Source organism: Stegodyphus dumicola, chromosome 11 (genome assembly GCF_044657685.1).
Source record: "Stegodyphus dumicola isolate Sdum_Otavi_A_Nest chromosome 11, ASM4465768v1".
Classification (NCBI taxonomy): Eukaryota; Metazoa; Arthropoda; class Arachnida; order Araneae; family Eresidae; genus Stegodyphus; species Stegodyphus dumicola.
The window spans coordinates 101635877-101707965 of NC_140778.1; positions in this window are offsets into that span (position 1 = coordinate 101635877).

Genomic DNA, 72089 nt, shown 5'->3' on the forward strand with positions numbered 1-72089 from the left:
GTTTTATGTGACATTTAATTGAAAATGCAGGTTTTGTATGGTATAGAAGACTTTTTATCTTGTCACTTTTCTTGATTGTTATTGCAAAGTTTATCCTAAGGTTCTAACAGTTAATTTTAGTTAAAGATACTTTCCTGTCCTTCTTAATTTCAGCTTACTATTTCCTTATTTTAATTATTGGCGAAATTGCTTTCCAATTTCTTCTTGCACAAATTATGGTCTTCTAACGTAATAACGTTTTCAGAAGAGTTCTCAGTAAAGTCCTTTATCTAATAATTCTAAACAGAATTTATTCTGTTTTAAGCATTTGCAAATTTTTAGAAGTGAAGACTGTATTGCTACAACAAGTTGCAATAAAATCACCAATGCTCTATTCTTGTGTAGCATTTATTATAGCAAAGTTAAAGGTTTATTTTTTGAGACAAATTTATTTACTTGTTTTTATAACATTTCATCTATTTTTCATTTCATATACATGTAACGTTTATGCAGTTTTGATATATGCAAATACATCAACTAGTTTTTAGTAAAATTTTAAATTTGAAAAGATTTTTATTTTGCAGCATTCTGACAAAATGTCTTTTTAGTATTAGAAGATCGACTTACTGAATAAAAGAAAGCAACAAGTCATGCGTAAATGCAAATTCCTAACCTGGTCAAGTTACTGACTTTAGGAAAAGTCTGCATGATGGAACTTGACTTCTACAAACTCTTCTTATTTGGCGCAATCTTGTCGCATATTTATAAGAATGTTCTAACTAAGTAAGGTACTATTCCTTTTTGAGGTCCGTAAAAAATTTGCACCGAAAATGTATGCGCAAGAGATCCAAATTTAGCAAACGTGCCCATTTAACAGCGCGCCAAATCTAGCGTACGCGTTGATTTCAGATTGCGTAAGTTTATATAGTTTTATGTTTCTTAAGACGCCATTGAAATACTATACTCATGTCCATAAATTAAGGATAATTCGGATTCACGCGGAAATCGAACTCTAAAATAAATATATCACATGTAAAATCACTACACACATCTTCAAGAATCATATGCAAAGTTCAGGAAGTAACCAGATGACACCGATGGTACGTCACAATGAGTAGAGTGTAAGAAAGTAATATATAAGGAATACAGGCAAAAAAGTAAAATTGTTCGCAGGCGCTTTATAAGCATTTCAGTGCAATAACCGAAAAGTTATGACACAAAGGACGCATTTGGATGATTTTTCACGTGGTAGAATTATCGGCCGTCTGGAATGTGGACGTACCCAACTGAAAGTATCAGACCAATTTGGAATTGCCCAGAGTGTCATCTCCAGGCTTTGGCAACGATTCCAAGATGATGGTAATGTGAGTAGACGTTACAGCACAGGCCGCCCCAGAGTTACAACGCCGAATGAGGACCGGTATTTGGCAGTTACTGCCAAAAGAAACACGCAGAGCACAGCCTCAGACCTGTCTCGTCAGCTCTCTTCAGCCACTGGTACGACAATTTCAAGGCAGACCGTGTACAGACGCTTAGGGCAGATTGGTCTATATGCTCGTAGGCCTGTCAGATGCGTTCCACTTACTGCAACTCACTGTCGCCTGCGGTTAGCCTGGAGTATAGAGTATGCATTGTGGACACCGCAAAAGTGGGCTTAAGTGATGTTTTCCCACGAGTCCAGTTGCAGTCTGATTCTCGCCGGACTTTCATATGGAGAGCTCCAGGTACCCGTTACCACCAAGAAAACATCATTGAACGACACCGTTACGATGGTGCAGGAGTGCTCGTTTGGGGTGGCATTATTCTAGGTTTCAGAACCGACCTGCATGTTCAAATTGGAACCATGACAAGCCAAATCTATCGGGACGTCATTCTGGAACAACATGTACGTTTCTTTCGGGGCGCCATGGGCGCACAATTTTTGTTTATGGATGACAACGCCCGTCCTCACCGTGCAAACATCATAAGCGAATGCCTTCAATCGGAGGATATTACCCGTATGGACTGGCCAACATTCTCACCGGAGAATCCAGTAGAGCACGTGTGGGATGTGCTTGGCCGACGAGTTGCAGCCCGTCAACCTTCTCCTATATGTCTACCGGAACTTCGGAGAGCATTGCTTTTTGAGAGGTGTAATATCCCCCAAGATCAGATCGATATTTTGATACTCAGCAAGCCTAGGCATTGTACGGACTGTATTGCATCGTCTGGGAGACATACAATGTATTAACAATCATACCAACCATGTAAAAATTTTTTTTGTAAGTAGATATTTTTGTAATTTGTTCCAGGGAGAAAAAATCGCTATTTTTTTTATAATATCAAACATATGGCATCTTTTTTTACTCTTTACCTTTTGCTTAATAAATAAGCTTTACAAATAAGTCAAACTTGTTTTGCTTCTAACTCTTCCTTTGCCTGATTTTGCATTATCCTTAATTTATGGACATGAGTGTAGTTTAATTTTTAAATCTTTTTTTGATATCCTATGGATTTAACAATTTGGGAATTGCCCATGACGAAAAGTCTGCAATAGAATTTTGTGTAAAGTGCAGAATCACCCACTGCTTGACGCGTTTTTAAGAATTGCACGTACTCGGTATCCATGTACACATCGACCTATTTTCACTTTTAAAAAAAATCCCACAATCGCACAAAAATGGCACTGCGGACACCCTTGACTTTATCTATGGACACGTCGACTTATTTTCTCTTAAAAAGTAAAAGAAAATTGACAAAAATCCAATTGTTACCCTTGTAAAAAGTGTCATAAAAATGAGTGGGCAATTCTGCACTTTACCGAGAATTTTTTTCAAAGAAAAGGCATCATTCATTATAGAAAATTATGTTTGAACAATCAACGAGATGAAATTAGGCTTTAGCGATAACTCGGGAGCGAAATAGCGATGCAGGCATCCATTCAGTTATATTTAGCAATTTTTATATAAATTATAATAATGATCTGAAATAGTTATTTACTCTTATGCTTCTATTCAGTCATGTTTAGTCTTTTTTATATAACTTATAATAATAAAAATGTATTATATGAAATTAACTTTTCATCTAAATTAAAACATCAATCTTAGATAATTATTTACTATAATACTTCCTTTCTTGCGTTAGGGTTGCCGCAATTATTTTTGGCAGCACTGGCATCAACAATAGTTTGGCGATTTTTTACGGTCCTCAAAACCGAATAGTACTCTAAGTAATTGTAAAGCATGTTTCAATGCCAGTAATTCTACCTTGAATCTTATTGGCCGAACGCAGTCCAAAACGTTCATGGATAATCTCAAGTATTGTTAATGATTATAATGTAATTATATCATCCTCCCATCATGATTCTTATGTAACTACAAGGATAATCTATAAATTTCTTTCGCCTACTGACATCAAAAGAAATTTAAAATATTTTCTGTTCGTCCGCTTTCTGGCATGGAGGTAATAAAGCCGGTTGACATAGCCTTGAATTCAAGTTCGAGACCTGAAGAAGGCATAGATGTTCGATTAAGTGTATAGTCTCTTTGCGCTATGCAGGTGCTTGAACTTCTGTTATTTGGTTTGGTTTGGTTTAGTTTATTACGGCAAAGCACATTAAGTCTATATGCCCAAGGGTGAGGATGGCCTTCGTGGCAGGCTTTCTAAGGTAAACTGCCTCATATTAACGTTACACATTGTGAAAGCACCGAAAACGTCCATGCACCCAGCCTGTTTGCCTGGAATCGAAGTCAGGTGGAAATAACCAGCATTCAGCGATTTTACCCACGACCGCTGGTGATCGCGAAATACTATAGAGCCAAAAGCCTTCTAAAGAGGGCGATGATAGAAAAAGGGATGTGAGACCTTTGGATCCGTCCCATGAGATGTTAATGAGCGAAACTGGAATGGAATTCCCTCTTTATCGCGAGTGAAATCCTCCCCTTCCTTTGCTTCTTCGACTTGCTGAGATAAGCATCCTTCGAAATTTTGCTGGACATGAAACTTAAAATCCAAAGAATGCATATGCTCTGTTTGATATGGCATCTAAAGCAAATATATGTATCTCAGCACCGAAATGTTTTGTAGTTAGAGTGTACTTTCTTAAGACGATTATTAGAATAGGTACTATATTCGAGCAGGAATTAAACAATTATTTTAGTCACTGTTTCATTCATTTCATTCCATTTCATGTCAGATGCAAAACGTTTCTAAAAGAGAGATTAAAAAAACGAAGTTAGATGGAAATGCTAGGGTTATAAACAAACTTCTAAGAATCTACAGTTAAATCAGATAATAGAGTGAGCAAAGAATAATTCGGTATACGTTTTCCAGGTTGATTATCGATCTCAGTTTGAACGAGGCAGTGGCATTTTACCAAGCGCGTTGCTTTAATTAAATTTCTAGCTTCGTCTCATTCTACAAAAGTCTTTAAAATATATTAAACTATAGCTTAATGTAATTGATAATACAGGAATTTTATCGAGGAAACAATCTCAAAAGTTTTCTCTGAAGCAATTTTACCGAGAAAGTGCTCCGGAATTTCCCGAAAATTTCAGGCTAATTCTGAGATTTCACAAATGTAATTTTTTTGCGTTTAACAAATAAATTCACGATTCCTGATATATTTCTCGTTACTTTTTAATTTCCATTATACATGCTCTCTTACATTTTATATTTAAAATTTATTTTAATCAAATTTATGAAGATAAAACATATCAAATTTTCTATAATTCACAGTCTGAACCTTAACTTCAATCATCTTTTCCCGAAATTTTGAATCAAAGAAGTTAAACTTAACTATTGAGGAACTCTCTAATCTTATACACATTAAACATTTACATCAGTCGATATTATGTAAGCCTTTATTTTCTCGAATGAAATTCTGTCAATGTCTGACTACGTTTTCTTGGATCTTCACACGTTTAAGTAGTACCAGTCGTGAGACTTTTACTAATATATTTCACTTCGAATACATCATGGGTAACTTCAAGAGCTTTAATAAAAGCTTTTTTGGCAATAATATTTGGCAAAAATACTGAAATTTTCATCATTCACTTACTTCACATGTTCTAAATTTCAGAAATTTTTGTAAAAAAGTTAAATCAGATGCAATCTCGTGGAGCAAAAAGTTCCGAGGTCTATACCCCTCAGCTGCATTTCATCTGGTCGTTTTAGCTCAAAATAGATCTTATACAAACAATTCGAGTGTCTGCAGAGCAAAATCAAGTTCCTCATTTTTGTTGGTGACTTTTGTAAATTTGTGATAAAGGTCTTTTAGTTTGAAGATTAAGGATTTAAATTCATCAAGGTTTTTAACATCTGAAATTTTGGTCTTTCCTTTCTCATTTTCTTTATTCGCTGTAACATTTGCGTAGGTTTTTTTACTGGTATCTTCTGTTATTTGTTGCTCGGGGTTTTGTTTAATGAAATTTGGGAAATCTTTTTGCGGAATTTTCTGTTTCTGGCGATATTTTCTGCTTGGGTGTTCAGGGCAATCAACGCTTGTAGCTCCATGAAAACCACCACAAAGCACACATCTTGCAGGAATTTCTTTCTTTTCCTTGATAGGACATTGAAACGATTGATGTTTATCTAAACATCTGATGCATCGCGGCTGATTGTGACAAGCTCTCTGAGTGTGTCCGTAGCGTTGACAACGGTAACATTGTACCGGGCCGGGTCTTGTGTTGTAACCGACTATTCGCACTCGCATGTCACTAATGTGTGTTATATTAAAAACTTCTTTCTCTTGCGGCGTTCTTGGGGTTTCAATGTAGAATACCGGGAGCAATGTGGGAATTCCATCTCGCATTCTTTGAATTTGGTGAAGTTTTAAGACAGTGATTCCGTGTAATTTGAGCTCTTCTTTTATTTCTTCAATTGGGGTCTGTGCAGTTAAACCTTTAATGACTGTTTTTAAGTTCTTTCTCTAGTGAGAAGGAATGTGTGGAATGGGATAGCAGCTTTTTATAGGTAATCTTGTACCTTGCGAAAGTCATCTTCGTTAAAAAATTGCACTCTGATATTTTCTCCTTCAATTTTGGTTTCGAGCTTAGAAATTTTTAAATTTTCCTTAATGTGTTTTCGTATTTCAAGCCAGTTATTGTTTTTAATATCTGTAATTACTATCGGTGGTATCTTAGTATCTTTCGGGTATGGGCTGGTAGGTTTTTTCGTCTTTTCAACTTGTGGAGTCATATCTATATCATCGTTGTTGGTATCGAGCATTTCTTCGTTATTTAGTGAATCGAAGCGTGAGGATGTGCTAATAGTTTGTGAACTGTAGGACGAACTGTATCACGACGCGATCTTTTAGCCGGCTTTACGGTTGACCAGTCTTGTGTGCTATTGCTAGCGGAAGGTGGGAACTGCGCGATAATTTTATCGACATCTCGTTTAGGAATAAAAGAGTAAAGATTCTTTTCCTGGGTTTTTAATTCAGCCTGCATAGAACGACGAATTTGAACGCTTTCTTGTGTGATCGGAAGTTGTTGCACTTTTTCTATGGCATCTTTTAATTCCTGAATGTGCTGAACAATTTGCTGAACATCGTTGTCTAAATCAGAAGAAGGCTTCGGCTTATTAAGGCATTTGCCTTTGTTATCGATCGACATTCTGCTGGCTATCTGGTTTGTCGCATATGATAAATCATACTTACAAGAGAATCAAGCAGAGAGAGCAAAAATCAGGAACTCACTCTATGAGTTCAAAAGTCCGAATGACGTTTTCAAGCAGCACAAAGTAGGGTCAGGACTTGGGTGGGTGACCACCTGAGAACTCTCCTTGCTCCGCCCACCTCGCTCTACTATTCGTCCTCGCTGGAGTACTGTAGGTCGGGCTGCGGAAATTGCTGATCGTCTCCCGACAGACTCGTTCATCATCGGATTTTTAATTCTCATGCTCATGTCTTTCTCCCTTTTAGGAACTTTTCTCACCTTTATGAACTGCGGACTGACTTTTTCGGATATTTCACGTATGTTATGTGCATATTTGTTCGAAAATCGCCTACAGTTTATAACCCAGGCATAGCGCACCTAGCGCGGGAGACCATTAACTACGAACTGCGTTCCCCTGAGTCGTCTACATTTCCGACTTCGTATCCATCAAAAACTCTCAGCGTTTGTCGTCGCATATATCTGCAAACCTCGAAAGCTGGAGGCAGTGTCTAAACATAGCTCCGAAATTTTTTAAATAACTGTTTCAGTAAATATTTTCAACTCTCTAAAAAAGTTTAATTCACCTTTCCTATGCAATGTCTCATTCATCAAATTGAAAAAGGAAACTTCGCTTCTTCGAAACTTCAGATGTTTTGTTAGCTGTTTACTATCAACACGAGAAATCCAAAAGAGGCCCTGACACGGAATATTCAGATAAGTAACATTCTGTTCTTTATACAATATATGTTTCTCTATCACTAGAGTGCAATTAAATTTCTTTATTTATTATTTTTCATAAGATTCTAGCATTATACAATAGTTAGTAATAGTAGCAAGTCATGTGGTTCTTTTTTTCGTAACTATTCCGTAGAGACGCCACATTCCTTATCAGTAGTCCGTTCTTATCAGCAATTCACATCCTTCGGAGGCCCCCCTCTTCGTGCTTAGGAATTTCTTGAGAGGGAAAAAATGGGGATCTCTTGACCATCGATGAGTATAGATTGTGATTTTTGTAACTAAGATCCCCGACCTTTTTTTTTTTTTTTTTTTTTTTTTTTTTTTTTCAGGTATCAAACTTGGAATTATGATCAAATATAAATACAGGGTGACGGAATTTATTAAACTTGTACTATAATAAATTACAACTGTTAAATTAATAAATTAATTTTATATTTAACTAATATTTAAGAAAAATAAACTGTATAATTTATTTTTGTTGATATGCTCTCACACTGTGTATGGATTTATGATTTTGTCAATTACTGTTTTTCTGAAATATACATGAATTTTTTGGGAACGGCAATAGTTAATGTTACTTTAGTTAAAATATTATGTACATCTCTGTGATGATATATGTCTTTTCTAGTTAGGTCTCAAGATAAGGGCATACACATTACCATGTAGGAATTCATTCATTCATTTTTTTTTATTAAACTTAGCTAAAGTTTGCTTCTTAAAGACACTAATTTTTGCAGATGAACTCCTTAACTACACTCATGGACACAATCGTATTTTAGGATATTTTCTACTTCTTTTCCTTTTCTTTCTTTAGGCCCTTTCTTTTTTTTTCCCCTCTATTATTTTTGGGCCATTTATTTTAAATTTTATTTTGTCCCATCTTTTCTTTCTGGCCTTTTGAACTCGTACAAAATGTACGAAGTTCCTTTATACTCTCCTCAAATACGAAATTGCCCCCCTTTCTATATACCTTTCCTTCGCACCTATGCTTGATTTTTCGCCCATCGGTGCAGAAAGACTTAGCGGGTGCAAAACAAGACATCTGTCTATTTTGTCTGTTTGTCTGTCTGTCTTCGTATCCATCTAAAACAAGGAGGTTAGAATACATGGAGATGGCGTCTCTGCTGTCGCAATACTAGGAGAGTGAAGCCGGGGGAAGCAAATAAGCCACGCCTCGTGAGGGCAAGAAAACGCTTCCCTTTCTATGTGAAGTGAGGTTAAACGTCAGCTTGTTTGAAGTTTTGAGTGTGTTTTCTGATTTCTTATGTGAAGACGTGAGAGGGTTATAAGGTACTGAATGGTTACATTGAAATAATGTCTACATTTCGGATTTCATTTCCATATAAAAGAATGTTTTTTTAACATGCATAAATAAGTGGAATAATTGAAATGTGCGTTTGAAAAGCCGTCAGAAAAGAGTTTGAGTATTTTCTCGGTGTGACGTGCGCGAAGAAACATCTATAATTCTCAGATTTTTCTTCAATTAATGGTTTGAGTATTATACTCGTAATTAACTGAGTTGTAAAAGCAAAACGGTAAGTAAACAAGGGAAGGGGGAGTGGTCAGCTCATCCTGGAAAAGAAAACGCGTTATTTTAAAGGTGTGATCATATTATATTACAAGTCATATTTTATGTATTTAATTTTATTTTCTGTTCAAGTAAATATTTAATAACAGGATTTAATTTGGGGTGAAATTTGTGGGAGTTTTAAAAATAATGCAGAATTTAAATATTATTTTTTATCATTGTTCATGCAATTTAATATTTTTCAAAACGTAAGTAGTATTTCTAACATGGAAAATTGAGAATTATACCTGTATATATTTAGAATAACTAAAATATAATCAATTAATGGTTTGAGTATTTATTTATTTATTTTCACAATACCTTTATTGCTAGCATTCATTAATGACAGCATGTAATTACATAATGCATTTCTCATTTAACTCATTTTAATGGAATCAGTCCCTTTGTACATATATTTTCCCTCTTCATATCCTGATAATCATTAGAATTGATACAATTATCAGCACTTGCAGCCGTTTCCTTGGATATGTTTTAAACATGCACAGCAAACTTTTATCTAACTTTGAGCAAAGTATAATTAAATAAATGATAGTATATATGTTAAAAGAATATTTACCTGTGAAATGTAATACCGGATCCTGCTATTCTTCTATTTGTACAGCCGAAAGCGACGCAGGAATTTACCATTTTGGCAGGAATAAAAATTGCTTCTCGGAACAATATTGCAGCCGTCTACAAGATGATAGAAAATGTAGAAATAAAATGAAATGGCGGGAAAAAGTGAAGGAAAAAGCGCGCGAAGAATCCACGGTCTTTAATTTACGAAACTGGATGTGGCTAGGTTCTGCCTCATTGGCTGAAGAGCTCGTCAATCTTTCTAAAGCCACGACTACTAAGGGCATGCTTTCCCCCACTTTTTGGCTTCACTTGGACTGCGCGCAGGGCATCTCCATGTATTCTAACCTCCTTGGTTAGAATAGATGGAGATGGTCACATTCACATCACATCATTCAGCCGCTGAGCCCCTAGGGACAAGGTTGGATTTTTTTCGAGCTCCTCGTTTACGATTTGACATATAATTGCCTTAATTTCTTTTTTAGTTATTAAATTTTAAGTATTTTATTTTAAACTTAAATGCTTCCTTTACGTCACTTCTGACTAATTGCTTATTCCATTGGCCATCTAGAACTTCTAGATCTTCTTTTGACTATTGTAAGTATGTTTTTGGTCATGTTAGGGACTCTCCTTGGCATCACGTAAATAGCGTACTACTTTACTACTATTCTACTAAATTTAGCTGAAAAATGCTCACTAGAAGCGGTGCGCAAAGCACTAAACCAACACGTACACCTGGCTCCCCCTTTTGGCGGCTAGACAGATTAAAAGAACTTGAAAGTAAAAGAGAAACTTATCTAGAAACCAAAAATAACGGTTCCCTTACTCAAGAGGAAAGGAAAAGCTTACTAGAAATTGAAGATGAGATCGAAGTTCATAACACCATCTTAGATACACCTGTATCTGATGAACTTTCTCCCATAAAAAATCGCGAAAATCCGCAAACACCCACTGAAGTACAAATCATACAAAATAATCCAGAAGGTAAAAGAGATACTAATTATGAAACCACTCCAACAAAATACACAAAATTGGAAAGCAATCGATGGAAGACCATACCCAAACAAAAATCTCCGCAGAAAATAACTAGTCAAAATTCAACTGCATTAACTACTGCCAATAAATTTGATGCTCTAAATTCTGATGTTCTACTAAATGTACAAACTGCTAATCAAAAAGATATGATGAATAATACTGAAATTACAACAACTGAAACTGAAACCAATAACAACCAATTCCAACATCCACAAAAATATGCTAACAAAATACCTCCTTTTGTTATCACTGATTCCAATATTAGCTGGAAAGAATTAAGTAAAACACTTGCTGATAAATTCAACATTACAAAAATTGATGGAAAATTAAAAGGAGGAAATCTAATAATTAAGGTCTTTGACTTACAAGAATACCGTAAAATTCAAGAGCATTTCAAAGAAAAGAAAATCACCTATCATTAATATGTTTTACATTCTGAAAAAACTGTCCGTTCCATCATAAAAGATCTTCCTAATGATCTGACTGAACAGGAAATAGAGGAAGATATAAAGGTTCAAGGCATTCCAATCATAAAAGTCAAACATCTAACAAAAATTACCGAAGGAAAATCTAATTATATACCGGTCTACTACATTGAAGCTCCTCGTACTGAGGAAGGCAAAAAACTCATGCACATTGAAAAAATTATCGGTCTCTGGGTAAGAGTTATGAAATATAACTCCAAACCAGGGCCAACTCAATGCTATAATTGCCAGCGCTGTAACCACACGCAGCGAGCGTATCACAATGAACCTCGCTGTGTACGCTGTGCACAAAATCATAGATCTCATCTCTGTCCTTTTAAGGGCACTCAAAATTATGATGCTGTATGTGCCCTTTGTCATGGACCGCATCCAGCATCTTCCATAACTTGCCCCAGAAGACCAGGAAATAATCAACAAAATAGCACTAATACTGCAAATCCTATCACTATCAACTATTCTGCTATGAAAAATATTGAGGAAAATCCTATTCGTTCAAATAACCAGGTCAATGCACCTCAAACAGAAAATAAACCACGTGATTCAAGGGACCAATCAGTAAATATCAATACATATTCATCTGCTCTAAAGAAAACCACTAAACAGCAGCAAAATAAGCAGAATGATAATCCTACTCCTAAAAATAATGAATGCAATAGACCAACAGGCACCCGTGAACGTACCGAAGAAAATATTAATCAATTTATAATGTTTATGTCGTCAATTTACGAACTATATGATGATTTTTGCAAAGCATCTAATACTACTGAAAAAATGATGGTTGCTTTCGAAGCATTAAAGATTTATGACTCTATCAATCAAGATTAATAACAGCAATAGACTCAATTACTCTAAAATAGCATTTTACAACTGCAATGGTATTATTAGGCAACATCTACAAGTAAATCAATTCATCAATAATAAAAACCTGGACTTCATGTTATTAAATGAAACTCACTTAAAGCCAAATAAAAAATTTAAAATAGCAAACTACACTATTTATAGAAAAGACAGACTTCATAATATTGGTGGAGGAACTGCTATAATTGCCAAAAATTCCATAAAACATACTGAATTCCTCCTGCCTGATTTCAATAGCATTGAAGCATGTGCATGCCTTGCCTACAGCAATAATCATACACCCTATCTAATAGTTTCTGTTTACAAACCCCCTATGAAAATACTCAACACTTCTGAAATTGAATATATTTGTAACCTTGGATATCCTACAATCATTGCAGGTGATCTTAATTGTAAGCATCCTGCTTGGAACTCTAAATTCACAAATAGCAATGGTATCAGACTTTTAATTCTCATGCAAAATTCCACTATCAATATCCTGGCTACTACAGATCCTACCCATATTAGTTCTCATCATAACCACACCCCAGATGTTCTGGACATCCTCATTACCTGCAATATTCCGCAAATTCCTGAACTTATCAACTTAAAAGAGCTTGACTCTGATCATAATCCAATCATGTTCACACTCTATAATTTTATTCACTATATGCCGCCAAACCCCACCAAAGTCAGTTGGGTGGACTTTAAATATATCCTCAATAATAATATTAATGCTACTACTAGAATGACCACCAACAAATTAATAGAAGAAGCTACTGAAAAACTTAATAATAAAATTATAGAAGCCATCAACCGGCATACGGACCTTCTCTTCGCCATACAACGCCTACAACGCTCCGACAACCCCGCCAAAGACTTGATGATCAAGCAGATGAGGGTGAGAAAATTTTATTTTCACTACACACTCTTTGCACGAACCTAGGAGTTAACCTCTTTACCCTCCCTGCCACAGAAGACGAATTCTTTAAGGAATGCTAAACCAAATCCTCCAAACCTAATGTTTCGGAAACTATCAGTCAAAATTCTAAAAATAACACCACTACTGAACAACCTAAAATTACCCCTGAACCTTCCAAATCTGACAAAAAACGCACTCGCCCTACTGATGCTGAAGGGTTTGTTATTCCACCAAAACATCTAATTGCCAAAAAATCACAGACTAAAAATATCTCTTCCGAAAACAATCCAAACATTAATACCACAAATTCTTTTAATGCTATACAGACAAACACTGATAGTCATGAACAAAATACTCAGCAGCCGACAGACACCCAAAAACCAAAAGTACAGGCACCACCACCAATTTTTATCAAGCCTCGTGCTGATTGGTTCTTCCTCTTAAATCAACTAAAACGACACGCACCGACAGTCCAATCAAAACAGGATCAATCAAGGATCAAGGAAGTGCAATTTACGGAGTTCATAGGCAATTACGCCTTTACCTCCACATCTTCAAAGGAAATTTAATCGTCCGAAAGAGGGTATTGTCAAATAAGGTCAAAATTTTGATAAGCCGAATGACTTGGAGTAAGTGCCTTCACACTGAGTCAAAAAAAAGGCAAAAAACTCAGAAGGTCTTAATTTTGCGCCGAAAAAAGTGCCAGAATAATTTTGATAGGGGCAGCCAGAAAATTTTGACTAGAAAAATAAAAGGTGAAGTTTCCTTGAACCTTGATAATCATTTTCTTTGCATACGTCAGATGAAGGACGCGCAGGGGAATTCCAATGCGCGCTCTTCGAGGTGGGGGGGAGGGGGGAACCTGTTTACAGGTCGAAAAAGTGGTTCTGTCAGTGATCAGCTGGGAGGGAGAAGTTTCATTTTTGAACGCTATTCATTGCGGTTTTTAAAAGCCAAAAAGGACGCTGTTAAGCGCCTAAGAAAGTTCCTTCTTAGAGGAAGAGAGAAGTTAGAGTTTAAAGAATATTTTTCAGTTTTAAAGAGAATTTTTCAGTTTTATTGTAGTTGAAAGATTAGAGTGTGTTACATCAGTCCTAATTGACTGTGATGTTTCTTGTTAAAGAAACGTTAAAGAGGTTCCTCGAGTTAATGCCGTGTGCATTAAAGAACTTTAGAGGCGGGGGGGTTAAGGAACGAGAGGTAGTTATTCACGTGGTTATCAGTGTGCTCATATCTAGCCCGTTTAAATGGCAGAGCCGAGTATTCCCTATTAAGTACCGCTCTGGGTCTTTTACGGGAAGAAGCAACTGCAGGATCGTATACGGGTAACATATGAAGCACAGGATTAGCGACACGTTGAATATTTTTGAAAAATTTTTCCGAAAGTCGCTGTATATAGCGATTAATGGGCATAATTTTGAGGTCGTTATGAATCTCTTCGTTCCGTACATACCACGGAGCTTTTAGAATTTGCCGAAGCATTTTAGATTGAAAAATTTGGACATGTTTTCTGTTAGTCAGTGCGCATGGGCCCCATACGGGACACGCATACGTAAGAACCGGCCTAGTCATTGATTTGTAGAGCAAGATTTTGTTATCAGTTGACAGGTCGCTATGACTAGCTAAGAGGGGGCGTAGGGCGTTTTTGACAGCTGTCGCACCCGCTATGATTTTGCGGATGTGAGGCTGCCAAGTTAATTTTGAGTCTAGTAAAACACCTAGATATTTGTAAGAAGAGACCCAGGGAATGGGTTCACCGAAGAGCATTAAGTTGGGTAAATTTGGGATATTTCTTCGGATGAACATGGTGGCAGCACATTTTGCGACATTAATTTTGATTTTATACAGACCGAGCCAGAGTTCTAAGGTCAAAAGGTAACTCTGCAATTGTGAGATTACCTGGAGGGTATTGGAGTGTTGAGAAATGATGGCTGTATCGTCTGCATATAATGCAAGATCGATATTTGGGGCCTTAGGAATATCATTTAAATAAAGGTTAAAGATTGCGGGGGCGAGGAGACTTCCTTGAGCCACCCCAGCATAGATTGGGCGGGGAGAGGAGAATTCGTGGTTAACTCGCACGCGGAAACTGCGTCCGGTCAAGTACGAGTTAATAATTTTAATGAGATGAGCCGAAAAACCAAGCCGCATGAGCTTGTATATAATCCCGTCATGCCAAGTCCTGTCAAAGGCTTTGGCAACGTCTAGATAGACAATTCCAGTTCTCTCTCGCTTACGAAAGCCTTCATGAATGAATTCCACTACACGGAGTAACTGGTGTACCGTGGAGTGTTTAGGTCGGAAGCCGAATTGTTCCAGGATTAATAGATTTTGATCCCGACAGAATTCATTCAGGCGATTAAGTAAGACAAATTCATAGATCTTAGAGAGAGAAGATAACAGACTGATGGGTCTGTAATTGACGTGCAGGTTTAAATTTTGTCCCGGTTTTATAATGGGAACGACTGCTGCAATTTTCCAGCAGTCGGGGAAATAGCTTCTCCTGAGCATTAAATTTATGAGTACCGTGATCCATACGATAAACATAGGGGGGAAGTTTTTGATCATGCGATTCGAAATAGAATCTATGCCAGGTGCCTTGTCAGGTTTCAGTTTGTCAATGAAAACCATGACTTCAGAAGGGTCCGTCGGCCTGAGTTCAGATGTGGTAGGTTGTGTTAGAAAATCTTTAACCCGTGCTTGTATGCGCCCCTGTGTAACCGGACGGTTACAGTAGGAGTCGTGGTTTGTTGTGAATTGAGTTGCAAGGCTGTCAGCTATGACATTTGCCTTTTCTGAGTCAGTGTAGGCCATCTGCGCGCCATCGGCCGTTTGAAGGGGCGGAATGTGTGTTTTATGTTTGCGTAATCGGGCGGCTGCGCGCCAAATCGATTTGTCTTCAGTCGTTAGGGACTCAATGAATGTTTTCCACTCCGCTTGTTTTAATAAGCGGGTTTCGGTCCTTATCTCGTTCTGTATCTTGCGAAATTGGGCACGGATATTGGGATCTCGTGACCTTTGCCAAATTCTTCGCAAGTAATTTCGCTGCTTAATTTTGAATTTAGTCTCAGGTGGGAGCCTAGCACCTGGATGTTTACGTGGATGTTACGTGAAGCCGCAGCTCTCGCTTCTTTCAGTAAAGACTCCAAACTTTTGATATGCCTGTCAAAGTCCGAATTGCTGGAAATTTTGATGGGAGGGAGTGAAGTTTTTTCCAAAATAAATCTAAAGTCGTCCCAATTTGTTGAGACTTGCTCCTCTAATTTTGAGTATCGATTTTGAATATCTAGGGATATCAAAACGGGGTAGTGATCAGAGTCCAATTCCTGAATCACTTTTATCTCATGCCGAAAGAATATGTTATAAAAGGCAGCCAGATCAAGAACTGCAGGGGACCCTCTATGAGGGTAAAAAGTCGGGAGGGTAGGAGCTATGATCTGTACATGGTTACTCTGGCACCATGAATTTAGACTAATACCATGCCTGTTCCTGTTAGAACAAAACCATGCGGTATGGCGTGAATTTAGATCACCAGCAATTATTAGGTGATTTGAAATATTCAAAATTTTATCAAAATCACTGACAGGAAAAGCTGGCCTTCCACGTGCTGTAGACAGTGGAGGTAAATAAGCTGAGACTATTGTCAGCGGGGAGGAATTTTGAAGGAAAATTTTGATGATTGTCGCTTCCAAAAAATTTAAATCAGGGGGCGGTATCATGTGGTGCTTTAACGAACGCTTCACATAGATACAAGTGCCGCCACAGGGATTTCTGCCCTGTGACACCCTGTCAGTACAATGTCATAATTCCCAATTTTGGGAGTATTCCCTGGGGTAAGGTGAGTCTCTTGGACTAAAAACACGTCAATATCGTGCTCTACTACAAAATCACGAACTTCGTGAATTTTTGGAGTTAAACCATTGGCGTTCCATGTGCAAATTGTCAGTTCTCTGATGGTGTTTGAACTGTTATTTATACAATTGAATTTTATGCCGTTGTTAAAGGTTCATCACTGAAAAACAGAAGACATGGGTCTAAAAAAGCCGAATTAGGTTGAAAGCTCAACATAGCTTTCATAAATATAAAATGCCCTCATTAAAGCATCTGCTTGCCTGAGTTTAGGCATTGCTTTTTTGAAGGCAAGGAGCAGAATATGCTTGTCTACCGCTGGGTCGCGGGAGATTTCAATTAAGCATTTTAGTGTAGATGAGAAGACATCGTCTGAATCATTGCTACACTCTGCTGTGGCTGACACTGCAGGGGCTTCTGCAACCGGCAGTCTTGGATTCGTGGATTTGGATCCGTGCTCAGTGGTGTTCTTCACCATCTGTGCATAAGATGGTGAACTGACGTTGCTCGGGGGAGCAGGCATGGGACGCCTTGTCTCAGCATTTGCTGGGGGCTTAGAAGAACCCTGAGGGGGGCTGTTTGAGCAGCTGCCCTAGTCCTAGGCGCGGAATTTTTACCGCGAGCCCGTTTGTTGCCTGGGTATAGGGGACAAGATTTGTACGAAGCTGGGTGATCTCCACCGCAGTTGCAGCAAGTGGCTGGTACATCTAATCCTTTGGTACACTCACGTGCCCAATGGGGTCCAGAGCATCTGACACAACGGATTGGAAGGGTGCAGAGTTCCGAAGAATGGAAAAAGCCCTGGCACCGAAAGCACTGAGTAGGGCCCTTGCGGCCGCGGTAACGCTGATCTCTGTGCCCCACATGTCAGTGACGGCAAACAGATGATCGAGGAAGGGGTGAGGGATAACTTGTAAATATACAAGTGGCATTGGATGTCTGGAGCCAGGCTGAGTAAGCCGAACGATGCGATGCACTTTAAATCCCATCGCCTCAACTTCCTCTTTGATATCCCCGATTTCAGTTTCAACAGGGAGGCCTCTGATAACAATTTTGACTGTTCGGTCCTGCTTTAAGTCGAAAGTTTTGAACTGGATGCCGGCTTGCTTCATCCAGCGGGTAACCTCCCTGAACTCCAGCTCTGTCTGAACAAAAATTTTGAGATAAGGTCCAGTCAGGATGCTCCGTAAGTTTGGGGCAATTTCTCTCATGAAAGACACCTGCGTCTTCCAGTTTTTGCTGCTTTTGAGATGTATTGCCGGAATCTCAGACTGCGGTGGGGGGGGACGTTCCGTGCCTGCTCGGAATTAACTCCCTCACTATTACTTGCAGTAACAATTTCTGCTTCGTTAGAATGCTCATTGATTAATGAAGTTTTGATTTTTTCATATTTGTTGGTATTCCTCTCCTTTTTTGGAGTAGCATTTTTTCCGGTGGCTGTTAATTTAGAATTTTGAATAGAACTATTTGTATCTTTAGCGTTCAAAGCCAAATCATCTATTGTAAGATCCACAATAGGCGCCTTCCCTTGCTTTCGAGCCGCGGGGATGATAAACCCGTCTGAGTCTATTGTCTGAGTCTTTCGCTTCCGCGATGACGTCGACTGGACTGGTTTCCCCCGCACCTCGTGCGTGGGAATAGATGCCTCGTGCTTACAAGGATCTTCTGCGGATTGAGCGGCGGCCATCTTGGCTAAGCGCTCGCTCTCCAATATATTTAAAAATTCCTCTCTGGTTGAGGGAAGATGAAAAATTGGTACATCTAGAGCGTTAGCAATATCATTAATCTTGTGAAAAAGTGACTTACCCGCCCGGTCGAGCTGGTCGTATCCATTTTGATCCAGTGGCGTTGGCGTCTTCTTCATGAAATTCTTCTGACGCTGTATGGCCTCAAATTGTTGTTTCAGGTCATAAAACTTGATCACCAGGTCCATGCGTTCGTCATCTGGCGACACTGATTGCACAGGGGGAGCTGGATCCCTGATTTCACTCATATCTTGGTCAACAATAACATTATTTTCGCAAAAATTCGGAGAATTGCCCTGCGTTGGCGGGAGCCCAATCAAAACAGGACATTGACTTTCTAAAATTAAACACATTAAATGAAACAGACTACAGGACTGTCGTTAGATTCTTAACGGACAACAATATTGAATTTAAATCACACACTCTTAAATCTGACAGACCACTAAAAATAGTTATTAGGGGATTACCCTCAAACACACCACTCAGTGTTGTGCAGACTGCGGTGGAAGTTCTCGGTTTTAAAATTCACAAAATATCCCAACTAAAACGATGGAAAACTAAGATGCCGATGCCCCTGTTCTATCTTCAAATCTACAATAGTTTAAAGGCAACAGAAATCTATAATATCACCGAGCTACTGGGGACCGAAGTTGCTATGGAGCACTTCAAAGGCCAGAAAGGCCCTTCACAGTGCTGGCGCTGTCAAGGGTTCTTTCATTCATCCGAGGTTTGCACACTCCCAAGACGCTGTGTTAAATGTGCTGGACCACATCAAGCCAAGGATTGCCCAAAACCGTTTGAAGAACCAAACAAGTGCGCCAACTGCTCCGGGAACCACGCCGCTAACTGGCGCTCATGCCCAAGATTTCCAGGATCCAAGAACAGACAAAACCCAAAACCGAGCACCAAACCCAGCCTGACCACTGAAAAAACCAACACAAACAATATTAATCTAAAAAACAACACACAATTTCCAACACTGTCGGCTGCACCCACACCCAGTGCAAATAATATTCGACCTGGAGTTTCATTCTCCGCAGCACTTACGGCTATGCAACAAGCTGCACCCCAAATTCTTCCAAATTTATCGGTCCCCTTAGGAGCTAATTCGATGCTAAATTGCACCGAAATCCTATTGGCAATTATTCAAATTTCAAACCAGCCTGGTATTGACCAGAGCAGACTTCTTTTGGCATTCAAAAACGCCTTACCGCAGCTCAGAGTGGCTCCATCTGGTGCTGACGCGGCATACTACATCTTTGAGAGTTATATTACTCTCCAATTCTCTGATATCCCCAGACAGTAAAATTCAATACTTTGAAAGGATTGAAAAACTTAAAACTATGCACCTGGAATGCCAATGGCATTCTATCCAAATTCCATGAGTTTAGAGACTATGTGGAAGAGAAAGATTTTGACATTATTTTCGTCCAAGAGACCAAACTCCAGCCAGGGAGAGCTCCCAAGCTTGCAAATTATGCATTATATAAAAATGACAGACAAGCTTCCAATACTCGTGATGTTTATCATGGTGGCACTTGTGTCTATATTAAAAATTCAATACCACACAAAAGAATTGACACTCCGAGTATGAGTAAACTCGAGGCAACAATCATTGAAATTTTCATTCAAAATTCGCCCTCCCTTGTAATGATCTCTGCCTATCTTCCACCAGGTGGAAATTTACCTGTGGTTGATTTTAACAAATTGCTCACCTTATCCAACAATCTAATCATAGCTGGTGATTTAAATTGTCACCATCAGCATTGGCGTTGTCATAGATCAAACCCTGCTGGTCGTGGCCTTCTAAAATGGGCTCAGTGCGCCCAAATTAAAATTATTGCGCCGGATTCCCCTACTAGATATGGTTCACGAGGTGCCCCTTCATTCATTGATTTGGCACTCTTTCGAAACATCCCTTTTGGATATCACGTGACTGTTGAAAACTGTTTATCTTCAGATCACAACCCCGTAATCATAGACCTTAACTGTACTATTTTTAATCAAAATTCTCCGGCACTCGTCTCTACAAACTGGGACAATTTTCGTTTCAAACTTAAAAGTAAAAATTTGCCCTCCCTTGAAATTAAATCCAGCCATGATATAGACTCGGCAGTTGATCACTTAACGACCATTTTAACAGATACTTATAAGGAAGTATCAAAACCCACCCTCAGACCCAATTTTCGTAAATTACCTCAAGAAATTAAACTCAAAATTAAAGAAAAGAATAAAGTACGGAGACTTTGGCAAAGAAATAGAAATCCTGGATTAGAAATTCAACTCCGTGCTCTCCAAAATGAGATCAAGGCATCATGTGACCATTTCTTCCAATCACAATACACGAATTACATTCAGTCCCTAACGACCAATGATAACAGTCTTTGGCGCGCATCAGCCCGCCTACGCAAACACAAATCTAACATTCCGTCCTTAGCTACGGACGCAGCGGTGGCTCACACAGACGCTGAGAAATCCGAATTAATTGCGGATTCTCTTCAAACTCAATTTACACCACATAATGAAGGAATTTTTGCGAACAGCGCAAGTTCTTTCCCACAAGATGTTGAACGTTTCCTCTCCTCGCCTTTCGCGAGAGAAATACACTATACATCCATGAGCGAGGTAAGTGAATACATTACCAAGCTCAAACCCAAAAAAGCCCCTGGTATGGACTCTATTTCTAATCGTATGATTAAAAATTTACCCACCAATTATCTATTTTTCTTAGTAATGCTTATAAATTTTATGATACAGCATTGCTATTTTCCTCAAAGCTGGAAACAAGCACTTATTGTGCCTATTCCAAAACCAGGCCAAAGCCTTTCTAACCCTCAAAATTATAGACCTATCAGCCTCCTATCCTCGTTATCTAAGATATACGAGTTTGTGTTACTTAAACGCCTGAATGATTTTCTCCGAAATCACAACGTTCTGATTGATGAACAATTTGGATTTCGAGCAAAACACTGCACCACGCACCAGCTGCTGAGGACAGTGGAGTTCATTCACGAAGGGTTTCGTAACAAAATGCTTACTGGTGCTTTATTTCTTGACATAGCCAAAGCATTTGATAGGACTTGGCATATAGGAATTATTATCAAGCTCATACGACTTGACGTTTCGGCTCATTTAATTCATATAATTAATTCGTACCTCACTAATAGATCTTTTTCTGTATCATCCATGAACCGGCAGGTTCCTTTTGAAGGGCGCCTGGACTGAAGTGTCCTATCCCTATCGACGTCTTTCTTTGCTTTTCGATCCTTAGTGCTGTTAGTTTTTGTATGGCATATCTTTTCAGCAGGATACGTTTGTAGGTGTGTCGATGGTATGGCATAATCGAAAAGTAGGATGATAAAAAGCGACTGCAATTAGAAGCCGGAGGGTAAGTCCGCGGAGGCAGCTTTTCACGGTCGGCGTGCAGTAAGGCAGAGCTTCCTTCCTTGGTGAAGTCTTGACTGTGACTGAAGTAGTCGTGCTCAGGCGGGGCCCAAGAGCGATGCGCAGTGCAGGGAGAAAGTTATGCCACATACGCATGACGTCATGTGGGTGACAGCGTTAGTTCTTGGCGTTTGTTTACTTTCGTTGCATCAACAGTTTGATTTGATTTGTGTTGTTAATTTGCTATTATACCTAAGCGGAAGTGGCAAATTGTGCTATAGCGTTGTGTCAGAATTATACACGTTAATACGTTTTTTGGCGGAAAACACTCTTTACAACCAGATAAAATAACTATTTTTTTAATGAATTTATGTAGTTTTCATACATAACTGTGATGTAATTTTACATTTATTTTTCATTTTACTGCTATTTTACATTTAAATTGAAAAATTTCTCATTTTAAATCATTTTTTATCATAATCTTCATTTTGTGTATGAGACTTACATCGTAGTGAGATATTTAAACTCAGTGTCATGTTTACCAATACTGAGTACCTGAATGATTAGTTAATGAATTCGCGTATCCAACTTCATTCACATGTTTTGGTTACTTTCTTTACATCCCAAACGTAATTCTATGTATTGAAGCAGCGTCTGGGTTAAGCTTTGCGAACTAAGTAAACTGATACATGCCTCACCGTGAGGAAAGAACAATTTCTCGACCACACTATGATGCAAACATCGAATGAGTGAGTGACATATTTCCTTCAGTGTTATTTAACTGATGCATACAGGTATGTGTGATGTAATTTAATTGACATAACTTACACATGCTTGAACCTGAAGGAAAACAAATCTGTGTATAATGCTAGAATACAAATAGCGAAAGAGTAAGTAAGATATTCTGTTCAGTGTTATTTACCTGCTGCATATGTTTTAATTTTGATTCCATATAACTTGGTTTTAATTATAAGAGAAAGAAAAATAATTCAATATTGAACACATATTTCGAGTATAACAAAAGTATTTTAAGAAACAAGCTAATAAAAATACATTAGTGATTAAAAATATTTAATTTGTGTACAGACTGAATTGAAATTAAGATGTGGTGGTGTATTTAATTATGGCAAAGCACACTAGGGCTATCTCCGTAATAGGTGTGATGCGTTCGTGGAGGACTTTCTCAGGGAAACTGGCTCGTATACACGTTACGCATGAGGAAAACCACCAAAACACCCATGCAGCCAGCCCGTTCGCGGGATTCGAACCGAACTCCCCAGTGTTCAGCGACTTTACCGCTCGGCCGCTGGTGGGCCGAAACTAAGATGTAAGGCAAGTTTATTATTATTATTATTGTGCGTATATGTGTAAGAAAATGTATTTTAATTGTTCCAATTTTAATGTATGGAAGGAAGAATAGGATGCCAATATCGAAGATTATTTACTATAGCAAATAATCACGTCAGGATAAATGTTATATAGAAATCTTGGGAGTGTAAGGGATTATAAGAGTACTTTTAGATTATACTGAAAATATACGCACTTCTGCTAAAATCTGAAGTGAATCAGTATGAAGTGACTTTTCACTTTAAAAAGAATGTGATAAGTATACTATTTAAAAGTATAATGACGGATATTAAGAAATTTGTAGAATTTTATGGTATTTAAATATGAATTTGTTAAGTCAAATCTTTTTATATATATTTTTGCTTGAGATATGTAATTTAAACTGAAAATCACGATCATATATTTCTCATGGAATGTCAAAGTTCATTTGTATTAAAAAAAGTGCATGAGCAATGAAAATAAATAGAATAATACTTTTTGATTATGTTTTTACCGTGGTCTTAGCAGTTATGCCATGATGTGTTCTGTTCAACAAGATTTATTTAGTGCAAACAATACTACGAAAAAATATTGAAAAATACCTTGTTTTACAATATTTATTTCCCTTAATTAACTTAAATATCGTTTTTCATTTTCTAATGCTTTGCTTTACGAAAAGAATTTAATGTTTACAATTATTTTCAGCATTCGTACGAATTCTGTGCATAAAATAAACATTTTCTTTAACTAAATACTTAATCGGAAAGTATATATCCGGTATTTCCGGTGTATCTACCACATGTAAAATGATCATTTTGCTTTAGTTTACATTTTTTCCATTACCAAAATCATGTAGCAGACGCGTCGGCCGATGCGTCTTGTCTCCCGGGTGACGTCACTGCCAGCAACCAATGGCACGCTTTTTCCGTTCCTGGCCTAACCTTAGTATATTAAAGAACCTTGAGTCGTGCTGGCGTTTTGGAGGAGCTGGTGTCGTCACGTGCTTGCGGGCAGTAGGTCGGCATTGCAATAGACTCTGGTTGCTTTCTCCGCTGCTTCATTTTCTGCCATCCGCTCCACCATGGATCGAATGATTGATTTTATTGCCTCTGAGATTACCAACTTAGAATGCATCAAAGAAGCTGATGGATCTCTCTCATCTAAGGACGCACGAGACCTTAAATTCCTTCGACGCCTCAAACTTTTCATTGACAGAGAACTGAACGCTGATCGTTCTTCTACTTCTCTTCCCAAACCAAACATCCCTGCTCCTAAGGTTAATGACAGTGATTCTTCAATAACTGGAATCAACAAAACTAATGTTAGACGAGCCAGCAGCCCTGCGCGCTCAGATGAAGAGCAGTCGAAAAAACATAAAGCACTGAATGAAGACAGCTCCGACACGGACTCAGGTCCTAAAGGAGATTTTACTAGAAGACTAAGAAAACCCTCTCGAAAGTCTACTCTGACGGATTCCTCTGTTTTGTCAGAAGTTTCGACAGCTGAGCCGACCACGGAAATAACTTATGATAATATGGATACAGCCCCAGTCGTGGATAATATGGATAAAGCCCACGCTAATGTGGCGCCATCTAGTGAGATCCCCGAAAAGCCGGCTGCGAGTACGTCTCAGACGGAAAGCATGGTGCGGCCTATCGGTGCTGCAGATGAGGTCACGTGCCCGGCTGGGCTAATAGGTGATGCTCATGATCATGAAACTGGTACCAATTCTGCCGAAAATAATGAGCAGGATGTGGATAAATTCATACATCCAAATAAAGTGAGCAATAAAGCTCCCCCGATTATTATACAGGATGGTAAATACTCCTGGTCAAAATATAAGGAAATGTTTAAAGATGCAGGAATTAAGCTAAAATCAGGTATAATGAAAGCTCAAGACCACTATGAGCTAAAAGTTGACAGTATAGAAACTCATAAGAGTTTAACTGCATTACTTAATGCCAAAGGAGTGAAATATCACTCATTTATTTTACCCGAAAACAAGAAGGTTAAAGTTGTTATACGCAGCTTACCGATCGACACGCCAACCTCAGAGATATCTGATGAACTGATAGATAGAGGTTTCCCAGTTGAACGAGTCTCGCAATTAGTAAGACGCAGAAATGGAGAAAAATTTAATCTGCCCCTGTTTCTAGTTATTTTGAAGAGGAATGAAAAAGCGAGAGGGATACATAATATAACTAAATTATGTTTGCTGAATGTTAAAGTAGAAGCTTACAAAGGAAGGAAAGGGCCGGTACAATGCTTTCGGTGTCAGGCATTTCATCATGCCCAGGCAGGATGTATGCATGACCCGAAATGCATGAAATGCGCTGGCGATCATTATTCAAAAGACTGCCCCAAGCCAAGAGAAGATAAACCTAAGTGTATAAATTGCCAATTAGATCATACAAGCAACTACAGGGGTTGCCCGAATTTTCCCAAAATAAATACTCAAAATCCGCCTTTGAAGAATTTCAGTGATAGAGTAATTATCAATAAATCTTATGCTGCCGCTGTTGGCGGGCAAACAATGAATACTCTAGATGAAGCTAGAAGTATTTTTGAAGGGCTTAAAAACCTTGTTGAGGCTATTAAGGCTTCCGGCATTCTACAAGTAAATTTAGCTCCTAGCGCCAATGCTAGTAGTTTCAACGCGGTCAATAATGAACCCAATCATGGATAGGAAAGATAATAATTTTAGGCCAATCAAGATGTTAGTGTGGAATGCTAACAACATAAGAGGAAAGAAAGATGAGTTGGAGGACTTTATGTATGAGAACGACATTGATATTTGCCTGATCTCCGAGACGCACATCACCCCAGGAGACAGAGTTAGCATCAAAAATTATAGAACCTACCGATGTGATAGGTTACATCACAGAGGAGGTGGAGCACTCATCTACGTTCATTGTAAATATTCATCTTGTTTAATTTCGACTGAAAGAGAGAAGGGCTATGAAATTGTGATTGCCTCTATTAGCTTGCCTAAGATTGGAGATACCTTATTTGCGGCAATCTACAACCCCCCTACTAATAGGCTAACTGAGGAAATGTTACAAAATATTATTCCGGATTCTTCAATAATGATTGTTGGTGGCGACCTCAATAGTAAGCATAAAGATTGGGGCTGCCGTAGCACTAATCACAATGGTAAAGTACTGAGAGAGTATATCAGTAACCACCCAGTTGGTATATTTGCGCCTGACGTACCGACGTTCAGGCCCAGCAACATCAGGTACACTCCTGATATTCTAGATATCATCTTGACTAATACAGGAATTAATATGGTGCTGGAGGTTCGAGACGACTTAAGCTCTGATCATACTCCTGTGATTGCTACACTAGGGGTCACCAGTATTAATTATACGAATGTTAAGACCCATACCGACTGGAGAATGTACCACAATGTTGTGAAAGTGAGGCTCCCTAAATTAGGTGCTATGAAAAGCCCTTCTGATATTGACAAAGAGATTGATAAGTTTACTACATGTCTTAATGACTCTTACTATGAGGCCACCAAGGTTACTCAAAGGTCTTGTAAAATCGCTAAGATTCCAAGGTACGTCAAATCTCTCATAGCCGAAAGAAACAGGCTGCGAAGGAGGTATAATATCACCTGGGACCCAATTATTAAAACGGAGTTAAATAGGATCAGTAAGCATATTAAGCTTGAAATGCATAAATTAAAGTGTGAGGCTTGGAATGTTAAAATGGAGGAGTTAAACTTAGACAGTGATGCCTTCTGGCAGTTTACAAAAATGTTAAAGAGGACGCATCAGTGTGATAGGCCAATTATTGACAACGGCGTGACTGCTTATTCAGATACTGACAAATGTCAGATTTTTGCTTCACATCTTGAAAAGCAGTTTTCTCCCAATCAGACACCTCGTAATATTCACTTTGAGACCCAAGTCCGAATGAAAGTAGAAGAATGGCTAGGTGCTCCCACGGCTCTAAATGCCGATGGTTTAACTAATCCAAGAGAAGTTACGGATATTATCTCCAAATTGAACCCCAAGAAAGCCCCAAGTATTGATGGAGTTACAAATTTAATGATCAGGAACCTCCCGCGCGGTGGAATCACAAGACTTTCCAGCATTTTTAATATATGCATTACGTTATGCTACTTCCCGGACTGCTGGAAGTACGCAAAAGTTTTCCTACTACCGAAGCCTGCAAAAGACATCACTAAGGCGGAAAATCACAGGCCCATAAGCTTGCTCTCTAATATAGGCAAGATCTTTGAACGAATAATTTTAAGGAAATTCCAGCCTTATTTACAGGTACTTCCGGAAGATCAGTATGGATTTAGGAGCGAACTTTGCACATCTAAACAACTGATTAGGCTTGTGGAATTTATCGGCTCTGCTCTGCATCATAAGAGTTGTACTGCAGTGCTCATGCTGGACGTGGCCAAAGCATTTGACCGTGTCTGGCATGAGGGCTTAATATATAAATTGATAATGATGAATTTGCCTAGAGAACTGATCTTACTCACCAGATCTTATATTGCAAATCGTTACTTTACAGTTAGCTGCAAGCAAAGTCATTCTGGATACAAAACTATCGCTGCAGGCGTCCCCCAGGGGTCCTGTCTTGGCCCAGTACTCTATCTTTTCTATGCGGCTGATTTCCCGCGGGATAAACTCAACAGAAATACATTGCTGGCCTGCTATGCGGATGACACCGCTGTAGCGGTCAGATCTATTCAGCCTAACAGGGCAATTTCTGTTATGCAGGATATAATTATGGACATTGAGGAGTGGTGCTCCAGGTGGAAGATTTCCATCAATGCGACTAAATCACAGCTACTTCTTGTTAGAAGGAAGAAAATACTGGTCTCAGTTCAGCCACTTTACCTATTCGGCCAACGTGTCCCGATGGTACACAAGGCCAAGTATTTAGGTGTTTACTTGAATCGAAGACTCACGTGGAGTACGCATGTCAATTACATTGCAAACAAGACCAGAGGAATTGCTCAACAATTACAAGTACTGCTAGGGCGCAGCTCGCAGTTAGATCTGAGAAAGAAAAGACAGATTTATATTTCCATTTTAAGACCAATTATGTGTTATGCGTCCCCTGTCTGGGCGACTGCTACGAGCTCAGATATCAACAAATTGCAGGTGACTCAAAACACAATCTTACGCACCATGACAGGAGCGCATTTTTACATCCGTAACAAACTCCTGCACGATGATTTACAAGTTGAATATATTGACAAATATCTGCAAAAACTTAACAGCAAGTTCTTTGACAAAGGCTTGAATTGCAGTAAAGGAAACTTTAATGCTGTACTGAACTATGTCTGCATTCCTGAGGACTACAATATCAGGCCTTTTACGGCTCACAGAATGAGGGATCACAATTTTGTCACTTAGCCCACTCGTTTTCAAATATGTAAATAACACATTTTTATGCGTACATTACTTCACTTTCATTTGTTTATTACATGTTCAACACTGTATCCTATGCACATTTCATGTATTTTCATTTCTTTTGCATCTTCATAGCTCCATACACGTGATTATTACTCTTGTCTCAGGGGTAAGAGTTAAGTTACTTTGATGATTGGACTTTGTCACTATGGCCGATGGGCCCTCTTTTCCTTACCCGCTCCGATTTCCTGGCTGGGAACTAACTAGCTGATAGTTGACATTCTGATTGTCCTTAGGGGATTAGATCAATATAGCTTATTAAAGCCCAACTGTGCTAATATAAGCATAAGCAATTAGCATTTAAGCATTTAAGCTTGCGGGCATCCAATGCCGTCTCTTCGAGGCGAAAGATTGTAGTTTGGCTGAGGGATATCACATGCAAACTGTGTGGATTGGTGGAAGTGTTTGTAATGGTTGTTAATGTATGTTGAATGTTGTAATGTGCCTTAGTTGAATGAAAAAATTTTTTTCTTTTTTATTATTTTTTTTTTGGTCAAAGATTTTTTCAAACAGAATTCTTAGTTTCAAACAGAATTCTTAGTTTCTGGCACATAGCATTTACCATGTCTTCCGGATACTGGAGTGTTTGCATAATTAGGCACCCAACCACATTCCTGTAACATTAATGAGAAAGTATATGGTAATTTAAGTATATGGTAAAAAGTGCAAGCTAACGTTAGTAAAATTTATGAATTACTTCTGTTTGTGGGTAGTATTCGGGTGAATAAGATTTTGCAAGATGAATTGAAAAGCGATATGTCTGATAACAGATATTCACCAATTTTATAGAAAATTTTCAGAATTCGTAATTTTCATTGCAATGCCTTTTTTTTTTTTCCTTGATAGGACTTGGCATATAGGAATCATTATCAAGCTCATACGACTTGACGTTTCGGCCCATTTAATTCATATAATTAATTCGTACCTCACTAATAGATCTTTTTCTGTACGAGTTAATTCTTTCATTTCGACACCCCGTCCTATACTAAGCGGCGTCCCCCAAGGGTCACTTTTAGGCCCAATTTTGTTCAACATTTTCATAAATGACATACCAAAATCACCTAGTATCACTCTTGCACTTTATGCAGATGATACGGCCATCCTAGCTCAACACAAACGCCTTGAAAACTTGGTCCAAATCATTCAGAGTTATCTCTCTAGCCTTGAGCACTGGCTCATCACTTGGAAAATAAAAATTAATGTTGCTAAATGTGCTGCTATGATATTCAAACGTAGCCCCCTCCCGTACCCTTCCATTAATATTAAATTCTTTGATGACTATGTTCCCTGGTCAAACTCTTACAAGTACCTAGGAGTTGTACTTGATTCAAAATTAACCTGGCGCCTTCACATTGAAAATGTTCTCAACAAAGCGAAAGGTGCCAGAGCCCAACTTTACCCATTTTTAGCTCGAAAGAGCAATCTGTCAATTAAAAACAAAATCCTTCTCTATACATCCATTATAAGACCTGTCTTTATGTATGCATGTACAATCTGGGGTACTGCTGCAAAAACTCATGTAAAAAAACTTCAATCTTTTCAAAGTAAAACCTTACGTATGGCCCTAAACGCAGCTTGGTACGTCCGTACAGATGTGATTCATTCGGACCTTACAATTAAACCTGTTGATTACCTTATCAAAAACATAGTCAAAATTTATTCCTTAAAATTGAACAGATTGATAATCGAGCACTTCAACAGATGCCAGCATACGATCCTGCTATTCGCAGCTCACAGAAGAGACCGAGAGCCGTGATTGAAGGAAGGAAATTATTAACCCGTACTTGACCGGACGCAGTTTCCGCGTGCGAGTTAACCACGAATTGTGCTCTCCCCGCCCAATCTATGCTGGGGTGGCTCAAGGAAGTCTCCTCGCCCCCGCAATCTTTAACCTTTATGTAAATGATATTCCTAAGGCCCCAAATATCGATCTTGCATTATACGCAGACGATACAGCCATCATTTCTCAACACTCCAACACCCTCCAGGTAATCTCACAATTGCAGAGTTACCTTTCGACCTTAGAACTCTGGCTCGGTCTGTATAAAATCAAAATTAATGTCGCAAAATGTGCTGCCACCATGTTCATCCGAAGAAATATCCCAAATTTACCCAATTTAATGCTCTTCGGTGAACCTATTCCCTGGGTCTCTTCTTACAAATATCTAGGTGTTTTACTAGACTCAAAATTAACTTGGCAGCCTCACATCCGCAAAATCATAGCGGGTGCGACAGCTGTCAAGACCGCCCTACGCCCTCTTAGCTAGTCATAGCGACCTGTCAACTGATAACAAAATCTTGCTCTACAAATCAATGATTAGGCCGGTTCTTACGTATGCGTGTCCCGTGTGGGGCCCATGCGCACTGACTAACAGAAAACATATCCAAATTTTTCAATCTAAAATGCTTCGGCAAATTCTAAAAGCTCCGTGGTATGTACGGAACGAAGAGATTCATAACAACCTCAAAATTATGCCCATTAATCGCTATATACAGCGACTTTCGGAAAAATTTTTCAAAAATATTCAACGTGTCGCTAATCCTATGCTTCATATGCTACCCGTATACGATCCTGCAGTTGCTTCTTCCCGAAAAAGACCCAGAGCGGTACTTAATAGGGAATATTCGGCTCTGCCTTTTAAACGGGCTAGATATGAGCACACCGATAACCACGTGAATAATTACCTCTCGTTCCTTAACCCCCCCCGCCTCTAAAGTTCTTTAATGCACACGGCATTAACTCGAGGAACCTCTTTAACGTTTCTTTAACAAGAAACATCACAGTCAAATAGGACTGATTTAACTTACTATAATCTTTCAACTAAAATAAAACTGAAAAAGTTCTCTCTAAAACTGATAAAGATTCTTTAAACTTTAACTTCTCTCTTCCTCTAAGAAGGAACCTTCTTAGGCGCTTAACAGCGTCCTTTTTGGCTTTTAAAAACCGCAATGACTAGCGGTCAAAAAAATGACACTTCTCCCTCCCAGCTGATCACTGACAGAACCACTTTTTCGACCTGTGAACAGGTTCCCCCCCCACCTCGAAGAGCGCGCATCGGAATTCCCCTGCGTGTCCTTCATCTGACGTATGCAAAGAAAATGATTATCAAGGTTCAAGGAAACTTCACCTTTTATATTTCTAGTCAAAATTTTTATGGCTGCCCCTATCTAAATTATTCTGGCCCTTTTTCGGCGCAAAATTAAGACCTTCTGAGTTTTTTGCCTTTTTTTGACTCAGTGTGAAGGCACTTACTCCAAGTCATTCGGCTTATCAAAATTTTTACCCTATTTGACAATACCCTCTTTCGGACGATTAAATTTCCTTTGAAGATGTGGAGGTAAAGGCGTAATTGCCTATGAACTCCGTAAATTGCACTTCCTTGATCCTTGATCCTTGAGCCGTGATTGGCCGAGAGTTCGGCATCTACCCACCATCGAAAAGGGCTAGACACGCCCTCTCTACCTGAGTTGAGCTCGTGAAGGTGCTCCGTCCCCTCGCTCGTCTCGTGGTGTTACTAGGACTAACACGTGGCAGCTTTGGTATCGACGAAGCAATTGTGCCATATATGCTTATCGCACGGAATCACTCTGTGCAAATAATTTCTTGTGATTAACAAGAAATAACTTAGAAATTTTGGTCGTTCTGCAACCAGAGTACCCTCCAAGCTTGCGTGTCGGCGCTTGACAGAGGCACTGGTTGTATTCATCGGAGATTCCACCTATTGCACACCCGGCGCGGTGCGGGCAAAGAGGCTCTTCGATTTTTTGTTTTTTTCTCCTGTTCCTGCGGTCGATACTCTTTTTGAGTATTACATGATACACAATGACATATCATTTTAAGAATTCTGCTGCAATTCCACCAGATATCAGCCCAGAAAAGAATAGAGAAAAAATGTCGCACTCACCACCTAGCTCACCAATTTCAAAGATCATTGCTTATCCGGAAGAAAGAAAAAAGCTTTTCCAAAATGAAGCAGAAACTGATCAGTTCACCACGTATCTGGAAAAACAATTACACATCCTCTCCACTGTTGAGGAATGCGCTAGACTCTCTGCACTAGCTCAAGACATATTAACTAGTGAAACAATTACTTATCATGCTTCACATAGACTGCAACACTTTCTAATATGCATCTTAAACAAAACACGTGTATTAGAAGAAAACCAAGCAATTACTGAAATTGAATATCGTGACCAAAAAATTAAAGAATTAGAACAAAAAGTCGACCACTTAATGAACGCCTTACATGGAGAACCGTTTAAGGAGCAACGTAAAAGACATAGGCGCCGTTCTTCGGCTTCTACAAACTCCGACACAGAACAACTTGAACCTGCCATTAAAACCGCTAACAGATACAGTGGACTAGAAACAGAAATGAGCGAAATTAATATAGACAACAATGAGGAAAAAATTGATAATGAAAGTGAGGGTACACATAATCCGGCGGCCCCTGAGCCCTCGAACAGTAGAAAAATCAGAGTCCCGCCAATTATTATAGATGATGTCCCTCAAGCTGATAAATTCCTGGCTGAGCTTAGTGTTCAAACAGGGAAAACAATTACAGGCCAATTAAAAGGCACCAAATTGCATGTGACTCTCCCTGATGCAGATGCTCACAGATATGTGAGAGAAGTCATTAAGGAGAAAAAGTTAAAATCACACACTTACCAACTTCAAGATGAAAAGGTTTTAAAAATTGTCATACGAGGACTTCCTGTTACTATGGACCATCAGTACATAGTACAAGAATTAAGAAATCAAGGATATGGAGCTACCTACATAACTAATCTTAGAAATAGACGTGAAAACAAACCAATGCCGCTCTTTCTAGTGCATTTGCCAAGAAACGAGCAAAACAAAACCATTTACAACCTCACTTACATTGGCTATCTCAGAGTTACCGTAGAGACACTGAAAAGAAAACCAGGGCCTCCACAGTGCTATAGGTGCCAGGGGTTCTTCCACAACTCATTATTATGTACAAGAGAATGGGTGTGTGTGAGATGTGGGGGCCCACATCGATCGACGTCCGGCGAATGTAAACTAAAACCAGAAGAACCTGCAAGGTGCTGTCACTGCGGGGGACCACATCCTGCGTCCTTTTCCGGTTGCCCGGCTATACCAAAGACAAAAAGGAAAACTGACAATTTCACCCCAAACCAGCCGCCTGCCAATAACCCCTGGACAAGCAATTCAGAAAATTTCCCGCCACTCACAGAACCAGCTGCTGCAGCCCAGACGGAAACCTCAGAGATAATGCAAAGCTCTGATGACCTCTTCAGTCTCAAATCGCTAAAAGTCATATGGAATGACATCAAAAACGGAATAAAAACAATCAAACAAAAAACTTCAATATTTGACAAAATAGAAATAATAGTGGACATTATTGAAAAAATCACTAGTCACATTTAACTCTCCAGCAGCAAATAATAACAGATACTACAGCATTCTCACTTGGAATGCCAATGGACTTAACTCCAGAAAAGATGAATTAAGCGATTTCATATTAGAATTCGAGCCGGATGTTATTTTAGTGCAGGAAACTCATCTCAAGCCAGCCAGGACGGTCCTCTTTCCAAATTACTTTGCCTACAGATGTGATAGACTCTCAGGACGAGGCGGCGGGGTCATCACGTATGTTAAAAGCAGTATCTCACACTTCCACAAGCCAGTGCTCACAAACAGCTTTGAAAACGTCAACGTCATTATCACAATTGACAATACCTCATTTGCAATTACCAATATTTACATACCACCCACAAATCATCTTAACATTACAGAACTCAATAGCCTGATCACTATACACCCCAAATCAATAGCAGGAGGTGACTATAATGCAAAGCACCCTAGCTGGAATCCTCGACGAGCAAACAGAAACGGCAACTTACTTTTTGATCTCATTAATCAAAATCATTACTCACTGCTAGCACCAGAAGAACCCACGCGTTTCTCCCTAAACAGATCGACAATTATTGATTTCTTCATCGCAAGGGATTTTCCATATCAGCATGAAATTACCTCAATCCCAGCACTTTCTTCTGATCACAATCCAGTATTACTGAAAATTTTTACAAATGCTAGCCCTCCTTCACTACTACGCTCAATTGGTGTTACAAACTGGCCCAAATTTACTAATATTATTTCCAGTACAGTCCCAGGCAACCCCCTCATTAATAATAAAGAGGATATTGATAAGGAAATTGAACAATTCACCAATCAGATCAAAGAAGCCATTAATGACGCTACTAATACATTCTATGTCAACAGACGTTTCCAACCCCTTCCACGCAACATAAGGGAGCAGATTATCATAAAAAATAGAGTACGCAAATTCTGGCAAAACACCCGAGACCCTCAGGCCAAACGCAGACTAAATTCACTCCAAAACAGTATAAAAAGAGCAATCAAGGAGTACAAAAGCAGCAAATGAACAAATTTTCTAAATACACTATCCACTGAAGATAACTCACTGTACGACATCTCTCGTAAACTCAAAAACTCTTATAAGCAAATCCCCCCCTTACATGGACCGTCGGGAATGGTTTACTCTGATCTTGACAAAGCCAACACAATAGCAGTGTCATTCAAGACTCTTTTACACCAAATCCAGCCCCTTATGACAATGGTCATATTGATCACGTCAACACAGTGGTTGATAGTTATCTTGGCATTCCAGCTCCACTAAATTTCACCTTTCTTGCCACACCAACACTTGTTGCACAATTTATCAGTGCACTTAAAAATAAGAAAGCCTCTGGCCAAGACAGGATCCCAAATAAGGCATTAAAAAATCTCCCCATAAATGGAATTACATACATTACTAAACTCATCAATGCTATTATCAAATATTCATATTTCCCATCAGCCTGGAAAAATGCATCTATCATAGTATTCCCAAAACCCAAACAGAATAATACATTTCCACAGAACTACAGGCCAATAAGCCTGCTTAGCAGCCTATCTAAAATCACGGAAAAAATTATTTTGTATTTCATTCACAAAAACATTCCAGTCAGCCATTACACACCCTCAGAACAGTTTGGTTTTCGTCATTCACACAGCACTACACATCAGCTTCTAAGAGTCATCAATTACATTACAGATGGTTACAATGCCAAAATCCCCACAGGAGCAATTTTCTTAGACGTGTCAAAAGCATTTGACAGAGTATGGCATAAAGGACTCATCTACAAACTTATCAAGTTGGACTTCCCAGATCATCTTATTCGACTTATAGCTTCATATCTTAGTAATCGCACATTTACCATCAAAATTCGCAATACGCACTCCTCCATACGACCCATCACAGCTGGCGTCCCCCAGGGAGCAGTTCCTTCCCCCCTACTCTATAATATCTATACATATGACATACCCAAAGATGACACTATCACACTAGCACTGTTCGCCGATGATACGGCCATTCTCACGAGGGCAATACATACAAATCACATTCGACTTCAATTACAGCATTACCTCATAGCACTCGAGCACTGGTTCACACTTTGGAGAATAGCAATCAACACTAATAAATCAAAAGCAATCATCTTTCGTAAAGGTACCTCGAATTACACCCCAGCACCACCCCAAATTTTTGATGATGATATAGAATGGGTCTCCGAGGTGAAATACCTAGGGATCACTCAAGGCCAACTAGATATCTACAGGCCTGCTCCACCGATTTGTGACGTCACAATCGAAGGCGATCGTTCCCACGGTAGACGCAGCCGACTGTTTCATTTATGTAGTGCGCAGCGTTTTATTTCCAACACAAAAGTCAAGTCAAATTAATTTTTACAACTAATATTTCGAATTTTAGGAATAATAACGTACTATGTTATATCGTAATGATATTTAAATACTAAATACCGATTTATTAAACAGAAAATAAAAATAAGATTTGAGTGATATTGTAAATTTAGCAGAGCTGATTTAAATTAAACTGAAACATATCTGAACTTTTATACGGAAATAAAATGGACACAAAAATTATTTATAAAAATTATACGGTATGATAATATCAATGAAAATATAACATATGTAATGAACTAAACATGAGATGTTTTCATTTTGTAATAAAAAGAAAAAGTATGTTAAAGCTCTCAGATGATTTTATATTGCTTAAATTATGAAGACTGATTTATACTGCTTGAATACTAAACAAACACATATAGTATTTCATAATAAAATTAATATTAATTCTAATATAATATTGCTTTATAATTGTTTTTGGTGCAATGATATTGAAGCAAAATGAACTCTTTCTTTTCTTTATTCCCATAAAGATTTTTCAAGATTCAATCAGAGATCCTAAGATGCTTTTTAATAATAAATACACATCTGGACATTAAGTGAAATACATAAATCTTATTAATACATTAATATATTAAAAGTATATCTGAAGTTTAGTCTACATATTGAAAAAAGATTCATTCTAAAGATGTTTTATAGCAAAAACATTACACAGAATATTCAAAAATATATTTCAAGTTCTCTTAAAAAAAGCAAGATCATAACTATGCAATCAATCCCAATGAGCATCATATCATGCTCCAAAAAATTCTTATGAAAGAAAATCTTATTAAAAATACACTCTTAATACATCTCATTAAAAATACACAATATTAAGCAATGAAAAATCCTGCGAGTCATTACGATAGTATAAGATACTGATTAGCCAGTTGAAATTATCATTTCACATCTGCAATAAGTTGTCATTTGAATTTTTTAAATATTAATAATGGAACATTATTATTGCAGACTCTGATGCGAGGTCCACAAAAATAAACTTCATAAACTTGAATAAGTTTCTACGACTCACTGATATTACAATATATCATCTATGTCATTCTATATACCAAAATAGATATAGTTTACAGATGCTTAGTATTCAATTAATTTAGACATTCTTTTTTTTCTTTTAAAAATATTTAAACTCTTTATACACCACATACTACTACATTAATTTGTATTGCTTAAATTAATTAGATTGATTTATACTGCTTAAATATTAAAAAGATATGTGATATTTCATAACAAAATTCATAAAGATATTAATTTAAATAAAATTTTGATTTACATTTATGATTTTACATGCAATTCTATTGAAGCAAAAGCCATTTTTTTTTCTTTCTCATAAAAACATTTCAACATTTAATCCAATATCTTAAGGTACTTTTTAATTATAAACATACAAGTGAACATTTTGGGAAATATATGACAAAAAAAGTTTTATTTTAAAGATGTTTTAAAGCATGAACATTATCCGAGAAATCTTGTAGCATATCCAAAAATATATTATAAAATTCCCTGAAAACAAAGTGAGATCATAACTATGCAATCTACCCCAATGAGCACCATATCATGCTATAAAAAATTCTTATGAAAGAACATCTGATTAAATATACACTGTAAATTTATTTAATAATAGACAAATAGTAAAAGATGCATGCAGTATTAAGCAATGAAAAATCCAGCATATCATTACAATGTTATAAGATATTAATTATTAAGTTAAACGTCATTAATTCACATCAACAAAAAGTTTGCCATTCAAATTTTTGAAATATGAATGCCAAAACAGGCTTATCATTGTAGCCCCTGATTTGAGGTCTACAAAAATAAACATGATTTAGCTAGTTGATTTGGCTTACTTCAAAGGATTTCGATTAATGTGCCTTGAACTACTACTTTGTTTTGTTTTTTTAATCCAATCTATTAATGCTTGACAGTCTGAATCTGATTTAAATCCAGGTGGTTGTTCATATAAATTGGTTTATTCAAGTATCCATTTAAATATGCAGTTTTTACATCAAAAATCTTATTTTGTAGTTTTCGTAAACATCGTAATTTTCTTATTGATAGATCTTTCAACTAATTTCCAGACTTCATGAGCCTCCATTGAACTTAGTTCTTCTATCATTTCATACATCATACTACATAATCTTTTTTCGGCTGATCTTTACAATATGGTAACTGGTAGTTTGGCGACATTTTGGAGGCGATAAAGGTTACTACCTGGGACTTTGGTAATAATGTGAGCAGTACTCAGTTCCGATTACGCATTATTTTGCGTGAGGGAAATGAGAGATCATGGGATATGTCATGTGATATTAATGGTCATGTGATATTAATGGACGGTTGCGGTATGAATTCGTTGGTGACGTTTATAATATAATAGATGATTTAGAGGTAAAAGTTTTTGGATATTTTATTTATTTTATATGTGGAAATGTTCATATTTGGAAAGGGTAAATACTTTTTCGCGATCAGGTAATTTCCTATATGTTCTTTTTACCGGGTTTAAAGATTGAGAAAATTGTCATGTATTTTTTAATTTATGAAATTTTTCTAATTTATGAGAAAAAAGCAGTGTACATGGATATAGTGAAGAGTGTGCGCAATGCCATTTTTGTGCAATTCTGGGATGTTTTTTTAAGTAAAAATAAGTCGGCGTGTACATGGTTTATGTGTATGTGTTATTTTGAAAAACGCGTAAGGAGTATTGTATTGTGCACTTTTTCCCAATTTTGCAGTGAATATTTGTCATGATTAAGCAGTTTTGTTTGATAAAATTTCTAGCATAAGTGTAATTCGGCTAGTAGATTGTTGGAAGAAGTGTTCAGTAGATAAAAAGAAAAGAAACATGTCTTTACTTCGTGAAGACAAAATGGCGGCGGGGGAAAAAAAACAGAGGGTTGCTGTAGGAGAGTTGGTTGCCAAATTTTCGCCAAAAAATCACCAAGTTACCATAATGTAAAGATCAACCCTTTTTTCATTGTTCTCGCTCGTCTTTTCTTCTGCTTTAGTTTTGGTAAAAATTGCTTTTAAAACATGATCTACAATTTGTTTATCTTAAAGCTTGTATAATTGAAGCTATATCTTTCTCTTTATTACTTTTGATAATTTTAACAACAATCAACTTTAACGTCCTTCTAGTATGAGGTAAATTAATTTTTTATCTCTTATTTCATCCCAACTTGAATGCTTTTACTTTTCAGAATTACAGCTGTATTCATGTAAGCATCTACAGATTCGTTTTGACTCATTTTCAGTTGACCTAATTCTTTCTACATTTGATATGAATATCTTCTGTTCTTGTCGCCATTTCATTTTTTATTTTCTCCCATCATTTCTTTGTATTCTGTTCATTCACATATTTTAGCTCTTATGGAGCTGTCACAGTCCAATTCATTAGATTTCTTGCTATCGCATTATCATCCCATATTTCCCAAGTTTTTATTTCACTTTTAAAATTAACATCTTCCTTTTTGTTGGTTCATCAGCTTCTATCACACTTGTCAATATTTTCAAACTTAATTAACTTTTGATTCTATTTGATCATATAAGGTAATTATCAATTCTATTTGCCCGTATAAGGTAATTATCAGCCAGCCCGTTCGCCGAGATTGGAACTCCAGACCAAACTATCAGTTTTCAGCTATTTTACCACTCAGCCACTAGTAGGCAGCAGCAAGTTTTTATGGCTCAGTTATGCACAGTTTGCAAATACTAATTATTTAACTTTAAAATTACATAAAAAATTCACCTAAATTCCAGAATTATTTATTTAATTTACCCATTTTTCTTTTTTGGTCATTGGTTTCCTTTAAATTTTTATTTTTAACCTTACAGTAAATATTCTGCAATATATTGGAAATGCGTGTGACACAACTTTTCAACAAATCATGCAATGATTTGCCACATTCACAAATACTATCATTCCAAATAATCCTGTTTTCAACTTTCTCTGTGATGAGACTTATTAATATAGAATGTTGATTTTTTGATGAAATATATAATTTCTCATACATTTCAGATATTAGGATTGAAAATATTTTAAATGCAGAGGTATTAATGAAAAGCACGAATTCTGTTGGCCAAAATAAACCACCTCGATCAATAGCAGCTAAGTACGCAAAATCTTCCCAATGTTCAACTATCATTTCTTCGTCAAGAATTAATTTTTTCCTGGAGAGATTACGATTTATATGCTTCAATACAGATCTACAAACATATCCAGAAATGTAAATTAGACACATTGTATCTTTTTCTGTAACATTAACATCGTTGGATTGATGCAAAACATCACCAAATTCCTTATCAATAAGTTGATCATCATTAAAATCTTCAATATCATTACAAGAAAAATGTTGTAAAATAAATGAACCTTTCTCAGAAATTGCATTTTAAGCAAACTAATTAATTTTAGTTTTCTTTCCGACTTTATAATCTGCTGTAAGGATACATTATAATTACAGCCACTCATTTGTTGAAATTGACCAAAACGTACCTCAAGGTTATCTGTCTGAAATTTTCCTGAAGGAATAAAAGGTAATTTAAATTCTTTTAACAAATACTTTGAAAGTTCATTCAATGTTGCTGTTGTATGGAGAAGAGCAACTTGGGCTTCTTTTGATAGTTTCCCCAATTTGTGACTTACAATTTTTTGTTGTTGGGCAAAACTCGTTCCATGATATAAGCCACGAACAAAACTGTGATAAACATTCTAAGCTTTTATCTTCTGTTGTCCTTATAAGCTGCATAAATACATCTCGAAACTGTAAGGCCTTTTTAGAGTGTTTAACATTCACAATTTTTCACCACTTTAAAATTACATCAATAAAATGTTTAGTTCTTAAGACATCTTTTCCATACCGAATTCTATTATTCTGCGATTCAATTTGCAGAGCAGCTAAAGTCTTTTCATCAAAAAGTTTAATAGCAGTACTTACATTCTGTTCCTCTATAGAAGACGGAAATAAAACTTTCCTTGATAAAGTTGGAGCCATTTTAATATTATCGTTTTTTTCTATTTTATACAATTTTTTTAAATGTAGAACACTGGAATTGTAAACAATATTTGAGTTTTCAAATGACGGTATAAAAAATGTTTGGTTTGAATCGTTCTGATTGAACCAGTTGTTTCGTATAGATTTCGATAAATGAACTGGCTTTAGTGTAGAATTGGGTGCCCCTTCGATTGGCGACATTTTTTTAAAATTTTTGGAGATGAAACCTCACTTCTGGTTACCACAATAGTTTTAAATTTGTTTTAGCTTCCCGATTTTATTTAAATGAAAATAGATTGATGTGTACATGGACATATTTAAGGCGCAATGCCTAGTTTGTGCAATTCTAGGATTTTTTTTAAGTAAAAACAGATTGATGTGTACATGGACACAGATCTTATGCAATTCTTCGACTTCTTATTTTGGTTTTGTGTAGCGGCCATCTTGAAATTGTGACTTCCTGGCGCCGATATTGGCAAAGAATTCTGCACTATACGAATGCTGTTTCATTTGCATTAATTGAATGCATGTATGAACAGATACAAAAACTTAAATTTCTCAGAATGTGGATTATTTTCTGTTTCTGCACATTTCAACAGTAGTTCTGATATTTTATCTAAATTTAAATTGCAGTCATCATGAATATCAGAAGCAGAAAAACCATCCAAATGGCTAATCACTGTCTCAAGTTTAAACCATTTATCACATAGTTTTTCTTCTCCAAATATCCATTTGAACTTTTCAATGGGAATTTCATTTTCATTGAAAAAAACTCTTACATTTAAATCGTCCAATATTTTTAAAGATACAAGCACTTTTGAACAGTTTAAAAATTCTAATTTCGATAGCCAAAAGATCTTACCTTTGGTTATGAATATCCATGAAGAGGGAAGATCCATTTTTCTTGCAAAATCATTACTAATGCCGTTCCATCATCACGAACAGCTTTATCTTCTCGAATGACAAATTTTTTCTTCAAAATGCTTAATGCATACACTACTGTGTTTGCCAGCTACAAAATCTTTGCAATTAATATTTTTTATCCATTTCTGAAAGAGTACAGGATACGAAGGAAATTTGAAAGTCGACACATGTTCATTACTGCTATCGTAATTTGATCGGCATTTAGGTACACTACACGTTCTTGGCATTCTAAAACACACTTTTTCTTATAAATTCGAACTCACAATATAATATTTTACTTTCCGGTAAAATACAAAATTTTTCAGAAGAAAAAACACATGTAAACAATTATCTCACTAGCACTAGTCCTACGGCGAAGCAATGTCAACTTACAAAATTGAAGGACTAAGATTATGACGTCAGACCATGTGATCATCAGATTGGAGCAGGCCTGTAGATATCTAGTTGGCCTTGGATCACTCTGGATAGCAAACTCACCTTTAGGCAACACTTCAGTGCTGTCACAGAAAAATTTAAAATGACAGCGGCCACTATGCGGCCACTCTTAGGCAGACACAGTGTACTTTCCATATCCAACAAAGTCATACTTTACAAAATGATACTCAGACCTGCTCTACTCTATGCCTGCCCTATATGGGGACAAGCGGCAAAAATGCACATCAAAAAACTACAAATTCTTCAAAACAAAATGCTTCGTGAAATTGTAAATGCACCTTGGTTTATCCCAAATAACACCATTCACACAGATCTCAATATCAATACCATTGCAGAATATATACGCAAACTCTCCACCAACTTCTTTCAATCAGTCCAATTTCATCATAATCCAGAAATATCAAACCTTCGATATACTCCAATCCCTGTTGAAAAACACAGGTACCCAGCACATATACTTGCCCCATAACACAGGCATTAATACTGACACCGTCACTACAGCTACCACTATACAAAAGCACTACATTACCTTTCACGTCACTGCTAGGCTAGTGTGGCCCCGCCACCACCGCCTCGCCGGTTGAAGAACGGCTCACCTCAATTCTATGCTCAAACACCAGTCTCGGACAGCTCATTAACGAACTCTAACTCCTGATATTTTTAATATGAAACATAGTAAAAGAGCGCTTCGCTGACACTATTACAAAGCATATGATCTTCGTCTACCTCAGTTCCAGTCTCCGCGCCATGAAGGAAGGACGTCTCTTCAGCGAGCTGCCATATAATTGCTTTATCACCGTCACTACCAGCATTTGAGATCTTCTAGCAAAGTTATCAATCTGTTCGCATAGAATCACATCTCCCGCAGATTTTTAAAATCTGCCTATGAATATTTTCAACGCGTTCATATTTATTATTTGCACTATCCTACACAAGCCACATGCCAATGAGCCTATTAATCTTAAACTCTTTCCTCTCCGCTTTTTGCTTTAGTGTTAGTATTGTGTATAAAAATTTATAAAACCCAAAAAAAGTATAAAATATAAAATACAAAAAAATTATAAAACCTAAAAACTTATAAAAAATATTATGATACTTAAGTTTTTTATTTCTCATCTCTATCCTTAAACTTTCTCGAGCCAGTGGCTCCCTCTAGTGTGCATCAAGTAATTCACTTATGCAAAATTTTTTCCTATTTCTGCTCGCTTTTAGTAATTCTGATGAGGAGGTAAATGGTTTTGAACCATAGGCACTCCGTAATTTTCAAATCATTGGCATTGGCATAGAAGCCATCAATAGAGCTACCCTTAATGCAGAAAAACAAGACTACTCACTTCCACATAATATCAAGGAAGAAATCAAAAACAAAAATAGGCTCAGAAAAATTTGGCAAAGGACAAAAAATCCTAGAGACAACATTAATTATAAAAGAGCTTATTATAGGGTGCAAAAGCTCTGTCATGATCATAAAGAAGACAGATGGAATACCTATGTTGAACATCTTTCCCATACTGATCACTCTGTATGGAAACTTGCAAGAAAGTTAAGAAACCCGTATAATAAAATTGGTCCAATAGAACACAACAATAGTACTATTCATCATCCTGCAGATATAGCAAATGCCTTTGCTGATACTTTTGAAGAGCAATTCCAAATTAATAATATTTCACACCCTACTGATGAAAATATTGAAGAGCAAGTTAAAAACTTCCTCCATTCCAATAGGAGTAAAGCAAACATACCTACCAGTCCTACTGAAGTTAATCAAATTATTAAATCTCTCAATAGTAAGAAAGCCTGTGGTTATGATAACATTACAAACAACGCAATTAAAAATCTCCCCAAAAAAGCTGTCATTTATCTTGTCAACTTATTCAATGCTTGCCTTCGCAATAATTATATTCCACAGACCTGGAAGATTGCCACTATCATTGTCATCAAAAAACCTGGAAAAGAAAACAAATTTACTACTAGCTATAGACCTATTTCTCTTCTTCCCTCCATTTCAAAAATTTTCGAAAAAATCATTCAAAAAAGATTATATCAGTATGCTCAAGATAATAATATCCTCTCACCATACCAATTTGGCTTTCGTAAAAAATACTCTACCATTCATCAGGTCTCCCGCATTGTGGAAAAGATTGGAGAAGCCTTTAATAAAAAAGAAACTGTTGCAGCCCTTTTCCTGGATGTCGAAAAGGCTTTTGATAAAGTCTGGCATACTGGATTAATATACAAATTAATTCACTACAATTTTCCTCCGGAAGTTATCAATCTTATTTATAGCTATTTAAGCAATAGGTTTTTTCAAGTCAAAATCAATAATGAATATTCTACTCGTAGAAAAATTATGGCGGGGGTACCTCAAGGAGGAAACTTGGCTCCCTTCCTCTATTTAATTTATGTCAATGACTTCCCCAAACATCCTGGTACAGAAATTGCTCAATACGCTGATGACACAGCCATATTTTCCATATCTATCAACTCTAAACATGCTCAGCATAAACTTCAACTAGCTGTAAACAATATGCAAAACTGGCTTCAAAACTGGAAAATTAAAATCAACCCTAACAAAAGTATCAACATCATCTTTAAAAGAAGCAATAAAAACCCTGTCTGTAATCCTCTGCAAATCAATAATAGTCCTGTTATCAGAGCCAACACTGTTAAATATCTAGGCATCACTCTGGATGTGAAACTTAATTTCAAAGACCATATCTCATGTATTTGTGAAAATACCAGAAAAGCATACTTAAGCGTTTACTCCATTAATCATCATTCTAAACTTAGCCTTCAAACCAAGCGCATTATTTATCTACAATTAATTCGACCTGTCATGATGTATGGCTCCCCAGTTTGGGCGGCTGCTGCCAAAAGTAATAGAAAACCATTGCAAATTTTACAAAATAAAATTATTAGGATCATCACTGGAGCTCCATGGTTTGTTCGCAATATCATACTTCACAATGACCTCAAAATTAATACTATTGATGAAGAAATTCTAAGAAGTGTTCATAAATTCTATGAAAACCTTTCTGCCCATCATTCGTCTATTATTCAAAATATTGGAAATTATGATTTTACAATAGACCAGCCTTATAAAAGACCGCGCACCATTCATCACAATGTTCAATGGTAGATTGCTTAAATTGTATATTTTTTTCAACTTTAGCTTTATATTTGGACTCTGAATGTAAAGCATTTGTTTTTTACATACTATTTACTCAAGAATTTGCACTTATAATCAAGATTTCCTATTGGTCCAGGAGGACACACCTTTATATGCAAGATTTTTATTTACCACGTACCTTCTATGCATCAGAATTTGTTTCTATTATTTATCTCAAGTATTTTACTCCTTTTCATACTACAAAAATGTAACGGCACCTGTATATAGACTTTATTATTTAAAAAATGCGCAAATTATGTAATTCTACAGTTCTCATCGACTCTCCAATCAACATCATGGGATAAGCCACGTGACATACAATTCAACTAGATGTTTCTATAACTCAATTCTAGTTCGCTCTCTCGCACCTAGATGGTGCCACCTCTGGTACTTTTCATCTCTTATTTCAAATATTTTTTATCATTACTCATATACGCCTTTATTGGTTATACACTTCCCCACTTTAAAGCCTTAAATGGATAGAAAAAATAGCTCGACTAATGCACTTTCATTAGTACGAAACTTGAAAACAATGTTATGACCTGACCTGACCTAGATGGAGATGGCGTCTCTGTTATTGCATTACGAAGAAAGTGAAGCCAGGGCCAAGGAAATAAGCCACACCACGTGAGGGCAAGAAAACGATTACCTTACTAAGCGAGGTGAGGTAAAACGCCAGCTGGTTTCAAGTTCTCAGTTTGTTTTCTGATTTTGTATGCGTAGATCTAAAAGGCCTAAAAGGCACTGAATTGTTACAGCGAAATAATGTCTACATTTCCGACTTCGTGTCCATGTAAAAGAATGTTTTAGAACGGTCATAAACAAGTAGAATAATCGAAACGTGTGTTTCAATGGCCTTCAAGAAAGAGTTTGAGTATTTTCTTATTGTAAAGTACACGAAGAAACATATATAGTTCTCAGATTTACCTTTTCATAATAATGATAAAAGCGATATTCGTAATTAACTTATATGTGATAACAAAACGATAAGTAAACATGGGGAGGGGGAGTGGCTAGCTCTCCATGGAAAAGAAAACAGTTTACTTTAATGTCTGATCATAATTACTTTACAGGTCTTACCTTTTAGGTGTTTAACTACATTTTATTTTGTGCTCAAGAAGATATATGATAACTAATTTTGATTTTTAGTCACATTTGTTGTGTGAGTTTTAAAATAACAACGTAAAGTTTACATATTTCTATCATTGTTTATTAGAATTAAGATTTTTCGAAACATAAGTAATATTTATAACATGAAAAATTTGAGAATTATGTATACTTAGAATAAGAAATTATAATAAAATAATAGTTTGAGTACATAGCTACTGTTTTCTGTTCACAATACTTTTAATGCTAGCATTCATTAATTACAGGATGCAATTACATAATGTAAAAATAAAATGAAATGGCGAGAAAAGTAAAGGAAAGAGGACGGGAAGAATCAGCGATCCTTTACGACTACCAAGGAACAAAATTGGGTGTGGTTAGAGCACGTCAATCTTTACGCCACGACTACTAAGGCCACGGCTTAGTAGTTTTTTGGCTTCATTTGGACTGCGCGGAGGGCATCTCCGTGAGTTCTAACATCCTTGGTTAAATTGCATCGATAGCGGTCAAAATGGATATTTTCGTTGAAATATGCTGCCTGAAACTTTTCGCGATTACAATATTTCCTTTATACTTCGTGCAAGGAATTAAAAAAGCAAAGACCTATGATCTATCCAGAGACAGATTGCGGCTACTTTTATGATTGCTTTACTACTTAAGATCTATAGAAACTTGCTTCACCACGATCAGACAACTCCAAAAATTAGTTTTTTTAATGTTTCGAAGTGGAAACTGTGCTAATACTTTCGTTTACGACATGCATTTATCTCTGACGACATTTTAAGAAAATTTGTGGTAGCAGTTTACTAACTTTTAAGCAAAATGAATGAAGATTATACATGTTGGGCTGTCAAATTCTTCTGAAATTGTGTTCTTGAAATGTAAAAACATATCAGATTTCTTAAGGAAATGCGTCTGGCATGGAAACAGGTTTTCATTCCATTATGTCGTCGATATTTAAAATTGTATTCGCAGTTTGAAATTATAATTATTACGATAAAAATTATAACGAGTTTGCTACTCACAGGTTTTTTCGTATACGCTTGCGCTCTCAGTATTTTAAAAATTGTAAGTCTGTTGTGAATACATGATTATTTATTATCTAGAAAATCCCTAAGGATTCCCCAAATCCTAAGGATACGAAAGTATTATATAAATTTCTTAATTCTAGTGATGGAAATTTGCTTAAAATGAATCTTTAATTTATTGAATAGTGCTGTAGAAGTATCGAGAAATTGTGTACCCGTATGTATTCGTTACTCGGTGAACCAGTCAGTACTCGTTACTTTCGGTAAAATCGATCGTTATCCGTATCCTGAGCCTATTTTATCGGTCTACGGCCCTAAAAGGGGCCTTGAAACGTCGCATTGCATTGAATCACGTGAGCTATTCTACCCCGCGGGAACTGGGTCTGCGATAGGGAGTTTTGCGTCGCATTTTTGGGTAGAAATAATTCACTTTATTTTGGCTATTATTTTTTGGTGCACTGGATTCATTATTAATTTTTCTATTGCTGTCAGGGCTTAGTTTCTAAAGTCAGAAGAGCCTACGGAAGGCCGTCAGGAAAAAATAAAGAAAGAAAGGAAATAAATATTACAATAATAACATTAATTAGTAATTAAAATAACAAAAAACTTAATAATTAAAATAATAAAAAATAGTGATTAAAATAATGAATAATTAAAGTAACATAATAATTAGCAACTGAAATATAAAATACTTATAAGTACAATTTAATAAAAATGTAAAAACAAATAAAATTTAAAATAATTTTTAAATTTATGATGACTAATTAAATAATAAAGTAAAATACCAGATCTTGTCTTATTGGCTTAGTATCGTTTCGTCCTTTCTCATTTCATCCCCAGCTCGATAAAGTATTATTTCGTTCGCTGCCTTCCCCCACTAATTCCCTCTTTCCCGTTTTATCAGCTGTTTGAAAAATAGGTGTTTACTTTACGATAAGGCAAACTTCTGTTTACTTCAATTAAAATGGTTTAGAAGAGATACTATTTATTATTTTATGCAGAAAAATTATGCTGAGCAGAAGAATGAATTTCAGACTTCTTCAGAAGGTATTGTATCTGAATATAATAACATTTTTGTTATGTAGTATTCATTTTTTTAATTTCACATATTTCTAAAGCAACAGAACCACGGTATCACTATTTTGGCACACACACCAAAAACATGTATAATTAACATTAATGTTATATTCTTTATTAAAAGTAATGGGTCCTCTTTAAATGCAATCATTCATGCTTTTTAGAGGATTTTACAAGTCGTGGTCTTAAAAAGGTGATGTTCACTACCAATGTTTGTTTATGTTCTCAAAAGTACAGATCTCTTAGAAAGTGACCTCTTAGAGATGTCGTAATTAGATGATTTGCTATAATTATTTTCTCTTAGATAACGGAATTAATGTAATTTAATGTCAATAACTCGAAGAAGCAAGTTTAAATACGGTGCAACAAAAATACAGAAGTATTTTAAATGACGAAAATATTCATATTTTGTCAATGTCAAATTTTAAAAAGAATTAATTTTGGACAAATTATGAAATCTAACTTTTAATGTCGTCTTCTGGTTTCTATATTTATAGCTGGCAAAGTTTTATACTTGTTATGAAAAAATAAAAATACAAGAAGTTTGAGTCTCGTAGGACAAAGATTGACCAGGAAATTTAGTTTCAAAATTTGCAATGTTTGATGCCATTTGTAACTTGCCTTCGGGTATCGCTTAATTGAGTTAGAATAATTCGAGGAAATAAGTTTAAATGAAGTGCAGAAAAAATAAGCATAATTTAAATAGTCGTAGAAGGAAGTCATGCGGAATCCATATCAAATTTTCACTTTTTCATAATGACCATAAAACTTTCCCAAATACAAATACAGAAACTGGGAGACCGCATTAAAGATTAGCTTTCGTTATTTGTCCGTTATTCGTTATTTCGTTTCCTGCTTCCCCCACTCCCTTCATCAGAACCGCTAATGACGAAAGGGTGAAATTTCCCCGATTCATCCCCTCTCCAAAAACCCCTTGTTGAGACTGTTATTTGTTGAGACAAGGAATGCTATATTATAAATGTCAACTTGCTTTTTACACTTAACAATAAAATCGATAAAAACATTCGCAAATGTATAGGTTAAGTAAGAATAAGAACTTAAAAGAAATTTAGAAATCTATAAAAGGTAAGGAAAGTTTTATGTTACTTTATTAGATATAATAGTGAAGCACTAAATATTTCATAATGCTATGAGTATACCTTTATTCATTTAAAAAATGGCCCACCAGCGGTCGAGCGGTAAAATCGCTGAACACTGGTAGTTCTGACCTGAGTTCGATCTCAGGCAAACGGGTTGGCTTCATAAGCGTTTCGTGGTTTTTTTCCCGTACCAGCTTACAAGCCAGCTTACCACGTACCATACGAGCCAGCTTTCCTATGAAAGTGCTCTACGAAGGCATTTTTCCTTTTAGGCACATAGCCCCAGTGTGTTTTGTCATAATCAACTAAACCAAATCATTTAAGAAATATATCATTTGATCACTGCTGTGTGTACATCTGCTGTTTGCTTATAAAAACACTTTGTAAAGACGTTTCCACTATTTTGCTAATAATTTTGGAAGGCTCATAGAGTCCAAAATTATGTTACACTAGCTAACAGAGAACTTAAGTCTGCTTAATACAACAAAAATCTGCTTGACTTGCTTTCGTGTCTTTGGGAAATGTAAGTATATGCAGAAATAAATATTAAAATCTATCACGTATATTTGTAAGGATGTAAAGCATACTGTTTTGGTTCACGATAATGATAAATATGCATCATGTTACGACAGTATTTAAAGATCACAAATAACTATACATATGCTAGACTTCTAACAAAATTTCTGTTACAATATGAATATGCATTTATTATTATATGAGTCGTAAAACGGCCCACCAGCGGCCGAGCGGTAAAGTCGCTGAACACTGGTAGTTCGGTCCGAGGTTCGAATCCCGCGAATGGTCCGGCTACATGGGTGTTTTCGTGGTTTTCTCCATGTGTAACGTATATACGAGCCAGTTTCCCTTAGAAAGTCCTCCACGAAGGCATCCCCCCTTAGGCAGATAGCCATAGTGTGCCTTGCCATAATTAAATACACCCATACACACATGAGTCGTAAAATTCAGTATTCGTCATTTTTAGATCCTAGGTATATGACAAATTTTTTTTTTTTAATTTTCGTTTTGTTTTAAAAATTAATTCACTTTATAGCTTTTCGTCAATTTATTATAAAGGAATAGGAGTTTAAATTTTGATTTATATATAATATGATATAAATTCATCATTCATTAATAATATTTTATGTATAACAAAAATTATCATTAATGTTCCAAATTTTAATTTTTTTAATGATTTGTCTTACATTTCTTGTATATTTGTTGAATGCATAGCTAAATATTTCAATTATACACAATAAAGGTTATGCAGAAAACAATTCAGCTGGCATGATAGCTAATTGCGAAAGAAAAATTAGAGTCTTATTGCTCTTAACTCTTAGTACAAGCAGCCATTTTTAAATTGACGTTAAAATAAATTTATTCTATGGTCTATTAGAAAATAATTATACTGAATCATTTATTGACGACTTCTAAGAGGTCGCTTTCTGAAAGAGACCTGTATTTTTGAGAACATAAACATACGTTGATATTGAACATCACTTTTTTAAGATGCCAGAGCAAATGCACAGAGCTCCAAAAATCCTCTAAAAGCATAGACGGTCACGTTTTAAAAGGCTGACTACTTTTAATAAAGCTTGTATATTAATGTTCCTTATACATTTCTCACATTTTTACTTTCTTTCAAAACAGCGATGCTGTGGTTCAATTGCTTTAGAACTATGTGAAACTAATAAAATGGGCCCTATGTTATAAAAACCTAATTATATTCATATACACACCTTTTGAACATGTTTGAAATCTATTATTCTAATCAGAATACTTTGTCTACAGAAAACATTGAATCGATATTAGAAATCAAAAGCTAAGTGAGATTAAAGTAGGAAGAGTCACATCGTCTAACCCATTTTAATTGAAGTAAACAGGTGATTACTTTATCCTAAAGTGAACACCCATTTTTCAAACAGCGAATGAAAAGAAAAAAAGAGCCAACCAGAGCTCGAGCGGTAAAGTCGCTGAGCACTAATAGTTCGGTCCGGGGTTCAATTTCCGGCTAACGGCTAGCTGCACGGGCGTTTTCATTGTTATTCCCATGTGTAACTTGCATATGAGTCAGTTCCCTTTAAAAAATCCTACACGAAGGCCTCCCTTCCCGTAGGCAATAGCCCTAGTGTGCTTTGCTGTAACCGAATAAACCGAAACCGGAAAAAAAAAAGGGGGGAATTGGTGGTGGAAGGCAGCCACGAAACGTCGTTTTAGAAGAATGGGCTACATAACCAAATTTCTATCTATACTCTGGTAAACAGTACATTATTTGCTCATCAAAAGCCTAAATTTAGCTAATGCTCGGCTTAGTTCTTAAGTTGCAATTTTAGCCACAGCTCCCAAACAAGACGATGTTTGGTATTTTATTTTATTACTTAGTTATTCATCTTTAATTTAAGAATTAATTAAATTTTCATTTGTCTTTAAATTTTTATTGAATTATAATAATAATCATTTAATATTCTAGTTGCTAATTATTTTATTATTGTAATAGTTGTTTTATTTATTTTTATTTATTTATTTATTTATTCATCTTTCCTGATGGCCTTCCATAGAGCTCCTGCACTTCTAATTTTAAAAATCAAGTCCTGACTACAACCAATGATTGCGAAAATAAAAGTCAAGTAACTTATTTAGTGATAATTAAATAAAATAAAAGCCAAAGCTTTTATTTTCGCCTTACTTGGCTTTTATTATATATATATATATATAATATATATATATGTGTGTGTGTGTGTGTACTTTACATTTAATTATAAGGACATATATATATGTACTTTACATTTAATTATAATTTATTTGATATATATACACATATATACGTTTGGTAGTATTACTGATTGCAATAAAAAGGGAGGTGCACATCTAGATGTTATAACGGACCCATATACAAAATTTCAACGTTCTATAACTAACCATTTTTGAGTTATGCAAAATGCATACATACGTACTTACACATCACGAAAAAAATCTATTTCAAGTATCAACTTAGAGTCATAATCATTAGTCATAAGTTTACATTTAACAATAAGTTTTTTGAAAAAAAAAAAAAAGAGAGAGAGAGATAGAGAGTCCTTCATTGTGTTCGTACGTACAGGCGTCAGCCCAAAAAACAATTCACATGGATTCCGTAATCGTCAAAAACGGATATTTCCGTTAAAATATGATACCCAAAAGTTTTCTCGAAATCAATAATTACTACCATTTTATTTGATACAAGGAAGTAAAGAACCTATATTAACCTACATATTCTTATATAAACAATACCTAAGTGCAGTATATAAATATTTCAAATCAATAAAATCTGACTATGGCACGCTCAGGGAAAAAAAAAAAAAAAAAAAGATGAATCATCTAAATTTTCAAATTACAAACATAAATAGCAATAGTAAAAAGCAACTACAAAATAACGCTTCACGCTATCAAAATTGCTCTTTTTCTTAAATATCAACAACTAAATAGTATTTCAACTAAAACACATAATGTAAACAAAAATTTGCCCTATGCCCAAAAAAATTCAAAATTATCTATGAAAAATATGAGCGCATTGTGACGCAACCATATAATTCGTATTCGAACAGCAACCGCATCATTCGTATTCGCATAGAAACCGCATCATTCATATTCGTATAGCAACCGCATCATTCGTACTCGAACAAACCGCATCGTACAACAGATGCGAGTAACGAACAGATGCGAGTAACGAAATGAATTTGTGAGTACCGAATCGGTACTTCGAGTCAACCAATGTACGCGTTACTCAGTAACGAATACATGTGGTTTGCTCCAGCTCTATTATTGAATTAGTTTAAAATCTACAGAATTTTCCATCTTTCCTTTCTGGTAAAGGAAAGCTGAACCAAAAAAAAAAAAAAAAAAAATGTTGTTATCCCTAATACTTGATAGATTATCAAATTGTCGACTTTTCAGAAAAATTAAATCCTTTGACTAACAAATTATGAAATATTTCAGCACGTTATTAATCTTCTTTTTAGTGTTAAATGCAAGATAACTCTTTAAAAATTGGTATTACAGATATCCTTATTTGGCATAAATTTAAAACAAACTGCGAATTTTTTAATTCAAGGTCTCCACTTTTATTTATTAACGAAAAATAATACAGTGTATGCACTGGTACAAAACTGTACATGGCTACTGCATTTTTCGTGACCGGAACAGAATATATCTAGTTTGAATCACAACCAATCTGGCACAAGAATGGAAAAATGAAATTGCTTTTAACCGAGCGGCAAGCACCCCATATAAATTACGGACAAGTCGGGGACCTCTTCCGATACGTTTTGGAGGACACTTTTTGCTTGGGTTTTTGGGATTCGAGTTTTATATTTGCTTTGGGCTGGTTGTCTGTCGTGTACCCGGATTCTTGTTAAGCATTTTCAAGATTTTTGTTCTTAGCGAATGGTTTCTTTTGATGGACAATGCCTTGCTACGAGTTACGATAGGGACCTCGTTTAGTTTAGGTTAGTGTTATGGATTTGGATTTTCTTAGGAATAGGGACTTATTTCATGATATTATTGATAATGGCACTCCCGAGGATAAGTATGAGTTGTGGATTGACTTAAATACCCATCGTAACCAATTCGGAATGGTAATGTTACTGTCGCTCCTGATATTCTTGAAGAAATTTTTAGTCTCACTGATGTCCTTAATTTAGGCATGAAAATGTTCAAAAATACTGATGATCTTAAGGAAAATTTACCCATTGATAATAAATCTCCAACTTCAAAACCTCTATTAGTAAACTTAGTGCAAGTCAACAAACTAATTAAAATAACATGCGAAGCATACTAACACCACCAGATAATAATCAGCAGCCTGCTGCTGATAAACAGAAAGAAGAATGGATTTTTAGCAAAAAAAAAATCACAAACGCAATCTTAGCGATGATAGCAATCAATCTATCACATCTGTTAAAAACAAATACACCGCTCTCCCTGCCGATGGTCCAGGTCATCAGTTCTCAGAACTCACAGGATAAAGAAGGATTCGTTAAACCCCCCAAAAAAAGCTAATAATATAAAGTTTAAAAAATTAACTCGGAAATGCAACTTTGGATGCAACTTTAATGGAATGCAACTTTAAAGGCACTGATATCTACATCAAGGTTAAAAGTTCAGATGATTACAGAAAAATCGCTAAATTTTTAGATGATAAAACTATCCCGTATCACACCTTTCTTCTGCCAACAGAAAAACCCAAACGCGCTGTGATAAAAAAAAGTCCCAGCACACATTAAAACAGAAGATATCTTCGAAGAGTTAACACAGAAAAGGAATCCCAGTTAAAGCTGCAAAGCAATTCATCAAGAAAATTAATGGCGAAATTGTTAAAATGCCCGTCTTTTTAGTGGAAGTAAAAAGAAGCCTTGAAGGGAAAAATACACATAAAAAGGAAAAATTCATATAAATACAAAAATATGTAAAATCACGCACATCCTAGATTTAGGAGTTAAAATGGTAAGCTTCAAAACTACGCCCGGCTCGACACAGTGTCACAACTGTCAAAGGTATGGACAAAACACACTGCAAGCATAAAACGCGTTGCCTAAAATGCGGCCGAAACCATGCGACGTGTACTTGTAAAAAGGACAAAAATCTACCTGGTACCTTTGCCTTGTGCCTTAGGTCCGCGTATAAGTTTTTATCGTGGGAGTGAAATGCACCCTGATAATATAAGAGAGAAGATAGCCCAACAGAAATCAAGAGAAGAAAATCTTAATATCAGAAGAAACAACCCCTTCCCAAGATATTTAGAAAATTTTCCGCCGCTTCCTACACAAAATCAAATTCCTAATGTTGAAAATAATAACAACAAAAACAATCAAAATTCAGAAAGCTCAGGAGAAGCAGTAAACTCCGGCCCCGGATACATATTATGTCTAAAAATTTTATTCAACCAAGGTAAATTACTTTTCCAGAGATTTATGACTGCAAAATCGTTACTCGACTAAATTCAAATTGGATTTTAAGTATTTGAACTTTAAGCAATATGAACTATGAATTTTAATCCTTATATCAATGTTACCAGTTATCACATCACTGCCTCGAGTAGTTTAAATGTCTCATATTTTAATGCAAATGGTATAAAAAATAAAAATACCGAGATACTAAATTACATTAATCGTCATGGTATTGACTTTTTCTCGCAAACGTGACTCACCTCAGAGCATGCGACAAATTTAAAATACAGGGATTTACGACTTATCGTATCGACCAATCTCAGAATAGAGGAGGCGGGACTATGATTCTTGTTAAAAATTATCTTCATTCTACTACTTTTAGACTCAACAGCAAAACCACATGGACGTTATATGGTCAATGCAAAACCAGCTTTGAACACACGGCTATTATTGTGCACTCCCCAAGGCCAACTTATACTCAAAGCCTGCCAGTGTAAAAATATTCTTTTGTGTTTTCGGTGGCCTCCGTGAAATTTCTATGACCGCAAGAGGGCGATACTATTCCGCTACCTTTGCGACGTTAACAATGAGCAGAATGGTACCCCAGACAAATAATTGTCTTGTTATATGCAAATTTTAAAAACGATTAATCTATAGTAGTCAGAAATTATACATTTCTTTTTAATAAAATATTTTTATTTAGAAAGAAAGCCTGAAATTTCAAGTCATATCTTTTTTTTTTTTTTTTTTTTTTTTTTTTTTTTTTTTTTGCGTATATAACCTAAACTACTTGATTCTGATTTTAATTCCTGCTAGCATCTAGAGATACGCTATTTTTAATTGTACTTATTTGAGTTACTTAATCTAATTTAAGGGTAACTTAAAGCACATGTTTTACTTTTAAATTATTTATATAGTACGAAGTTAGCAGGTAACTTCAGAACATAAACTATTTCAGTGCAAAATATTCATCGTATTAATATCAGTTGTCCTGTGCAACAAAATAATTTGCAGCCACTATTAAATATGTAATTAAGAAATTAATAAATGATGATCTAAAATCTGTTAATACATAAGAGAAAAAGTATTTCTAAAAGAGATTTGGTTTTAGGTACTGAAGATTTTTTCTGTTTTTTAATTAGAATAAAATACTTTTTTAGGAAATATTAAAAAGTAAAATTTTAAATAATGCACATTTAGAGCTCTGAAGAGTAAACACAGCACTACAGATACTCAAAATAATGCTAAGTATTTCAATATCACCTACAGCATATAATAATGACATACATGACAATTACCATGAATCTTATTAAGCCTATTAGTGATAAATACCAACTATTTCAATATTACCTACAGCTTTTAATGATAACATGTACAAGGAGATTAGAATGCATGGAGATGGCGTCTCTGCTATTGCAGTACGAAGTAAGTGAAGCCACGCCACGTAAGAGCAAGAAAACGATTACTTTACTAAGCGAAGTGAGGTAAAACGCCAGCTGGTTTCAAGTTCTCAGTGTGTTTTCTGATTTTGTGTGCATGTGAAAGGCCTAAAAGATACGTAAATAAAAGTGCTATTCGTAATTAACTTATATGTGATGGCAAAACGATAAGTAAACAAGAGTTAGGGGAGTGGCTAGCTCTCCGTGGAAAAGAGAACAGTTTACTTTAACGTCTGATCATAATTACATTACAAGTCTTACCTTTTATGTGTTTAACTACATTTTATTTTGTGCTCAAGTAAATATATAATAATTTGCTCTGAAGAGTAAACACAGCACTATAGATATTCAAAATAATGCCAAGTATTTCAATATCACCTACAGCATATAATAATGACATACATGACATTAGTTACAATGAATCTTATTAAGCCTATTAGTGATAAATACCAACTATTTCAATATTACCTACAGCTTTTAATGATAACGTACAAGGAGATTAGAATGCATGGAGATGGCGTCTCTGCTATTGCAGTACGAAGTGAAGCCCCGGGGAAGGAAATAAGCCACGCCACGTGAGAGCAAGAAAACGATTACCTTACTAAGCGAAGTGAGGTAAAACGTATTAATAACGTTCTGTGTTCAGTTGCTTTCAAGCTCTCAGTGTGTTTTCTGATTTAGTGTGCTTAGATGTGAAAGGCCTTAAAGGTACGCATATAAAAGTGATATTCGTAATTAACTTATATGTGATGGCAAAACGATAAGTAAACAAGGGGAGGGGGAGTGGCTAGCTCTCCATGGGAAAGATAACAGTGTACTTTAACATCTGATTATAATTACATTACAGGTCATACCTTTCATTCTACCATTTCATAACTACATTTTATTTTGTGCTCAAGTAAATATATAATAACTGGATTTGATTTTTAGTCACATTTGTTCTGTGAGTTTTAAAATAACAACGTAATATTTACATATTTCTATAATTGTTTATTAAAATTAAATTTTTCGAAACATAAGTAATATTTATAACATGAAAAATTTGAGAATTGTATATACTTAGAATAAGAAATTATAATAAAAAAATAGTTTGAGTACATAGTTACTGTTCTGTGTTCACAATACGTTTAATGCTAACATTCATTAATTACAGGATGCAATTACATAATGTAGAAATTATTGCAATTACATAATGTAGAAATAAAATGAAATGGCTAAAAGTAAAGGAAAGAGGACGGGAAGAATCAGCGATCCTTTACGACTACCAGGAACAAAATTGGGTGTGGTTAGACCACGTCAATCTTTCTAAGTCACGACTACTAAGGACATGCTTTCCCCCTTTTTTGGCTTCACTTGGACTGCGCGGAGGGCATTTCCATGACTTTCAGTATAAGTTGGCCTTGGTTCTAACCTCCGAGAACATGTATGACATTACTCACAATGAATCATATACTTCCTGTGCCCAAATTTGTTGCTACATTTGAGTACTGATTATAGATACTGAAGATTTTATGATTCTGTTTGCACTTTTGCAGAATTTTCAGGGTGCTACGTTATCAATCAACAACAACTTTACTTACCAAGCATTCCCTCCTTAAATCAGTACCAAATTCTTTTCAAAATCCAGCTTTCGCACACTCTTAAGCCACGCCCCATTTTGTAAGGATTCATCCATCAGTAATCGCTTGAAATCTTCAGGCTAATTAAATGTAAATTCAATGATCTGTCTCGTCTATACGAGCCAGTTTGCCTCAGAAATTTGCCCACGGAGGCATCCTTCACCTTAGGCAGACAGCCCTCGAGGCTTTGCCTTAATAACATAAACACGATCTTTCTGAAATACAGGCGGTATAGTCCTTACAAAATGGGGCGTGGCTTAACAGCTTGCGAACCCTCTACATTTGCGGAAAGTAAAAACTGAGAATGAAAATCTAGCATGCAGCGTTACATTCCCTTATAGCACATTGTGTAATTTTATTGATGTTCATCTGCTAAACTGCATCGAAAGTTATTTTGACTCCACCTATTTAAAATGTAGCAACTAGTTTGGGAATCATCCATCAGTAAGAAAGGAATATAATATTTTGAGACTGCTAGTGTTGAATACTAAGTATTTCAATATCATTGACCGCATATTTTAAAAAATAAAGCCATATTCCCTAAAACAAAAAGTATTACCTCTATTAATTACATATATATATATAACGATTCAACATGAATCTGTTAAGTGCAACCACAAAACGCTCAACCAGGTAGACACAAATTCATGCACAGCTTATTGATGCATCTCACTAATTAAAATGAGATATGCGCTGTAAAATTTTGAAGCTAGTACAGACAGCATTCAAATGTTTTTGGATCAAAGATAACAAATATCAGAGCTAAAAAGTAATAATATATATGAATTTAATGCAATTAAAATTTAAGAATGCATCTATGTATATATTCTATACGAGATGCTAATATATATGCATATACATATATATGATAGGTTAAAATATCATTTATGCCGAAAACAGACATTAACTCCAGTGTGATAAAAAAAAAATATGATATTTTTACTTCAGAAAGACGAAAAAATGACATGAAGCTGAACACACGTACACACACATATTAAGAAGCTTGTTTAAATAGAAAAGCTGAGGGAAAGAAACATATCAAAAAAATTTTAAAGCTTTAAAATTTTACGTGATGATGGCTTTTGTTTAAGAAATTTTGTATTATGTATTTGTATTAAATCTGTATTACATGAAACTGATATAAATGCTATCCGTTGAACAGTTATATGTTGGCAATAATTATTGAAATACAATCGTAAAAAATTTTTAAAGGGAAAAACTTTGCAGTATAACACGCAACAATTTACCATCCTATGTTACTATTAATTACAGCGGCATGTTTTAATAAAATACACTTTTTGTTAATAACAAGCCACATTACGAATAGAGAACGTATAGCAAAAGTGTAGCACAATGCGAGCGCCACCTAGTGATGAACTTCGCGAAAGCCACTGAAAACTGGGAACCGGAATTTCGTTCAGTCTGACAGGCCTTGAGTATAAGTTGGCCTTGATATAACTGAGTATATTGCTGAGTCATTTGCTAAGAAGAATACTATTGCAAGTTGCTTTTTAGATTTAGAAAAAGCATTTGACAAGGTGAGGCATGATGGATTGATCTAGAAGTTACACCTTGCTCATCTGCCAATTAACTTCATTAAGCTTTAAAGTTATCTGAGAAACCGTACTTTTCAAGTGAAAATTAATAACACTTATTCAACGAAGAAATATATCAAAAGCGGAATTCCACAAGGAAGCGTGCTTGGACCCTATCTCTTTTGCATTTATGCGAATGACATGCTTGTCCCACTTAATTCAAAATTAGTTAAATTCGCTGATGATACAGCCACAACTGATCAATGAAGCCACAACTCGCTGTTGATAAGCTCGAAATTGCCGTGAATCATGTTGTACATTGTGAAGACTCAGTATTAATCCCTCTAGAAGCAACATTTTACTTTTTCGCAGACATAGAAAATTCACCCCGGTAGAAGTGAACATTAAAATTAATAATTAAGAGTGGGTCTCTGTGGTTAACAGCACAAAATATTAAGGTGTCTATTTCGACTCCCAATTGCTCTTCAAAGAACATTCGGAATATGCACTCAGAAAGCGACAGCCGCTAAAATTACTCTTCATCCCTTGATTGGCAGAAAATCTAAGCTAAATGTTAGAGTTAAAAAGAAATTGTATATTACACTTATTCGTAATTTCATTCGTCTCCTGACTTCCGAGCGTGAAGGTGCTCCGTCCCCTCGCTCGTCTCGTGGAGTTACTAGGACTAACACGTGGCAGCTTTGGTATCGACGAAGCAATTGTGCCATATTTGCTTATCGCACAGAATCACTCTGTGCAAATAATTTCTTGTGATTAACAAGAAATATCTTAGAATTTTGGTCGTTCTGCAACCAGAGTACCCTCCAAGCTTGCGTGTCGGCGCTTGACAGAGGCACTGGTTGTATTCATCGGAGATTCCACCTATTGCACACCCGGCGCGGTGCGGGCAAAGAGGCTCTTCGATTTTTTGTTTTTTTCTCCTGTTCCTGCGGTCGATACTCTTTTTGAGTATTACATGATACACAATGACATATCATTTTAAGAATTCTGCTGCAATTCCACCAGATATCAGCCCAGAAAAGAATAGAGAAAAAATGTCGCACTCACCACCTAGCTCACCAATTTCAAAGATCATTGCTTATCCGGAAGAAAGAAAAAAGCTTTTCCAAAATGAAGCAGAAACTGATCAGTTCACCACGTATCTGGAAAAACAATTACACATCCTCTCCACTGTTGAGGAATGCGCTAGACTCTCTGCACTAGCTCAAGACATATTAACTAGTGAAACAATTACTTATCATGCTTCACATAGACTGCAACACTTTCTAATATGCATCTTAAACAAAACACGTGTATTAGAAGAAAACCAAGCAATTACTGAAATTGAATATCGTGACCAAAAAATAAAAGAATTAGAACAAAAAGTCGACCACTTAATGAACGCCTTACATGGAGAACCATATAAGGAGCAACGTAAAAGACATAGGCGCCGTTCTTCGGCTTCTACAAACTCCGACACAGAACAACTTGAACCTGCCATTAAAACCGCTAACAGATACAGTGGACTAGAAACAGAAATGAGCGAAATTAATATAAACAACAATGAGGAAAAAATGGATAATGAAAGTGAGGGTACACATAATCCGGCGGCCCCTGAGCCCTCGAACAGTAGAAAAATCAGAGTCCCGCCAATTATTATAGATGATGTCCCTCAAGCTGATAAATTCCTGGCTGAGCTTAGTGTTCAAACAGGGAAAACAATTACAGGCCAATTAAAAGGCACCAAATTGCATGTGACTCTCCCTGATGCAGATGCTCACAGATATGTGAGAGAAGTCATTAAGGAGAAAAAGTTAAAATCACACACTTACCAACTTCAAGATGAAAAGGTTTTAAAAATTGTCATACGAGGACTTCCTGTTACTATGGACCATCAGTACATAGTACAAGAATTAAGAAATCAAGGATATGGAGCTACCTATATATCTAATCTTAGAAATAGACGTGAGAACAAACCAATGCCGCTCTTTCTAGTGCATTTGCCAAGAAACGAGCAAAACAAAACCATTTACAACCTCACTTACATTGGCTATCTCAGAGTTACCGTAGAGGCACTTAAAAGAAAACCAGGACCTCCACAGTGCTATAGGTGCCAGGGGTTCTTCCACAACTCATTATTATGTACAAGAGAATGGGTGTGTGTGAGATGTGGGGGCCCACATCGATCGACGTCCGGCGAATGTAAACTAAAACCAGAAGAACCTGCAAGGTGCTGTCACTGCGGGGGACCACATCCTGCGTCCTTTTCCGGTTGCCCGGCTATACCAAAGACAAAAAGGAAAACTGACAATTTCATCCCAAGCCAGCCGCCTGCCAATAACCCCTGGACAAGCAATTCAGAAAATTTCCCGCCACTCACAGAACCAGCTGCTGCAGCCCAGACGGAAACCTCAGAGATAATGCAAAGCTCTGATGACCTCTTCAGTCTCCAATCGCTAAAAGTCATATGGAATGACATCAAAAACGGAATAAAAACAATCAAACAAAAAACTTCAATATTTGACAAAATAGAAATAATAGTGGACATTATTGAAAAAATCACTAGTCACATTTAACTCTCCAGCAGCAAATAATAACAGATACTACAGCATTCTCACTTGGAATGCCAATGGACTTTACTCCAGAAAAGATGAATTAAGCGATCTCATATTAGAATTCGAGCCGGATGTTATTTTAGTGCAGGAAACTCATCTCAAGCCAGCCAGGACGGTCCTCTTTCCAAATTACTTTGCCTACAGATGTGATAGACTCTCAGGACGAGGCGGCGGGGTCATCACGTATGTTAAAAGCAGTATCTCACACTTCCACAAGCCAGTGCTCACAAACAGCTTTGAAAACGTCAACGTCATTATCACAATTGACAATACCTCATTTGCAATTACCAATATTTACATACCACCCACAAATCACCTTAACATTACAGAACTCAATAGCCTGATCACTATACACCCCAAATCAATAGCAGGAGGTGACTATAATGCAAAGCACCGTAGCTGGAATCCTTGACGAGCAAACAGAAACGGCAACTTACTTTTTGATCTCATTAATCAAAATCATTACTCACTGCTAGCACCAGAAGAACCCACGCATTTCTCCCTAAACAGATCTAGAATTATTGATTTCTTCATCGCAAGGGATTTTCCATACCAGCATGAAATTACCTCAATCCCAGCACTTTCTTCAGATCACAATCCAGTATTACTGAAAATTTTTACAAATGCTAGCCCTCCTTCACTACTACGCTCAATTGGTGTTACAAACTGGCCCAAATTTACTAATATTATTTCCAGTACAGTCCCAGGCAACCCCCTCATTAATAATAAAGAGGATATTGATAAGGAAATTGAACAATTCACCAATCAGATCAAAGCAGCCATTAATGATGCTACTAATACATTCTATGTCAACAGACGTTTCCAACCCCTTCCACGCAACATAAGGGAGCAGATTATCATAAAAAATAGAGTACGCAAATTCTGGCAAAACACCCGAGACCCTCAGGCCAAACGCAGACTAAATTCACTCCAAAACAGTATAAAAAGAGCAATCAAGGAGTACAAAAGCAGCAAATGGACAAATTTTCTAAATACACTATCCACTGAAGATAACTCACTGTACGACATCTCTCGTAAACTCAAAAACACTTATAAGCAAATCCCCCCCTTACATGGACCGTCGGGAATGGTTTACTCTGATCTTGACAAAGCCAACACAATAGCAGATGTCATTCAAGACTCTTTTACACCAAATCCAGTCCCTGATGACAATGATCATATTGATCACGTCAACACAGTGGTTGATAGCTATCTTGGCATTCCAGCTCCACTAAATTTCACCTTTCTTGCCACACCAACACTTGTTGCACAATTTATCAGTGCACTTAAAAATAAGAAAGCCTCTGGCCAAGACAGGATCCCAAATAAGGCATTAAAAAATCTCCCCATAAATGGAATTACATACATTACTAAACTCATCAATGCTATTATCAAATATTCATATTTCCCATCAGCCTGGAAAAATGCATCTATCATAGTATTCCCAAAACCCAAACAGAATAATACATTTCCACAGAACTACAGGCCAATAAGCCTGCTTAGCAGCCTATCTAAAATCACGGAAAAAATTATTTTGTATTTCATTCACAAAAACATTCCAGTCAGCCATTACACACCCTCAGAACAGTTTGGTTTTCGTCATTCACACAGCACTACACATCAGCTTCTAAGAGTCATCAATTACATTACAGATGGTTACAATGCCAAAATCCCCACAGGAGCAATTTTCTTAGACGTGTCAAAAGCATTTGACAGAGTATGGCATAAAGGACTCATCTACAAACTTATCAAGTTGGACTTCCCAGATCATCTTATTCGACTTATAGCTTCATATCTTAGTAATCGCACATTTACCATCAAAATTCGCAATACGCACTCCTCCATACGACCCATCACAGCTGGCGTCCCCCAGGGAGCAGTTCTTTCCCCCCTACTCTATAATATCTATACATATGACATACCCAAAGATGACACTATCACACTAGCACTGTTCGCCGATGATACGGCCATTCTCACGAGGGCAATACATACAAATCACATTCGACTTCAATTACAGCTATACCTCATAGCACTCGAGCACTGGTTCACACTTTGGAGAATAGCAATCAACACTAATAAATCAAAAGCAATCATCTTTCGTAAAGGTACCTCGAATTACACCCCAGCACCACCCCAAATTTTTGATGATGATATAGAATGGGTCTCCGAGGTGAAATACCTAGGGATCACTCTGGATAGCAAACTCACCTTTAGGCAACACTTCAGTGCTGTCACAGAAAAATTTAAAATGACAGCGGCCACTATGCGGCCTCTCTTAGGCAGACACAGTGTACTTTCCATATCCAACAAAGTCATACTTTACAAAATGATACTCAGACCTGCTCTACTCTATGCCTGCCCTATATGGGGACAAGCGGAAAAATGCACATAAAAAAACTACAAATTCTTCAAAACAAAATGCTTCGTGAAATTGTAAATGCACCTTGGTTTATCCCAAATAACACCATTCACACAGATCTCAATATCAATACCATTGCAGAATATATACGCAAACTCTCCACCAACTTCTTTCAATCAGTCCAATTTCATCATAATCCAGAAATATCAAACCTTCGATATACTCCAATCCCTGTTGAAAAACACAGGTACCCAGCACATATACTTGCCCCATAACACAGGCTTTAATACTGACACCGTCACTACAGCTACCACTATACAAAAGCACTACATTACCTTTCACGTCACTGCTAGACTAGTGTGGCCCCGCCACCACCGCCTCGCCGGTTGAAGAACGGCTCACCTCAATTCTATGCTCAAACACCAGTCTCGGACAGCTCATTAACGAACTCTAACTCCTGATATTTTTAATATGAAACATAGTAAAAGAGCGCTTCGCGCTCTGACACTATTACAAAGCATATGATCTTCGTCTTATTCGTAATTTCAGCATCTTTGTTTAAATGCTTGAAATTTCTCGAAGGAATGATTTTCCTGACTTGCCACCAGTGTTTCACAGTTTTTTCGTCCCCAATACACGGCCAATGATTGAGAAAAAAAAGATAAAGTTGAGCACAAGCGCCAAGATATCTACTGGTGATTACTCTTTGTAGTAGAGGCCAGATTTTAAATTTACGATCCAGATCCAGACACTTATTCGTCCAATACTACTGTAAGCAATTCCAGTTTGAGCTACCGTTTATAAAACCTATAGAAGATAACAAATTTTTCGAAACACAATTCTACGCGATATCATCAATGCACCGTGGTTCGTCAGGAACCTGCTGATTCATAAAGAACTAAAGATCCGGCCCATTCCTGATGAGATAGTTACTACAAGCCATAATTTCTATCAAAAAATTGCAAACTCAAGTTATGACCATATAAGGGATATAATTAACTACGATACTACCCTGGAAAGTGCAGCAAAAAGGCCCAGAAGCATCTTCCATAACGCGAGGTGGTGAATTTTACATACTGTATATATTTTATGAGACATTATAATATCCCACAGCATCGGACTTTGGATAAAAGCTAATTGAATTTCTTCGTATTTTTATTCTACCTCAGATGGACTTGTTCGTTTATGTTTTTACTTAATTATGATTGACTTTGCGACATCCAAATGGATAATGGCATAGCTCATAGGTAACTTTTACATCTTTACTTTCGTCTACACATTGTGTATATAGAGAGAATCACCACTTCGCGTTTTGTGAATAACAGCTACAGTGTTCAGGATTAAAACTACTGTGTCGGTGGTTTTCAAGTGTTCTTCTATTTTACTGTGTATTCATTTTTTACTACTATGCTTTACAAGTACTGAGTGTTTTCAAGGTTAATTTCTTCATTATAACATTATTATTTGGCAGGGCTTATCTGCAAGTATTGTTACTATATTCACTGGAGTGTGAATTTTTCAACAAGCATTGGACGAGGTCAGTTTACGGAAGGGTGACTCCTCACGTGACTTCCGACCTACGACGTTTCAAGCCATACCCACTGTGTTGAACTCATTGCAGTTCAGTCTGGTGAGTGCCATTTAATTTAAATCATGAATTCAAAGTATTAGTGATTAATTTATGATTGCTTATTACTAGTTTATTATTTAACTAATCATATTTTTATATGTTGTTGCCAGCTCTAACAGCTCTCCCAGATGCACTTCTAAATTCAAACTTACTTAGCGTACTCATGTATTAGTCCAGCTCCGCCTATTAAGGCGCGGTGGTGTAATGAAGGGGAAAAAAAAAGATAAAATCTAGAAGCATTCAGATTTTATATTATGTCCAAAAGGGACCTTTCTTAACAGTTTGTGTGTTACGTATATTTATTGAATATCATGTTCTTCGCCCGTAAACCACATAAAATTCAATTCAACAGCAATATCACAAAATATTTGAAAACAGCATATCTTTAGAATTTCTGCGTTCGAGATAAAAATTCTATTTTCCGTACAGCGTTACCATTGCTCGCCTTGAACTCGTTGAGTATGTTAATAAAACTTCGTTAAAGTTTCACAAAATATAAAATAGATTAAAACAAATTCGAAACTTGGCCGCCCAGATGCTCATGTTCGGGTGGAGGATTACATTATTCAAAATTTGATGGCTCTAGACACTGTCGTTTTTGTCACAGTGCGAGAAACATACATGTATTCATGCAGATTCTTCATTATTTAATTATTTACATATAATACAGGGCGATAATATTTGGTAACAAAAATTTGCAAGGAGACACGGACATTTATAGTAAAACAGCGCAAAATGCCGCTTCGAAATTAACAGCCTTTCTAGGCTACCGCCCCTTTGGGCGAATAAATTAAATTAACAGTAAATAAATAAAAAAAAAAAAAAAAAAACCCTTATGCAGAACTAAAAATAAATTAAAAAAAATAATCACTGTAAAATACAAGCAAAATTAATTATTATGTTTAAATACAATTTTAATATTAGAATTAAATGTATAAACATTTTTAAGGAGGCAAAAGTGTTTATCACTATGATGTATTAAGAAATGTAATTGTAATAAAATTCCTTTATAGAAATTGTGCTATAATATTCAACTACAATTTAAAAAAAGCAGCACAAATTAGAATTTTAAACAAAACTTTCAAAAATTCATTTTTAAATATTTTGGAATTTTTTATTTATTTACACCAATAAATAGCATAAAAATTGCAAAAGAAAGTTGTTTGAAATTTTCTATTAGTTCAGATTTAAAATATTATTTTCTAAAAGAAGTAGTTACAAACTTCCTTATAGGATAGGAAAAGCTAAAAAAATATCCAGCCCTAAAAGCGTGCAACAGCTTTGTAATTATTTGGTACTTTAATTATGCTTGATATATATGCTAAATTGTTTTAAATCAATCTGAGTTTTAAAAATATGTAGAAATTCTAATTTGTGAAATGAGGCGCTAAAACCAACTTTTTCTTGACAATTATACACACTGCAATAGCCAACCATTGTAAGTTTCTGCAAGTCGTCCCTACTCCTCCAGATGTGATCAATGTGACAGCCGGGAATGCGTTAGAACAGGGAGGAATCCATTTGGGTTGGTCTATTTCTTATAAGGTCCATGGTTACCGCCTTATTTCTCATTTACCAAGCCCCAGTGCAATACCATGACAGGCAGTTAAAGCAGTGGGCTGCTAAAGGCTGCCAAAATCAGATAACTGACCTGACCTGTGGACCTCTTCTACTAGTACTAGTAGTGAAGTACATGGCTAGTGACACCAAATCGCAATATAACCCATTAAAGGTTCTGCTATGGAATGCATAGGACATTGCTACAAAAAATCCGGAGATTCATCACTTTGTAATCCAGCAGGACGTGGACATATGCCCATGCTAACCTTACTCATCGGCTTAAGGTTGCGAATTCCTATCTCTATCGCTGCGACCGGCTTCACCACCGGGAAGGTGAAGCAATAATATATGTGAAACGAACTTTTGAATAATGTGTCAAAATTTCCAGTAATTCCAACGGAATTGGGGCCGTCAAAGCAGTTGTCAAGCTGCCTAAACTCGGTTCAGTGATATTTTGTACCGCTTACAGAAAACCGAATAATTGGCTGACTGCCAATAATCTTGATGATTTACTGGATAAAGACTTCCCAACTATTTTAGGAAGAGATCTCAATGCGAAGCACTGAGATTGAGGTTGCAATAATACTAACGTATTTGGACAGACTGTGCACAAATATATTAATTTAATAATCATCCGGTGTATATTTATGCACCAGAAGAAACCACTTATAGGCCTAATATGTTGAATAGGAGGCCGAATATCCTGGACTTCTTCATCTCGACCAGTGTACCTATGGCTTTATCCATATCAATGATATGGTATCTGATCGCCTGCCAGTTCTGGCTTATGTGGGAGTGAACAAATCCAAGGACTTGCTCCCAGTAAATTTAACGGAATGGGATCTTTTTCATAATCTGCTTATGACTTCCACTCTCAGTGTCTGGCCGCTAAAGGATAATACGGATATAGACTGTTTCATTGAAAAATTGACATGTTTTCTCAAAAAAAAAAAAAAAAAAAAATGCATAGCTTGCAAAACATTGGACCGAAATCAGTTCGAACACCAGCTCCCTATGCATATTAAGAAAATCATCACTTTCCACAATCGTTTACGAAAAGATTTTAATCCCTCATGGGATCCTGCGATTAAGACAGAGATGAATAGACTTAATCGACGCATCAAACACCTGTTTCAGACTCATAGGGCCAGTATGTGGAACGATAACATTGAAAAAATTAACCTTTACGGTTAACTCTATTTGGAGCTACGCTAAGTCCGTGAAATGTACCAGTCTCAATTAAAAGTACTAGTGGCTACGTGTAATCTGACCACGAAAAGTCTGAAATCTTTGCGGAGCATCTGTCAAGTCAATTCATCCCAAACACCTCTTCAGCTGACATCGATTCAGACCAAGAGGTTGTGGAATATATCAGCGCCTCGTAGCCTGGTTCTGCTGATTAAATCCTTCTTGGAAAGTCGCATCTGCGACGTTAAACATGGAAATGAGATCTCCAGCATTAAAAGCATGCATGTGGACGTTCCTCAAGACCCTATCTTGGCGCTGATATTTTACATTTTGTATGTGAACGACTTGCTTAGTTTCAGGGACTACCACAACACGCTGTGGCCTTGAATACTATTGAGATTTCTTTTTGAAAATTTTCTAATTACAAAATTTTAGCAGCTGCCGTTTAGCGAGTGGGGAGGATTCCAATTCCCACATCTCGAGAATATAACATGTGATTTATCAATACCAATCATGTGATATATACGCTGCTCTGCAAAAGCGTTCAATAGTACAGTAAAACACAAAAATGCATACCAAAATAATAATAATAATAACGGAAATATCAGCTGGCTATATTGTTTAAGAATTATTTGGCAGTTTACTCGTACGTTTCAGTGGTAAACATTGCAATCGTTTATATACTTCATTTGATAAATTTGTCAGAAATATTTCTGAAAATATTTTAATCGTTTGTAACATATACATCGAAAAAAGAAAGACAATAAAGTGAACATTATTTTTTTCAGTCGACTTAATTTATTTCGACATTATATATTTCGTTTCATAATTTTGTAACACGAATAGTAAATTTTTATTTTTTAAACAGAAACTAATTACTTATGTTATTAGATTATAGTAACTGATTTCAGTTATTATATTGGGATACGTATACATTTCATATTAGTAAGGAAATATCGTATGAGTTATTAAGTACGCATGCTAAAATTTTTAGATAATAACTTTGTTACTTTTATTTAGTTTCTTTCAGTTTCCTTTTTATGACCAAAATGAAGCAAAATGCTTTTGTTTTGCGAAGAAATCAGAGATATGTAATACTTGCTCGAAATATATTAACAGTGTGTATTTAACGAAAATCAAGATATCATTGATTTTTGCCGAGCATTAAGTTTCAGATTTGTCTGCAGTGCAAAGGTGGCTAAATAAATTACCTTAAAATATATTAGCTAGAAATAAGCAACGTCTTTAGGCAATATGTGATTAAATATTTTCCTTCATAATGAGTATCTTCCTTCATTCTTTTATAACAATGCCAGACGGAAATTCATTAATGCTGCATTTGCTCAGTAGATTAGCAATACACGTGTTAATACATTGTAAGTATTTTACCTTCATGTACCATCATCTAAGCAACACCTTACAGTCTAAAAATCAAAGAACGCTAGAAAACATCAAATATTTTATTGACACCAAAATCAATTAGAATTCACAAATCCACAAGCGGTTTTAAGCAGCAGAATATTTAACCGTTGAAGTTACTCATAAGAAGAAATTAAGAAATTTGTAAGTGATCCACAGAAACCCGCTACAGGAGATATTAATCCAACCTATGAACCAAATTATTTCCGGAAGCTCATAACAAAATGTCTATCTTTTTTCCAATAGTCACGTACACCAGAGTTGCATCTGCATATTGAAATTAACGCAACCATTTCTGGAATGAAAGCGTTATCGGTATATAAAAAATATCCAGGATTTGCATTCATTCATACCCCCGTGGAATTAACTCTCCTTGGCAAATATCACCAATTTTTCTAAGGTCATAAACGACCACAAACGATCATAAACGACCGTTGGTGACACACCCTTCGGATACACTTTTTCATCTAGCGCTGTTCCTTTCTAATTACCTTTGACCCCGTTAAATGAAGCAGATATGTCCTCTTATTCATGGTCTTATATTATTAAAATAGCATGGCATTATCTATTAAAACGCTACACACCTTTCTGATTATATTTCTTTAAACCAACACTTTTATCACATTTTGGGCAGTCAGATGACGCACTTCTGTCGT